The sequence below is a fragment of the Orycteropus afer genome, unplaced genomic scaffold, assembly GCF_000298275.1.
Source record: "Orycteropus afer afer isolate SDZICR_OR568_19922 unplaced genomic scaffold, OryAfe1.0 scaffold00217, whole genome shotgun sequence".
NCBI lineage: Eukaryota > Metazoa > Chordata > Mammalia > Tubulidentata > Orycteropodidae > Orycteropus > Orycteropus afer.
Genome location: NW_006921804.1, coordinates 1,319,645 through 1,390,669, shown reverse-complemented (window position 1 = coordinate 1,390,669; position 71,025 = coordinate 1,319,645). Strand labels below are relative to the sequence as shown.

Below are 71,025 nucleotides of genomic sequence, written 5' to 3'. Positions count from 1 at the left end.
CGACGGCAAAACAACAACAACAACAACATAGTGAACACTTATACATCCACTGGAGGAGCTCTGGTGGTGCAGTGATTAAAGCAGTTGGATGCTGACTAAAAGGTCGGTGGTATACTCCAAAGGAGAAAGGTGAGGCAGTCTGCTTTGGTAAAAAGTTTACAGCCTTGGAAACAGAATGGAGAAAGTTCTACTCTGTCTTACAGGGGGATGAGTCGGAATTCACTCGATGGCAGTGGGTTTGGTTTTGGTTATAACTCCACCATTTAATCTCATAACTAGAACATTACCGATAGTACCCACCTATGTGTTTATCCTCTTCCACAAACTCTCTCCAAAGTTAACTACAAGGAATTTTGTGTTTCATTCCATTGCTCTTTAAAAAAGTTTTATCATATATACCTAAACAATATATTATTTTTTGCTAGGCTTTGAATTTTATAAAAGTAGATTAAAATGTTTATTGTGTTCTAGTATTTCTACATACATAGTTTATGTACCGTCACACACACTCCCTCACTCATTCACTGCTGTTGAGTCGGATCCAACTCATAGTGACCCCTCCTTGGGTTTCTGAGGCAGTATCACTACGGAAGTAGATTGCCCAACCTTCCTTCTGAGGAGGGGCTCGTGGATTTGAACTGGCGGCCTTCTGGTTAGCAGTCAAATGCCTTAGGCACTGCGCCACCAGATCTCCCTTATGTGCTGCAGGAATTCCATACATACAATAGAACTAAAAAGGGGCAAAGTTATGATAACTTCTTAGCCACAGCCAGCCACCCTGAGGAAGCAAGTAGTTGGTCTTGTGGGCTCAGGATCATGGTTGCAGGAGACATCAAGCCCAATTAGCATAACATACTACACAAAAACATTGTTCAACATCCTACTTTGGTGAGTAGCGACTAGGGTCTTAAAAGCTTGCAAGTGGCCATCTAGATACAACAATGGGTCTCTCCTCATCCAGAGCAAAAAAGAATGAAGAAAACCAAAGACACATGGAAACAACTAGTCCAAGAGACTAGTAGACCATGTGATTCTCAGCCTATATGACCATGAGACCAGAAGAACACAACGGTACCTTGGCTATCACTGTCAACCACTTGGAGGGGGACTGGTGCAGGAGATCCTGAACAGTGTGGGAGAATAATGTGGAATAAAACTCAAAATCATAAAAAACAAAACAAAACAGCCTTACTGGTCTGATAGAGTCTGGTGAGATCCCTGAGACTATGGCCCCTGGTTACCCTTCAGTTCTGGCACTGAACTCATTCCTGGGGCTTCCAGCCAAACAACAGGCAGGCATATGGGGTGAACATTTACATCAGGTAGATACACTTATTGGAGTGATCAATTGTGGGAGAACAGAAGGGCAGTGTTTATACAGGGAGACAGCTCAGGGCCAGGAGTGCATGGGAGGGAAGGACATAGGAAAGAAGTAACTACAGGGAGGAAGTGGGAGGAGAGCTGTTACATTGTGGGGAATTGCAGTCAATATCTTGAAACAAAATATGTGTAACTGCTGTATGGAAAATGAATTTGCTCTGTAAAATTTCACCCAAATCAGAATAAAAATTAAAAAAAAAAAAAAAGCTTGCAAGTACCCATGTAGATACAACAATGGGTCTCTCCTCATCCAGAGCAAAGAAGAATGAAGAAAACCAAAGACACATGGAAACAAGTAGTCCAAGGGACTAGCCTATATGACCATGAGACCAGAAGAACTAGATGATGCCCAGCTACCATTACCAACCACTCGGAAAGGGATCAGTGCGAGGAGACCCTGGATAGAGTGGGAGAACAATGTGGAACAAAACTCAAAATCATAAAAAAAAAAAGACCACATTTACTGATCTGATAGACACTGGTATGACACCCCACTGGCATCCCCCAAGACTATAGCCCCCAGTTACCTTTCAGGTCTGGAACTGAACTCACTCCTACGGTCAAATAATAGACAGGAGACAGGCATATAAGGAGGGTGAACATTTATACTAGGTAGATCCACTTCTTAGAATGATCTAAGAATCATTCTTAGAATGATCTTCTTAGAATGATATAAGAATCATGGGAGAACAGAAGGGCAGTATTTGCACAGGGAGATAGCTCAGGGGCAGAAATGCATAGGAAAGAAGGACATAGGGAAGAGGTAACTACAGGGAGGAAGGGGGAAGAGAGCTGTTACATTGTGGGGAATTGCAGTTAATGTCATGAATCAAAATGTGTATGAACTCCTGTATGGAAAATTAATTTGCTCTGTAAACTTTCACCCAAATCACAATATTTTTTTTAAAAAAATGTTTATCATGTTCTGGGATTTATTTTTCATTCAACATTACTTTATGTACTTTCTATCCATCTTTCAAGCCTCAAGCAGCCTTCTTAGACCACAAGAACACAGTGATGTTTCTTGTTTCTGAATGCAACTAGTATTCATTTTCCATAATAGTAAAACCAAAAAAAAAAGCCAAACTCACTGCCATCGAGTTGATTCTGACTCATAGTGACCTCCACTGGGTTTCCGAGTCGGTAAATCTTTATGGAAGTGGATTGCCCCATTTTTTTTCCTCTGAGCAGCTGGAGGGTTTGAACTGCCAACCTTCTGGTTAGCAGTCAAATGCCTTAGGCACTGTACCACCAGAGCTCCTAGTGTCTTTAATACTGGACTGAAATTGTGCCGTCACTTTTTCTTTAAGTGTCATTACCTCAATGAGACATAAGCTCCTTGGAGCGCTCATGGAGGGAATTTATCAAGGAAGAAAGAGCACTGAACTGAGAATTGGGCGCTCTGGGCTCTACTCCCTATATCCTCGGACTCGTTCCTCCAATTCCCTGAGCCTCGGCTTTTTTACCTGACAACCTACCTGGAGGGGTTTTAGGGAGTAACTCGAGACAATGACAATAATGCGCTTCGTAAACTGCGAAGTGCAGTGCCCAAATTAACGTTACTTCGGCCAACAGCTCCCAGTGGGTACCTCGGCACAAAGATTCAGGCCAATGCCTCTCTGGTTGTGTCACTGTGAGGACAGGGATTGAGTTTCTTTCCTTTCTTCGGGATTTCTACCAGGCAGCGCCTGCTCCGGATCTACTATTGACCGAGGTTAGAAGTCTGGGAAAACTGCCAGGAGGAGAGAGGGCGCTGAAACCCTCTTAATTGTAACACCGAGTTAGAGGCGGTTAGGTTTACGCCTGCGCAGCTTTGCCTCAAAGCCAAAGTTGACTCTCTCAGCTGTTTTCATCCCCACATGGGGGCTAAATCTTTTGAATACGCATGCGTCTTGCCCAGGCGGCGGTTGGCTGATAACCCCCGTCACTGGAAAAGCCAATAACCACGGGGTTCACTTCTCGCCCAACGGTAGGGGGCGCTGGAAGTGGCTTTGGGTCTTTGTCCGCACCCGCGCCACCGTAGACTAACCGGTTGAGGAGAGTCCATCTCTGAAGCGAGTAGCGAGCTCAGAAATGTCAGTTGGCTCTGCTGTCATATCACCGCTTTATTTGCCGTATCGCAGCGGGGAGGCAAAGAGAAGAAGACCAGAGTAAAGGGCAGCGAGGTCAGCGCTGCCTGTGAACAGTGTCCGATGGTTAGCCGCCAGCGAGCATTTATTGAGCACTTACTTTGTGCTAGACACTGCCTTAGCGCTTTGGAAGAGTGGTCTCTGCCTTTATGGGAGCTTTCAGCCTGCCTACAGGGGAAGATTAAACAAATGACTTCATCGTCTTCCTTCTGTACCTTTGCCTTTGATGGAGATTTTCTCTCCTCCCCCATTGTTTCGGCCACCATAAACTGGGGCTTCTCTCCTGGGGGGAAGAAAGCGTTAGCAAAGCGCCCGAACCCTGAACTACTCTGACGTCCCCGCCTGGCTCTGTGGCAGGCAGGGCAGGAATTGGGCATCACCGCGCTGACGCGAGCCTCCTTCCTCCCAGATGAGGGCAGTGACTTGGGCGAGGGACAGGCGTCGCGGGAAGTGAGGGCGGAGCTTGGAGGTCCGTGATCTCTTTGTGGGCAGGGCCATTTCCCTTCCCCCTTGGGCCGGCGTCGCCCGTCACCAATTTTTATTGGGCACGTGGCTGCTGATGCGCAGTAAATAGGAGTGACTCTGGGCCGCCACGCTTTGAAGGCGGGGAAGCGCACTTTACGAGACCAAAAAAAAAAACTGCCCAAGCGAGGCCTTAGAGCTGTAAACACAGGGAAACAAATAAAAAGCCAAGTTGGGGGAGGAGGAGGAGAATGTAAATCAATCCAACTGGAAGCACTAAATCCTGAGCCCCAGGGCTGATGGCGGCGTCTGAACTAGACCTAAAAAAGGAACTACGCAAAGGGCTGTGGAGAGAACACCGCGGGCGGCCGGGTGTCTCAGCTCAGGAGCTTCTGCGAGCCACCTCTTTGGGCCCCAGTCTTACCAACTGTTAAATCAGGCAGGGGACTAGACGTGCCATTTGACAGGACAGTGACACAGAATAGTTAAGACTGCAAACAGAAACTAGAGGGCTGTATGGGCTCCAGTAGGCGCCTCTTTGGAGCCTGGGATGGGGTCGTTCTGTATCCTTTCCACATCCGCTGCTCTTGAAACAAGTTTCCACGATCACAAGGCTGGAAAAGTTATTCAGCCCATGGGACTGAGGAGTGAGTCAGAAGAACATGAGCTTCAGAGAACTGGCCTGGTCTTGGCTGGAACAATCAGATACCACCCTTTGCTTCCCGCAGCCAAAGAGCCACCCCTTTAGGTAGGAGCCCAGTGGATTCTAATTCTTTGGTGAAATTTGGTGTAATTATTTGCTGAGACCAGGGTATTGTGAGGCACACCTCTTCTCAGCCCCACCCTATCTGGCGCCACACCAGGAGCTGGTTCTGGAGCTGGAAACTACAGAAGCTGCAGAAAGTCACCACGCCCTTGAGTAAAAAAAAAAATCCCTCGTGTTTGTTCACTCCACAGTTTACAAAGTGCACTTTTGCAGGCATTATCTCATTTTAGGCTCTCTGAACATGTACTATGTGTCAGGCACTGAGCCAGACAACAATGGATGAAGCAGTAGTGCATTATTTAAAGGAGTTTTCAGTCCTGTAATAGAAACTAGAAACCAGTATCTACCTACATTTCTAGGTAGAATGAGATAATGTTATGAAGAAGAGGCAGATTCCTAAGGCATCTCCAATAGAGAAAGCTATATAGCAGGGCAGCAGGAAATTAGGAAAAGTTTTATTGAGGGAATATTTTGGAAGTGAAACCTTGACTGACAGAAGAGTTTCCAAGATAGAAATAGGGGCGTAGAGTTGTTTTTTGTCTTTAGCCCTGTTCTTCCCTAAGTGCTCCCCCAGCTAAGCTCATCTATTTTCATGTCTTTGATAACGAGCTGTGGTAAAAACAATGACTAAAGCTTACTGAGCACTTATTATGGGCCAGAAAACAGTTCTAAATGATTTATACTTATCATTTCTTTAATTCTCACAGCAGCCCATTTTACACATGAAGTGACTGAGGCATGGCGAGATCGAGGGACTCTCTGTGCTGTTGTGCCCCATATCTGCTCTCATCTCCAGTCCAGACCCTGTCCTGAGTCCCATCTTCATCCACTGAGCTGCCTACCAGATGGTTCCCCCAGATGTCATGTAAAGAAGTGTCATCTTCCCTAATCAAAAGCCAGTGATCTCTAGACTACACTGGGTGTCCCTATGAAGTCAGGCCTTTAGAACTATATTCCCCCCTGACCACCCTACCTACCTCACCCAACCTCTCCTCAGGGAGCAACCAATACATCCTTTCTATGATGCCTCAAAGAATGTACCAATGAGATTTCCCTTGTTCAGGGTTAATACAAAGCTTATAGAGTCAAACAAACATTTACTAAAATTAGATCACAGATAGGAAATACATCTCCGGTTTCTTTAACCTACACAACACCATCACCCTTATGTAGCATGGGGCCCTGTATAAAAGTCTCTCCTTGCCTGCCCCCTCCCTCCCTGGTCTCCATGGCCCTCGGATTTCTCATATCCTGAGGACAGCTTCCTTGGGAATTACTGACACCATGAAATGACTTCCCTCTTCCCTCTCCCTACCTACAAGGTGACCCCTAACCCTTGCTGGCCTGAACAAGATGACCATGTATCAATACTGCACAATGGTTTTCATGTATACCTTCAAATTACCCCCCCCCCAAAAAAGTCACTGCCGTCGAGTCGGATCCAACTCACATGACCCCTCCTTGGGTTTCCGAGGTGGTATCACTACAGAAGTAGATTGCCCAATCTTCCTTCTGAGAAGTAGCTGATGGGTTTGAACCGCCAGCTTCTGGTTAGCAGTCAAATGCCTTAGGCACTACACCACCAGACCTTCAACTTAGTATGTCTAAAATTAAACTCGTATCTTACCAACACCTGTCTGGAACACAGCACCACCATCCAATCAGTTTTATATAGTCTAAATACAAATTTGAAACAGTCCATGCAGAAATTTGGGAATCATTGACCCTCCTCTCTTTCCTTCCTCCTCCAAGCTCACCAGTCCTGTGAAACTACTCCTTAACTATTTACTAAATTCATCCTCTTTTCTCCATTCCTTCTTTGGCTTTAACCAAAACCAAACCAAACCAAACTCACTGCCATTGAGTCAGGCCCAACTCATAGCGACCTCTCCTTGGATTTCCGAGGCCACATCATTACAGAAGTAGATTGCCCAATCTTCCTTTCGAGGAGTGGCTGGTAGGTTTGAACTGCCAGTCTTCTGGTTAGCAGTCAAATGCTTTAGGCACTACACCACCAAGGGCATCCTGATTGGCCAGTAGGCTCTAATTCGCCATTCCTTCCAACAGGTTCTCAGCATTACTGTCAGAGGATACTTTTATTGTCAGGAGCTTTCTGAAATGCACATCTGACCAAATCCCTCCTCTACTTAAAATTTTTTGATGACCAAGTATCTTCAGAATAAAGTCCAAGTTACGGCAATTAAGACCCCTCACAATGAGGCCTCTGCTTAATTTTTCAGCTTTATATGCTCTTCCTTTGACCTGAGGGCATCATTCTTGTTCTGCATACCTTTCCACATGGCATTCCCTTTTCCTGCCACATTTTCCCACAGAACAACTAAACCAAAAAAAAAAAAAAAAAACAAAAAACCTCAACCCAAACTCACTGCCATCCAGTGGGTTCCAACTCATAGTGACTCCTCCTTGGGTTCCCAAGGCAGTATCTCTACGGAAGATGATGCAGTCTTCCTTCTGCAGAGTGGCTGGTGGGTTTGAACTGCCAGCCTTCTAGTTAGTGGTCAAATGCCTTAGGCACTGTGCCACAGAACTCCTACATGTCCTCAAAATCCATTCCAAACATCTCCTCTAAGAAGTCTCCTCTGATCTCCCTTAGTTTGAATTTGGGTGTAGCCCATCTCTGATCTCTTATATCCTTCTGTGACATTTAACACAAAGTGTTGACTCAAGTGTTAACTGTTGGTTCCCTGTCTCTTGTCCCCACTAGATTGTGAGTGAGTTCCCCAGAGACAGGAGCTGACTCATTCCTTTCTACATCCCCTGTGCCTAACACAGGGTTTCATATAGAGTAGGTGCTTAATAAATGTTTCCTGCACTTCAGACAGAAGGATGGTGTCTTGGTTCTCTAGTGCTGCTATAACAGAAGTACCACAAGGGGATGGCTTAACAAAAAGGAATCCATTTTCTTACAGTTCAGGAGGCCTAGACGTCCAAATTCAGAGTGCTGGCTCAAGGGGCTGGGTGAAGGCCCTTGACCTTAGGCTTCAGCTCTGCCTCTTGTTCCAGGCCCACTGGAGCTAGAGAGATCTTCTAACTCAGACAGCTGCTGGCCGCTGAAACTGAGGAACCAAAGGTCGGCAGGTAAAATGGCACAATTCCAAGACTGGTAGGCAACACGGCAGGCCACTGAGATGAAGACTCCAGCAGGATCTAGATGTGCCAAAAAACTAGAGACCTTCCTCAAAGCTTCTCCATATATCCCGGAAGCAGGCCACAACCCGAGGGCAACTACTTAGCTGCTTACATCAGCTCCCACCATGGAGGTGACTACAATCTCATTAACTACATCCACTACCAAGGCACTCAAAACCACAGCCCAGCCAAGTTGACACACAATCTTAATTACCACAGATAGCATGAGCAAAGATCTTTTCAAGGAATGGAGTGGGCTGCCTGATTGTCTACAATCCAAGAGATGCACAGGGGAGGGGCAGGGACCAAACCTGGGGAAAAGGGTTGGCTCTTTGAAGCCTTTGGGAGCCAGGCCAAGGAGGCCTGAATTTATATAGTGGGTAGTGGAGATGCTTGAGAGGGTTAGACTATGAGAACTGGGCCTAAGATTGGGGGTGGGGGAAGTTGCAGAAGGGGGAGGCTGGGATCAGGGAAAACAGGCAACTAAGTACAGTTGTTGAAAGAGAGGCTCAGGGTAATTGTGAGGCCACACAGCTGGTAAGTGGCAGAACTAGGGCTTGGACTAGTTAGTTCTAGACTAAGTTACTAAATCCAAAGATCTTGTACCATACCCCTTGTACCACAGGGGTATGCAGATGGGGTTTCAAGTATGAGATGGATAGTGCTTTATTCAGGATAGGATAGATTATATTGCAGACACAACCCCAACAGCTCTGGCTTAATATAACACATTATTTCCACTTTACACAAAATCCAGAAAGACACCACCTGAAGGCTACCTAGTGACCCAAAGTGCTTTGATTTTGTAGCACTTCATTTAAACATGTGCTCCCACAACTCCCCCAACAGAAAAAACATGCTTGGAGAACCATGTACCAGCTCTCAAGTGCTTCTTTTCAGAAGTAACACACATTACTTCCCATTACAGTCCACTGGCCCAAACTAGTCTAACAACTCCACTTGACCATATACGGGCTGGGAAATAGTCTTGTGTGTGTCCAGGAAGGGGAAGAAAGCAGGAAACATTTGTGAGCAATAGTAATGCCTACTCAAGACTCCGCAGTGAAGGAAGGGCAGGCTAGACAGTCTGAGGAATAGATAAGAGATGTACAAAGAAGAGAGGATTCGATCAGGACTTGGGTGTTGAGTTCAGGGTTGTTTCAGTCACCTGAGAGGGGTCCTCTCTTCCACAGGCATGGTGAGCCTGGATGTACACAGAACCAATGGGTTCTCATCTGTAGCAGTGCCTGAGGAAGCTTGGAAACTATAACAGAAGGAAAGACAGACCTCACTCAGGTGGCTATTGACAGGAGGCCTCCTTTCTTTGCCATGTGGGCCTCTCCATCGTGCTGCTTAAGTGTCCCATGACGTGGCATCTGGCTTCTCCCAGAGCAAATTAGAGAAGCAGAAGCCATGTCTTTCATGACTTAGCCTTGGAAGTCATATACCATTGCTTCTACTGTATTTCGTTGGTCACACATACAAACCCTGATTCAATGTGGGAGGGGACTGGTCAGAACATGAATACCAGGCAGGAATAACTGTCAGCCAACTTGGAAGCTGCTACCACAGGCAGTGAGCAGGAGAGTCTCATTTGGAGGATGTCATCCTCTTAACCTTTTCCTGCACAGCTCGTCTTTCCTCTTTGCTCCAGCTGAGGGAGAACTGAGGCAAAGTCTGCATGACCCTGTGAGGAAGGAAGGGCTGGTACAGTTCTCTTCGTTTTGCAAAAGAGAAAATATAAGGCTCAAGGACATTTTGTGACCTGCCTGACTCCCATGTACCCTTGCAGCAGCCTGCATATGTAGCAATAAAAGCAAGAACCAGATGTTGATTTTAGGCATCTACAGGCCTGTCTCTGCCACTGTATGTAGGTGCTTTGCTCCATCTTTGACTGCAGCACCAACATGGGCCTGGCACAGAGGAGTGGCCAAGCCTGTGAACAGCAAGCCAAGTCTGGCAGGCCTCCCTCATGGCAGCTGCCCCTGCCTCATGGCACAGCTTTGCAGAGGTGTGGGGAGGCAGCAGTAAGAGCAGCCACCCTGCCGAAGGGCACCAGGTTATGCAGGGCCCTTTGGGATATGGGAGGAGGTCAGGAAGAGGCTCCCTGGCACAGTAAAAGCACTGCAAAAGGAAGAGGAAGGGCAAATTTCCTGCTGAAGTGAACTCCGTGGGGCCATGGAGGTGCACAATCCATTTGTGCCTAACACGGTGCCTGGCAAGTTTCTGCTGAATGAAGGTTTTCAGTAGTTGAAGATGCTCTACCATGCTACACCCCCATACCAAATAGCATCTCGTGCTGACGCTGACTTGACCTTCAGTGGTATTTCTGTTTTTCTTATGTCCCAAGATCCCTCCGGCAGCTTCTAACTGCACAACCCCTGCTCAATGCCAGGGCTACCACTGCTTCTGACAGATGTGCCAGTAAGAAATTCTCACCCTGGAGATGTGAACTTAGGAGAATCCCACCTCAGACCATGTGCCAGTGCCCTCTTCACTACAGCAGGCTAACCGCCTCTGTTCCTGCTGAAGTGGGGCTCTGATCTCATCCCCTGGCAGAGCCACACAAGCTTACCTCCCCCTGCTTCAGCCGACCGCACCAAAGAAACCAGAGCCCAAACCGAAGTATCAGAAACGTGTATTTTTTTTCTTTTTAATAGTAAACCTCTTTACAACAAATATAGTGAAAGAGTTTTCAAACAAAACTCATAAGAATCTCGAGGACTTTGTCTTTTCTTATTGTGTAGAATACTAAGAAAGCATCACCATACAGCACGAAAAGAAATATTGAAAACAAATCAACAGCCACACACTTGGACTCGCCCTGCCCCAGGACCCAGGAGGAGCCCCAGGAGTGTGGGTGATTGTCAGGTTTGGGAGTGGGCACCTTCATGGCCCATCCCTGTCCCTGCCCCTCCCTCCTTCCTTGCCCTTCCCTCCCCGCCCCTCCCTCCCTCCCTCTGGGACTTGAATGGGGAAGACTGAGAGAATCCAGATTCTCCATATAACATTCCAGCCCCCCCCATCCCCCATACAAATCCCATTCCTTCCACCAACTGCTTGGGGGGTGGGAAAAGGCGGCAGAGGGGAGAATGCGGAGTTCCCAGGCTCCATGATTTCTCCTCTCCATGAAAGCCTAAACTCACACCCCACCCCACCCCAGGGGATTCCAAAGAGTCAGTTAAAAATATATAGAGATATAGATATTTCTAGATACACTTTTACATCATTTCTGTCTCTCCAAACAAATAAATAATCAGCAAGAGAAGGTGCATTACTTCCTTCCTGTCCAAGGTGGGGAGGGTAGGGATGGGGGGGATCAGGGGTCAGTCTCGCTGCACTGAGTGCACTGTTGGGATCAGGGGAAATGGTGTGTCCCTTTGTGGAGGGGGGTCCTCTTGCCCACTGTCCCTGAATGCTGTGGGAAACTGGGGGTGGGGGGCATTGGATGACTCCAGTGATTACTTTGGCAAATGCCCAGTTCTTCAGAGGAGGGAGTGGGTGGAGGCAAATTTGGCTTGTGAGAGGAAGAAGAAATTAAGTCCCCACTTGAAGTCTGGGTTCCCAAGGACTCATTCATCTGGCTGGCCAGGAGCCCCTACCCCCAAGAGAAGCCTTGAGATACTGAATTGCAGAAATGTCACACATTCATTCACAAATCAGCCCCTGCCGCCCCCAGGGACAGAGAAGGACACGCACACATCCACACATGGTAATCAAAAGCCAGGTTTGCCATTACCAGGCAGAGGGCAAAACTGGTGAATATTGCACCATGAACTGCAGGGGCCCTTACCCCCACCTCGTGTTTAAAGGTGGCTAAGCTCAGGCCTAGAAAGCTGTGCTGACTGGTGGTAGGAACAGCCTGAGAAGGGAAGGCCAGTCATTCAATGTTTATTGAGCACGTATCACTCAATCATTCATTTACCCAGCCAGCATTTATTGAGTGCCTATTGTGCCAGGCACTGGGCAAGGCTCTGAGGATGCATACATGCACAAGACCACACCCTGGCTTCTTTCAAGGCCCCGATCAAATCTCATCAATTCTTGAAACTCCTCCAGAAACCTGCAGGAGATGAGGGAAGACTGGACATGCTGGGTGCCCAATCAGTGTGGGGATTAAGCTGCAAGTAAGGAAGGATCACTGCTTGCTGAAAGAAAAAGCTTCAGGGAGGAACTTCTGTGTCAAGTGTCAGAATACTTAAGAGTCTGGGTCATAGAGGTGGGCAAAGGCAGTTATTACCACACACAAAAAAAGCGGTCTTGTCAGGGGAGAGAGGGCACTCCAGGAAAGGGGACTGTGTGTAAAGGTGTGTGGGACTAAAAGTGAACAATTGTGAGTGAAGGCAAAGGTTCCCAAGGGAAGCCCTGGGAGAGGTAGGGTGAAGGTAGGAAGAAGCAGAAAGGGCCAACTACCAGATCCCCCCAACTGCAGCATTAACACATCTCAGTGGAGGGTGAGAACAGATAAAGGAGCAGGGGAAAAGGGAGTGGGGTTTAGGAAGGAGGATCACAGAATTGGAAGCCAGGGCTGTGTGGCTGGGAACAGCCACCTGTCCCTCTGTAAACATCCAGCACACACAGTCACATCCAGCACACAGTTACAGAGATGCTCTCAGGGCTCAAATCACATAGAAATTCACACATACCCAGACAGGCTCACACACACACAAAGGTACATTCATGCAGCCACATATACACACATAAATACAAAGGTACACTCGGGCACATAAATAGAAGATGTCTTCATGAACACACTCAGTTATCTGTGTGACCAAACACCCCTCTACTTCTGGGTCCTTCCCTGCATCAAGTGTCAGAATACTGCAAGCGGCTGGGTCATAGTGGTGGGCAAAGACAGTCATTTACCACAAAACCGGGCCTTGTCTAAGTCTACTCTCCAACCAAGATGAAACTCCAAGGGAGGGCTGCACCCCTTGGGCAGAGGAATGGGCTTGTGTGAAGGACTGGGACAGACCTCTGCCTGCCTGCCCATGTCACCTCAGCCCAGGTCCCTCAGAGCAGGAGTGGGTGGGTAGTGGTGGACAGGGGGCTGGGGACCTGCCCCCTCCAGTTCGATCTCTGATGCAGCCCAAGGTCTCGGGACCCCATGCTTTGGCTGCCCCTGGGTCCCATGACCACTGCCCCCACTGAAGAGGCAGAAGAGAGAGGCAGACTCAGGTTGGGGGGAGCAAGAACAACAGCAGAAGAATCTCGTCTGTACAGTACGGGCCGTTTGAGTCATTATTATTACAATATACTTTGACAAAAATAGAATCTCATTTCATATCAATACAACAACAACAACAAACAAAAAAAAAAAACACAGTTTCCTAGACTGTTACACCGCTAACGTTTTTTCCAAAGGTTGCTATTTACAATTACAGTAGCCAAGAAGGAAGGTGGGATGCGGCCTGGGGGTAGTGGGACAGGAGGTAGCGAGACAATGAGGGTGCCAAGAGCAGGGAGGTGGGGTCAGGAGTGGAGGAGCTGGGAGGAGGGGCTGGAAAGAGGGACCAAGGAGGCATCAGGGAGGCAGGCCTTCCACAGACCTCATCTGTCCCTCTACTCTGGCCCCCATAGACCATCCCAGTGTCCACTCCTCTGGGTATGTGTACGTGCAAGGAGTTCCCTTACTGACACCTGCCCCTGAATGAAAAAGTTATTGGGGTGCACCTGCCTCCCTTCTGCTCCTCAGGCCCCTAGGGAAGCCCAAGGCTGACTCTCACTGAGCCACCTCATTGGAGTTCCTCTCCCCACTTCTCCCTGCACATTGTGGCCAGCTTACAGGGCTGGTGGCAACTGAGGGACGGGGAGCTATTGCACTGTATATTTTAGAGGAAAGGCCAGGGAAGGGCAGGGGTCTGGTTCACCCTTTGCCCCAGCCCTACTGCCCCTCCTCAGCCCTCTCCTCATGGCTCTCTGTCTTTCTCTCCAAATGTGCTTCGAGAGGGGTCTCCACCCCCAGCCCCTCCCCCTAGCCTCTGATTCCCGGGCAGTCCTCTCAGCCAGTACCCACACACCTAGGGGGCACAGCTGACAGGAGAAATCAGTGGGTGTCCTGTGTGTGTGCAGGGGCACTTGGGGCATTCTGTGGCACGTGCTTGTGGCCACATGAACAGCCCAGAAGCAGAGCCTCTGATTTCAGAACCTCTGCTTACTTTCCCCCTGAAACACAAACCCACTCATCAAGTCAACTTTGGGGTTTCAGTCTATTGTATGTTTTTTTGTTGTTTGGTAGGTTTTTTTGGTTATTTCCCTCTATCTGGGGGATGGGGTGGGAGGGCTCTTCGTGCAGGGCTCAGCACCTGTCCTTTCCCAAGGCCTGTCGGGCTCCCCACCCCCTCCTGCAGCATATGTGAACAACGTGCAAAGTGTCCCCCCCTTCCCGCAAAAAAGAGACCCCCCCAGCCAGTGAAAATGGTGGGGGGTGTAAAAAGAGGGGATGGAAGCATCCCCCTCTCCAAAGCGAGAGTCCAAATTCAAAAAAAATATAATAATAATAATATAATAATAATAATAATTATACACAAATGTAACCGTCAACAGGACATGGAGCACAAGTAAGGAAGTGGGGTCGAGCGGGAAGAGCCCAGGACAGGGAGGGGTGGGCGGTGAGATTGTCAACTCTTCATCAGGGAGGCTGAGAGGAGGGGAGTGGGAATCGTCACTTTAATGTCTGTGAAGAGAGGAGATGGAGAAGGGGGTGAGAGAGGGTGGCCCAGGCTATGGGGTGTACACCCCCCACTCCCTTCTCCCCAGTAGGACCAGAACTCAGTAGCCAGGCCACCTCTGAAGGGAAACCACTGAGCACAAGGACTGATGTTGGAGATGGTGGTTAGGAGATTGGCTTTTATGGGGGAAAAGGGTACTGGTGCTGCCACAAAAGGGCTGGTAGAAGGGCTAGTTGGGCACAAGGCCTCTCAGGTAGGTGGTATGACAGGTTGGGACACGTGAGGTGGTCCCTGGGTGTAGCAGACACTGATAGACAGGAGGGGTGATGCTACAGTACCCAGGTATCGAGCCGCATCCTCTTCACAGCTGAGCCTTCAGCCTCAGGCTCTGGGGCTGGGCGCAGCAGGCCCAGTGTGGGCCCGAAGTCTCCCCGTCCGTCATCCCGGTCCCCTGTCTCATAGGAGGCCCCAGCCGGGCTGCTGAGACCATCACCAGGCTCAGGGCGGGCGGCCGGGAACACAGCTGGAGGGGGCGGCGCAGGGCTGCGCTCACGACTTGGGGACACAGGTTCCGACTTGATGCTGATGTGTGGGTGGGTGGTGACTGTGAGGGCAGCACCCACATGGGGCAGTGGGCTGCCCGGGCTGGAGGTAGGCAATGGAGATGGAGATAGAAACAAGAATGGGTGAGGGACAGAAAACATGATAGGAGGTCACAGGACAAAGAGTGAAAGAGAGAAGACAGACAGATGTGGGAGGACAGGGTGTAGGAGGAAGGAAGAGAGAGAAACAAATGAAGACAGAGAGACCAGAAGAGAAAGGTCAGTGAAGGGAAGAGAAGGAGAATACATAAGATTAGTTTTCTGTCTATCCCACCTCTGTCGTCTTTTGCAGTCCAGGGTCACCCTACCCCCACCCTGGGGTTAGCTGGGGGAAGGGAATCAGGATGGGTCTCCTAGGCCTATACAGGTGACCACGGGCTGCCTCACAGGATGTCCACTGGTGACAGACATCCTTGCAGGGAACCCAGCTCTCAGGAGGACCCTTCTTCTCCCACCTGCTCCTCAACTCTCCCTCCCCAAACATGCATGCACATGGAAAACCTCCCTAAAACTCACATTAGGTTGCTGAGAGACACAGGGACCAGGTGAGGTTGTTGCTGAGGTGGCTGTTGCGGCTGCTGAGGCTGCTGTGGCTGTGGCTGCTGTGATTGCGGCTGTTGCTGTGGAGGCTGTGGCTGTTGTGGCTGCTGGGGCTGTTGTGGCTGTTGCCAGGCAGTGACATTGCCTAGTGACAGCCCCCCAGGTGAACTGAAGGCTGGTAAGGAGGAGAGCTCTGCACTGGTCAACTGGTAATCTGCACGGGGAAATAAGGAAGGAGAAGCCTGGAGTGGGAGGGAGAGGACCTGAGGGGAGGGGAGTATTTAATGATGGACGTGAGTAATTAAATAAAACCCATCAAAAGTCAGTGAAGGTGGCACTCACAGTGAAAGAAATGAAGATCATAATAAGCATGAGTACTATTTTTTAACCATCAGATTGGCAAAAAGTAGAAAATATGATCAAACTCAGTGTGGGTGAGGGTGTAGCAAAGCAAGCACTCTCATCCCTGTAGGTGGGAGTTTACATTTTTTGAAAAGCAATTTTGCAATATCTATCAAAATATAACATGCATATATCCTCTGACCTAGCAGTTCTATCATTGGGAATTTATACAAAAGTCTCAAAAAACTAGAAAAAGATATATATACACACACACATACACACACATGGAAATTCACTTCAGCATTATTTGCAAAAAACAAACCAAACCATGAAACCAAAAACCAGAACACATTAGCATGTTCTTATCAATGGAGTCTTAATTAAATATATTATGGTATGGCCATCCATATAACAACATTAGCACTTGCTGATGTCAGATGGATCTTGGCTAAAAGCAGAGAAAACCAGAAAGATATTTATCTCTGCTTTATTGACTGTGTAAGGCATTTGACTGTGTGGATCATAACAAAGTATGGGTAACAGTGAGAAGAATGGGAATTCCAGAACACTTAATTGTGCTACATAGGCCAAGAGGCAGTCATTTGAACAGAACAAGGGGATACTGCATAGTTTAAAATAAGGAAAGGTATGCATCAGGGTTGTATATTTTCACCATACTTATTCATCTGTATGCTGAACAAATAATCCAAGAGGCTGGACTATAAGAAGAAGAATGCGGCATCAGGATTGGAGGAAGATTCATTAATAATCTGTGATATGCAGATGACAAAACCTTGCTTGCTGAAAGAGGACGTGAAGCATTTACTGGTGAAGATCAAAGACTACAGCCTCCAGTATGTATTATACCTCAACATAAAGAAAACGAAAATCCTCAAAACTGGACCAATAAGCAGCACCACAATAAATGGAGAAAATACTGAAGTTGTCAAGGATTTTATTCTACTTGGATCCACGAGCAATGCTCATGAAAGCAGGAGTCCAGAAATCTGCTGTAAAAGACTTATTTAAAGTGTTAAAAACCAAAGATGTCACTATGGGGACTAAGGTGCTCCTGACCCAAGACATGGTATTTTCAGTCGCCTCTTCATCTGCACATAAAAGCTGAACAATGAATAAAGAAGACTGGAGAAGAATTGATACATCTGAATTATAATGTTGGTGTTGCTTAGAAATGAGGATGGAGACTGTGTCATATGTAATTTGGAAATGTTGTCAGGAGGGGCCAGTCCCTGGAAAAGAACATCATGCTTGGTAAAGCAGAGGGTCAGCAAAAAGGACGACCCTCAACGAGATGGACTGACACAGTGGCTAGAACACTGAGCTGAAACATAGCAACAACTGTTAGGATGGCGCAGGACTCGCAGGGTCACCATGAGCTGGAGCCAACTTGATGGCATCTAACAGCAACATATGATAGCATACTATGTAGTGACAAAAGTGAACAAGGTATGTTCTTTTACACCTGCTACTCTGAAGAAATTTCCAGGATGACTACCAAAAGTAAATAGAAAAATGAGAGGCAGTCCATTTATATGGGGGAGAAAAAACAGTATAGACCCAGGAATGTTTGTGTAAGCAGAGAAAATACCGATGGAAGCTCACACAAGCTACTGATTTTTATCTTGGGGATACAGAACTAGGATCACAGTATATAACTTTTTTTTAAAACCATGTGCAGGTATCATTTTTATAATGATAATTAAAAACAAACAGGAAGAGAAAAACAAAAAGTTAATAGGAAAGATCTAATATGTCTAAGGAGCACTGGCTGCTCAGTGATTAAAGGCTTGGTTGCTAACCGAAAGGCTGACGGCTAGAACCCACCAGTGCTCTGCGGGAGAAAAGAGCTGGTGATCTGCTCCGGTAAAGATTACAGCCTAGAAAATCCAGTCCTACTTTGTCAGATGGGGTGGCTATGAGTTGAAATTAACTTGACAGCACCCAACAATAATAACAATGTATGTCTAACTGTTATCCCTTCAAACAAGTCTTCAAGTGCCTCTCTGAGGTAGAGAAGAGTCACAGTAAATGCTAGGTAAATCAGGACATCAGAAACCAATTATTTTAACTACTACTTCACCTTCTGCGAAGTCCCCAAGTCTCCCACAGATTTTTAATACATAAGTAAGCAGCACGGGTTTGCACTCCTGTGTCCACACACAAACACAACAAAGGACATGTATTTGCCCCACAGCTCCTGCCCTGGAAGAAGAAGTGCCTTCAAAAGCGGAGAAGCTGTAAGGCAAATACTCCTGGGGCACAACTGACCAAGATTCTGGCAGATTTCCCCATGAGAAGGCACTCGTTATTTTTAAAAATTTCTATCTTAATGAAGAAACTGTGATGTTTATACTGTTACAGAATAAACAGAACCATGAAATGTCTCACAATTTACACAGCACTATTATATATTCCAAAAGGTGCTCTGGTGGCGTAGTACCTAAGGCATTTGACTGCTAACCAGAAGCTGGTGGTTCAAACTCACCAGCCACTCCTCGGAAGGAAGGTTGGGCAATCTACTTCCATAGTGATATGCCCGGGAAACCCAAAGAGGGAGGGGGTCGCTATGAGTCAGGTCTGACTCGATGGCAGTGAGTTTAGTTTTGGGATTATATTTCAGAAGGAGCTCTGGTGGCACGGTGCCTAAGGCATTTGACGACTAACCAGAAGGTTGGCAGTTCAAACCCACCAGCCACTCTGTGGAAGGAAGACTGGGCGATCTACTTCCATATAAAGATTTAATGCCTCAGAAACCCAAAGGTGGTCACTATGAGTCGGAATCGACTTGATGGCAGTGAGTTTGGTTTTTTTTTTTTTTTTTTTTTAATTATATTTCAAAGGAGCCCTGGTGGTGTAGTGTTAAGGCATCTGGCTACTAACGAAAAGGTCTCTGGTTCAAACCCACCAGGAGCTTCGCAGAAAAAAGATGAGGCAATCTACTTCTGTAAAGATTTACAGCCTTGGCAATCCAAAGGGGGTCGCTATGAGTCAGAATTGACTCAATGGCAGTGAGTTTGCTTTTTGGTATGTTTCATGTTGCTTCCTATTTGGGACAGTTCAATTTTGTCCTTGAGGAACACAGGGAGATTGCATTGTGATGGTGGGAGGGCATGTGTGATGAGAGGAGCATACATCTCCCAACACTACACACCCATGTTACTACGCGGGGGTCATTTACTCTGGTCTTGTGTTTTTATACAGGGAAGGCAGTATTCTCTCTGCAATACAGCAATGAGTTAAAGGCATGAGCTATGAGGTCAAACTTCCTGGCTATCTCCACCTATAGGTCATGTGAACTTGGGCAAGTTGCTTATCCTTTGCCTATAAACTGAAAGCAATAATCCTACCTTTATCAATCAGCTGTTGTGAGGATCGAATGCGCTAACACACATAAAGCATGCAGAACAGAATCTGGCATACACTAACTATTCAAAAGATTAGCTTATTATTACCATTCTTTTACAAATGGGACAACTTGCCTTGGTCACAGACAAAGCCAGAAGCACAGCCAAGATGAGACTGTAGGTCTCCTTACCACCTTTAAATCTCACCTCAGAGATGGTCTATACTTGTCTCTGGTCTTGTAACATTAGCCAGGATTCTGATACACATATTTTTAAAAAGCAGACTAAGGACAGAAAGGTACACCTAGGATCAAATATTTCTAATTCTTACTTTACAAACAAGGACAGTGCAGTGCCTTGCCCAAGGCCCTTCAGGGAGTGAATGGTAGAGACACAACTCCCAGTTCCGTGCTGTTGCCACCACACTCCAGCCCTATCTATCAGTAGGCTTGGCTCCCCTAGGCCAGGAGGAATGTAGCCCAGAGGCCACCTGGCAACCTACTTGGTCTGTTCCCAGGTGACCACAGCCAGACCTCTCAGCCAGTGTCAACAAGAGGCCAGGTCCATTCCTTACCCAAGACATTACCATAAGCCAAATCACCCCTAGCTGGAACTTGAACTGGGGCCAAGGACTATAAACAGTGAACAACTGAACAGCAATGTGATCATTGGGGTATTGTTTATACACCTAGGGTCACCTGAAAACACCTGCTATTTAAATTGAGGTCTAAGTACTCTTGTGGCAAAAGGAACTGGAGCCCCTGGTTTCTAAGAGGATGTGAGAAATCCCACACACTTTCCAGCAGGGCACCAACGACAGGCCCAAGATCAAAACCTGCTTTCACATCAGACTGACAGGAGTCTAAAGTGTGGCTTTGCTGAGGGCCTGTTCTGGGCTTTCTGACACCAACCAATCTTTCTATGGCTTCAAAAAGACTGGCAATGGGACCCAAGAAGACAGTAGCTCAGACTTTGCAAAAAACCCACCACTGTGGGATTCCCAAATGATGACAGCTCCCAAAAGGTGATCTGTGCAGCCCTCCGCCACCACTCTCACCCCACCTATTTATTCTCAGGAAGCCAGCTGTTCTAGGCGGGCCACAGAATCCCAGATGGCAGGGCTGGAAGAGCTCAGAGCCCTCTTGTCCACCCACATCTTGCACAGATGAGGAGACAGTGTCCAGGGCACAGCCATCTGAAGCAGCTCTCTCAGAAACTGCCTGAGGATGTGGTAACCTGTTGAGTACACAAGTGGGTGCACATGCAAGGAACAAGGGACTTAAAGACACCTGAGGAAGAGGACCTGGACACAGACCCATATGCTAGAGTCAGGCCCCTTACCATGAGGCAGTTCCTCCAGTTCTCTTACCTGCCATGAGAGGTTTTCCTAAGCATGGGGCTGGGTCTGGCTTTACACACATAAGGAGGTGGGATTTTGTGGGCATTTGTATTAAGTGTCTGCAACCTAGCATGGTTCAACTCTGGGGTGATGACCTGGGGGGGAGTTTTGGGGCCTTTTGGTCCAGTCTGATCTCATCACAGGAATATCCCTAACCCAAAGCATTCATACGAAGGCAGAGGTCTCTTTGGCTGGAAACAGCCCAGGTTCACAGCCACATAAATGTTTTGGAACAAGGTGACAAGGCCTTTTCCATTGGGAAGTCCTTCCTCACATAGCAGCTTGAAGTGCAGGCAACGATGGCTGAGAATGTCACAGACTGTTCCTGGGCAGGTGTGAGTGGGTGACACAGACCAGGACAGCCCTGGGGGCCCATGATAGCCTGGGACTGGGTGTCCTGTCTGAATTCTACCCAGACTTTTCCTGTGTCCTCAACTAACTCTTCACCTTCAGATCCCCCTTCACCAGACTTCTTCCTTCCTTCTTCCTCATCATTCCACCACCACAGCATCATCAGGATGAGAGACACCCTTCCTCCTTCCCTACCTGGCCTTAGAGTCCCTGCAAGGCTATTCTAAGAATCTGGAAAAATCTACCCTAACTATGCTTCCTCCTCTGGCCTCCTCACCTTACCTGCCTCTTCTCTCCCTCATTCCTTCATTCTCCTCCAGAAAGCCTTGCTAAACTGATCATGTCCCCCTCCGCATTCCTTGATCCTAGAGTCTAGAGCTTAGTTTGCCTGAATCATCTGCTCAGCCCACCTCTGTCCTACTTCCTCCTCAGACTGGAGGCTCTCTGAGGACAGGGTCTGGGGCTCCCTCCTCCACTAGGTCCTATATTAGAAATAGAAAATGCCCAGTTTAGTTTGAATGTCAGATAAAACAACAAATAATTATTTAGTGTATGTGTGTTTGCCTTTGGGACATACTTTAGCATAAGAATATATTTGGGACATACTTATCCTAAGAAATTATTTTTTCACTTGAAATTCAAATTAATCAGGCACCTTATATTTTTATTTGTGAAGTCCAGCAACCCTAATTAGGTAGGAAATCACCAAAATTAATAGTCTTTACCAATCAGGGCTTCCCCCAGGGGCTATCTAATGTTCCTTCTCTGGTCCCTCCAATGCCCAAGCCCAAGTATACTCATACATCAGCCACATGAACACTCACCTGTGTTGTAGGCGGTGGGCATGGAAGAGAAGGGGAGGCCCTGGCTGAGTAAACTTGGTGTTGCCACGGAAACCACTGGGGTGGTGAGTGAGTGGGTAGACTGGGAGACCCCAAGGCGCTGGGCATTATTCTGCAGAAGAAGAGAAGTGTCTGTCAGGGGATGGCAGATGAGTGGGCTGCCTTATCCTGGCCCTCCATCCCAACATTGGGCTGGGGTCCTTGGATCCCAAGGCCAAGGTGGAGTCCCTTAACATGGAAGCCCCCAAAGATACACAAACACACACTGGTGCATTCACAGAGACACTGAAATCTATGGAGAGAAACATGCACATAGATTCATTCACTTCTACACCTATGGAAACTGGAAGACACGTATGCTGGCCCTGTGGCCCCAACACCAGGTCCAGTCTCCTCGGGCAGAGTGAGAGAAGAGATAGACACCACTCTTCTCCTGCCTAGTCCCTCTGGAGTCTACTCCTCATCCATCACACTGTAGCACACACCCTGGTAGAAACATGCTGGCATCTGTGAGGGGAATGTGGGGCCTGGCGTGACGTGTGCCTGCGTGTATGCATACACGTGTGTGGGGCTGTCAGCTCCATCTGCCGCTGAGTCACTTATTTATTCCAGCTCCACTCTGGGGCCGAAACTGCTGCCGTGTTGGCCGCCAAAGCCTGCCTGCCTTTTCCAGCCTCTCTGGCCTCCCATCAGGGAGTTGGGGAGAGAGAAGCCCCCCACCCCACTCCTGGCTGAGGGTATGTGAGAGGACAGTAAGCTTGTGAGACAGAAAAAAAGAACAGCCATGTGTGGCTCCAAGTGCCTGTGAGGTGGGCTGTGAACAGGAGACAGAGGGAGGGTAGGGAAGTTCCCCACTGAAAAGGGTGACTCTGGCCTTGGCTTGGCCTCAGCTCCCCCTGGAAAATCAATTTTGTTGTCCAGCTGGCATCCCTCCTAAGGAGGTCCCTGTTTTGGGTTCCAAGAAAATTCTAGGGGCTTCAGTGGTGTTAAGAGGGGAGATGAGATCCAGTCCCATGGTCCAAGGGCCTAAGCTAGGCATCCTGGGACAAATCAGGGTGGGACCTCTGAGGCCTGGGGCTGGCCCACTCTCCTTGTACATTCAACAAAGACACAGAGAAGGTGTTATCTGCATGAATGCAGCACCATACAAAGATACCATGTAAACACAGGTGCACATACATGCATGTCTAACCCCTGCATCTCCACCCTATTCACCTCTGTATCCCACCTGGCTACTAGGCACAGCTCCTGGTAAGTAACCAAATAAACAAACCCACACACTACACACACAGGAAAAAGGACAGGGGCACACACATATTCCATGCTAGGTGACTGCACAGCAATGGGTTGACCCAGAATTCAAAGCCACAGCAAACATCTCACAGACACTTACCAAATCTAAATGGTCCTCAGTCTGGGAGCAGAAATAAAACCAAGGGGATAGTTGAGTCTCTGGCCTCTCTCCCTGCCCCCACCCCTGCCCCTACAGCCATTCCATCCACCTCTTTGCAGAGGAACAGGATGGTTCTCCCCAGGAAAAGGCATAAGGAGACAGAGGGAAACTAAGGAAACAACCTGCCCCAAGAAGGACAGAGGTCTTCAGTCCTGGATGATTTCTAGAGGATGCTGTCTCCAACCTCCACCAGTAAGGAAATCTTCACAATCTCATTTCCAACCCTCCTGCAGTGATAGCAAAGCTCTCCCATCACCCTCCTCATCATAGAACCTTCTCTCCCACTTCCTGTTCCTTTTTACTGTCCTTGAGACTGGTACTTCTGTTTCCCAACCTCTTGTTAGGTCCCCTGGGAATAAGGTACTCATGAAAAGCCACACTTGGAAATCCTAACCATTGGTTAACCTTCACCTCTCCTGCTAGAGGTCTGTTCTTTCCTCTCTCTCCAGTCCTACATTCTTCAGCCCAGACATCTACTCACCAAGTGATGCATTAACCCCTTTCCTCCCTGGGAAGTGATGACCCGAAGGTCGGGCTTGCGGCTGGGGGCTCCAAGCTGGGTGCTGTGGGTAGGTGGGGGCGGAGACTTGGCAGGGATGACTTTGTTGAGGCTGTTGCCATTGGCCACAGGGAGGAGGCCGGGGGAAGCCCGTGCACTGACATAGCCATTCCCTGGAAAAGTGAAAAGATGAAGATAAAAGGAAAAGCACGGGCCTAGACCTCAGCCCTCAGCCCTGTTAATTGACCCCATGCCCTCACCCCTGCCATCCAGACCCTCTCAAAGAATGCTTAGGGTTTGACTGGGTGCTCAGCTATCTGACTGCCCCCTTGAATTATCCTGCTTTGGGAATAAGAGAAGAATACCCCTTACTCCTGAATCACTGAGTTCAGCTCCCTACCTCTATGCTATGTAAGATGGGGCTAGGTGGGGGCAATCATTACCTCCCGTCCCCCATAAAAGTCAAGAACTTCTGTGACTAGTCCTCTCCCTACTTTTTCTCTCCTTCGGTCTGCACGAGTAGTAAGGCCAGCACTTTCAGATCCCACAATATGCCCTCGACTGAGCCAACCCACAGATACCCAGGATGGAGAAGGGGTGGCAGCTTAGAATCTGGCTGGGACTCAGTGAGGCTCCTGGTCACCAGGACCAATCATCAACCACTTGGACCACTCCCTCCCCAAGAGCTGGGGAGGCTGTGATTTGGATCAGCACATGACAAGTGGTTCACAGCTCCAGGGTCACGAGCCATTCACTGGTGGTGGTAGTGTTACTGGCACTGGGGCACTGATAACACAGCCATAATTAGACTGGTAATAACAACCATAATAACTATCTTTTACATTTGTTTCACACTCCACAGTCTATAAAGGGCTTTCACACACACATTATCTCATTTAATCCTCACAATAACCTCACTAGCTGGACAATGCATGTATTATTAGCCTTGTTTACAGAGGAAACTTAAGGCCTGGTTGGCAGAAGTGTAGTGACTTGTCCAGGGTCACACAGCTGGCTAGAAGCCAAACCAGGGCTCTTACTCACATCCCACTTGCTGGGCTCAAGGTGGGCATTTCTCTGGCCCTCTCCTTGGACAGAGGGATACTCACCCATTTCCCTAGTTTTCTGACCCCAGTACACAATTACTGCCAGGGAGGTGCTATAAGGTACTTGAGGCTGAGCTGGGGGATTCTGAAGGCTAGACATATGGGGGTGACTGCAGTCAGAAATTCCACCTTGCCCTATCCCCTAAAAGTAAGCTGTGCCCTGAAGTGTGTGGCCACCTCCATCCCAATTCCGGGATCACTCTGGGAATGGCAGGAATGTCAGAGTGACGTCAATGGTGACATTCGAAGTCACAGTCACCCAGCTGGACAACGGCACAGGGCAGGAGGGGCTGTCAGCTGCTGGGGTGGGGGGAGCAGTGTCTCCTCTGTAGCTTATGGACATATGATCACAAATGCACAGGTAATGCCTGGATATTTCCATGACAGTGAGAACATACACATGCATGTATGTACAACATGTGTATTTCTGTCTGTCTGGGCCTACTGTCCATCTGGCCAAAACCAGACTTTCATCCTCTAGATCTCAACCAAATATTCCCCACTCAACTGGAAATAACCTGGATCTTGCCTTCCAGCTAGAAATGTTAGTCCATTCCTACAGTTTTTGCCCAGAATCCCCTGAGCCTACATCTTTTCTGATCATCCATACCAGTCACTGCTACCAGCTTGAAAATCCTGACACTCTATCTAACTTAAGCCCTGGGATTTCACTCTCCTCCTATCTAGGTCCATCAGGACTCTTGGACCCCAGGGGCCACTGAGCAGGCAGGCCCTACCCCATCGCCAGGTAGAAGAGCAGTAGTACTCACCAACAGGGCTGGGGCAGGCACCGTTAGCACTGCTGAGGTCTCCCCCCAGCATGGCCCCTGGAGATAAAACAGAACCATGATGAACTGACAGGATTCCCCGCTTCCAAACTGAAGACTCAACAGGGGGAAGGGACTCAAAAGGACTCTAGGAGAAGGAGTCATAGTCACATCCCTCCAGAGCCACACAAATGGGAGAATGCTATGGTGGGGAAAGGGAAATAGTAATTACTGAGAATAGAATCCCCAAGTCCCCATCTTGTCTCATCTCTACTTCACCTACTCATCTACCAGTCGACTCACCTGCACTGGCTGGCCGCTGGGGCAGGCCGGGAGACACACTGTTCCTCTGCAACGCTGGCTGCTGGGGGGACAGGAGCCGAGGATCCGTGAGGGATGACGTCACCAGGGAAGGGGTGACCAGGGAGCCACTGGGATTGCTGAACTGAAGTGAGCTCTGATTGGACACGGGCACCGTGACAGGCATGGCAAAGTTAGGGGCCGGGACAGCTGACTGGATAGAAAGATGGAGGGGCAGGGTCAGGCCAAGTCAGCTCCTCACCCTAGACCCACTTTGCCTGGGAGGGCAGGCAGAGGTTCCAGTTTCTGGGCTGTGCATCCTCAGGCCAACAGCTCAGTCTCTCTGCCCTGGGCCCTGTTAGAGTGCTGCCTGCCACTCCCAGCAAGGAAGAATGTTGGTGGAGATGCTCTGGGGACCCAGCTCTGGCCCAGAGAATGGGAACACAGCTCTGCTCACTGCAGACAGGACCAAGGATACCTGGAACCTCCAAGTGGAGGTGGGTTAGTCCTCAGCCAGGCAGGACACACAGGAACACGTTAGAGGCCCTGAGTACAGATCCAAACTCACACACACAGCAGTTAAAGGCCTGTGCCATGGATCAGGGACATCATTTTACCTGCAGTCTCTCATCTCTCCAGGCTGCTGCATAGGGAGTTCACCTCCACCTCACTGCTATCCCCATTAGCAGTCTTTGTTTTCCCTAAACAATACTACTGAATGTCCCAAGCTGGGGATATCAAAGCAAGCCCAAGGGGCCCTCTTGCCAGAAAAGATCTGGACAAAGAGCACTCTGTCTACTTTCCTGTCATCTAAGAATCTCACATCTACACACTGCTTGCTGGTGAGGGACACTCTCCAGGCCAGTCCTGGTTTATAATCCATCCAAGATGAATCCAGCAAGGGTCACAGGTTTATCATGACCAAGGTCAGAGATTCCTCAGTGGTCACCAATAGCCCCCAGCATGGCTCAGAGCGGGACATCCATCAGAGGCAGCTGAGAGGGCCGGGCCGCAAAGCCACACCATGCATCACAGGGAGGCTCTGCTCCATGCGACTACTCACGGCCAGTCTATAACTCTGCATCATTTTATCAAACTCCTCGTCTATCTTTTTATATTTCTCCTCCGTCTGGGGGGTCAGGGCAAACACCTCGTCCACCTCAGGGCTCTCACATTCCCTGTGCTTCTTGTGCAGCGCCTGGGGGGAGGGGCCGGAAGGGGGGGCCAACAGAGAGAGAGTGAGTGGGGCTCACCCCATAGCGCCGGAAGAGCCCGTCGAGCTCCTCGCTGGCGCGCCGATACTTGTCCTCCAGCAGGGGGCTCTGCTCCAGCGAGTCCTCCCCGTCGGGCTCCGGGCTGTCGCAGCCGTTGAAGCCCTTCTTCCTCAGGGTCTGTAACCGCACTGCTGTCAGTGGGGTGAGAGTCCCTCCCACACCGGCTTCCCGTGAGGTCCTTCTAATGCTTTCCTAAGACCCTCCCCCATACTCTCTTCCAACAACCTCCTTCCTCAGTGTGCCCAGCACCTCCCCAGCCCCCTTCCTCAGTGTTACCTTCCCATCCCCATTATCAAAGCCTCTTTGGGCAGTGTATGAAGATCTGGTTGGTGGAGGAGGCATCAACATGGCCAGGTCACCTGTGAGGTGAGCCTAACCCACTGGATGCAGTTGGCAGGGAGACAATGTGTCTCTAAGGTGTCAGGTGGGGAAGGGGCTCCATGGGGGAGAGGCTGAGGGGCTGACCACCCTTTGGTGAATGCTGGTCAGAAGGCACTTGAGGGCTCCCCAGGGGAAGGCAGTCAGGGCTGGCTCTACCCATCTCAATCCCCAATCTCAGCTTAGGAGAAGAGGGGTTGACCCTGGCAGCAAGGAGTCTCTGGGGACACACTGGTGGCAACAGGGAGAGAGAGAGATGGAGACAGAGGCAGAGAATAAGACGTAGAAAGGCAAGGAGGGAACAAGCATTAATACTGAGTTCCTGTGGGCTACCCCTGTACACTGCCCTTGCCCTCATGTTCAAGCATCTCACACACACCCACTGCAGTGATCGGAACAATGCAGAGGTATACTCAGTAAGTCTGGAGTAGACCCCAAGGCTGTCGCTACCCTCTCCTATACTCAAAATATCTACAGATCACATGCTTTGTTTTTAAAATAAATCTTTTATTCTAGTCTAGAGAAAATCCGTTTTCCCTGATTTCCTCTAAATCTTTGAGTTAAATTCTCACTCCAGGAAGATGGGCTAGTGGCTTCCTGGGAAGCCTCTTCATTGGCACAAAAGTGGCATATCTCAGTGTGAGAAGCAGAAACTGGGCTGCCTCATTCAATTCACATAAAACCTTTCAAAGAAGACATTGGCCCTATATGTGGAGGTGGACACCAAGACTCAAGAAGGCTAAACCACTTGCCCACAGCCAGTAAAGACCAGAGCTAGATTCCAAAGCCTGTGTCCTTCAACAGCTCACAATGTCAGCCCTCTTTCAAACAAAAAATAGAGCCACAAGGACCCACAGAGAGTAGGAGATGGAAACAAAGAAGGAGAGAAAGAAAGGGAGTCAGAGCAAACCAAAAAATGGAGAAGGGACAAAGAGACAAAGACAGAAATAAAACATGAGAGAAGACAGAGCAGAGAGATGTTATGTCATGCCTGATGGACACAGAGACTTGCAGAGACAGCTAGGGGTAGTGACGACCTGGTGTGGTCACCCCACATGACCGCCAGGAGGCCCTGGCACTGGCCTGTTCACTTATGCTGCCTCTCCTTTCTCCTCGGGCCCTGCGTTTATATAAGAGGATGCGGGTTTGTGTGTATGTGCATTCAGGTAAAGGGTTCGGAGGAGCAGGTATGTACATATGCATGCACAGGCAGTCTCGGTGTACATGTCATGTGGGCCTTGTATGTATGGTTGCAGCAGGAGGGTAGAGCATGTGTGTGGAGGCCCACCTCAATGATGTCGGCATTGGTGCGGCTCTCGTGAGGTTCATTGTACTCCGTGTACTTGAGCAGCACCTTGTCCATGTCAGTGCTGGCATACTGGAACAGCTTGTTGGAGTGGTTGAAGATGATAAGTGCAATCTCGCAGTCGCACAGCACGCTCAGCTCGTATGCCTTCTTCATCAACCCAAACTTCCGCTTGGTGAATGTCACCTGCAGGCGGGCAGGTGGGCGGCCAGGTCTGGCTCAGTCAAGGCCTGCCCAGGAGTCCCAGCCTACAGGCAACAGAATATAGCCCCTGCCCTCAGGAGCCCCCACTCTCAGGGTGACACAGCCCCTGCCCTCAGGAGCCTCTGGTCTGGGGAGAGAATGGGCCAGCACCCCTCTATTAACACATGGCCAAGACATAGCTCAGAGTCAACTCACTGAAGGGAGGGGATTTAGATGAAAAGAAATCCACACTTCTGTGCTGGGAGCTGGGCAGAGGTCATGGGAGGAGCCCAGGAAGGTATCCTTTGGGGAGAAGAGGGGAAGGATTCATCTTGGAAAAGGGGGAGGTGCCCAGGTACGGCCTAAGACTCACACATGGCTCCCAGGTGGGTCCAAAGGACCATCTAGGAGTCCTGGGACACAGGGTTCCAAGAGCTGCAAAAATGTAAGGGGTCCTCTTTTCCCCTATCAGCCCCTCCCCTTCCATAATAGCTTCTAGCGCCCCCTTCTTCCAGGAAGCCCTCTTGGGGTGCCTAAAAAGAACGAAGGCAGAAACCAGCTCCCTGCCCTCACCCACTCTGTGTGACCCCATAACCCCCTCACCTGTCGGTTCCGCTCATCAGTGATTCGTTGGATCTGAATCTTTTTCCTCCCCATCTTCTCCAAGGATCTTCAGTGCTAGGGAGGGGAGGGGCTCGCTGGGTGATGGGTCTTGGCACACCTTACACTGTGTTCATGAACGGTCTGGGACCAGTGCTCAGTTCATGGTCTATAGGACACCTTCTGTACAGCCTCCTAGGAAGGGAGGGTCACAAGAGGTCTGTCAGCCCATGCAACCCCCAGCCCTGCTGCTCCCAGTGCACATTAGCCAGCCTCGCAGCATCCATGTGAGGGGCTGGCAGCATTTGAAACCCATTCTCCAAATGAGGAAATGGCAGCTATCTGAGATGACGGCCTGCCACAGCCAGGCACAGGCTAATGCTTGCACTCTGGGCTCAGGAGTCTGGTCCAGGCTCTTTCCATACTACTGCTTCTCAAGTTCTAGGCCAGAGTGCATAGAGCTCTCTAAGGGTCTGGGTCTTACAGACCTACCCTCCATCTTCTCCCCAGACCCAGACTGGTATGGAGACACCTGGACTCACCAGCTGACCCTCTGGCCTAGAATGGTGTTCCCCATTCTGGAGCCTGGTGCAGAGAATGTGTTGAGTGAACACCTGCCAAATTAGTAACCCCAAGTCTAGACTCCAAGCCCAGCCTAAGAGTAGTGCTTCCCAACCTTATTCATTTTGAAGTACACAATGCATAGGGCTGACAGACACACACTGAGGAGGATGCTGGCAGCCAGGGAGACACAGGCACCAAGAGGAGGGACCCCATCTTAGCATACCTATAGCCACTGGGTGAACAGCTATAATTCCAGAGTCAAGATGGGAAAAAGAGCCCCTGCACACACAACTCCAGGAGGTACCACTGGAAGAGAAGGGGCATGGTGATGGCAGCTCAGCCTGAGCCAGAAAAGGCTGCATGATCCCAAGCACAGGCAGTGCCCACACAGGCTAGGTGAACACTCCTCTGGGGTTGGAGAGATCCAGGGTGGGATGGAGGCACCAGAGAAACCCTCAGGGCTCCTCTAGTCCTGAGATTTCAGGAGTCCTTGCACCAGATGGAGCTTTCTGGGAGATGCTAGAGGTGGGCAGCGAGCATGGGGCCCATGACTTCTGAAGCCATTCTGGTTGGGTACCCCTCCACAGAGACCCTGCCCAGAAATCCTGCTGCAGAATCCAAGAAGTAGGCTCTAACCTCTGTCTGATCTTCCCAATACCACCAACAACATGGACAGAGGTGTCACTGGAATGTTTGATGACAGACAAGGGAAACACCCCCCCCCCATTCCTAACGGCTGCTGCTGAGTTTCCCCGGAGCCTTTCCAGCTTCAATCAACGTGGCCACCAAGGTACCACAGCAGATGCAAAGGTCTGACCTTGGCCTCTTGGCCATGGAAGGGAAGGGAAAGACAGGGAATCTGTGGACTTGGAAGAGCCAGAAATACTTCCTAAACACACACACTTTCCTTTTGCCAGGACCATCCCTTAGGCTTTCCCCAGCCCAGCTGGAAAGAGAGCTTTTGCTCTATGTAGATGTCCACAAAAAACACGGCAGCTCACTCCTTCCTAGAAGGGGTTTTTCTTCCACATTCGAATCTTCATCCCTCTCACTTTTCTCCCCAGAGAGGCACCCCAGCACCTTCTTCCTCTTTTCCTTGTTCCCAAGGTACTCCACGGGCCCCTAACCATCTGCCCTCACACACACCCTGGGACAGCACCAACACAAGTCCAGCCAGTCCTAGCTGTCCACCAGACACCTGGGCCCAGACAAGCTCCAGCCACATTGTTTCTTGCCTGTGAATCCAATCTCTGGCAAACCCCACTACAAAGGCTCCCTCTGAGGATTTCTGCTGTCTTGCTTCCAGTGCAATCCAAATGCTGTATTTTCTACAGCTACAGTGTTATGGGCCTGGTAGTAAAAGAGGGAGCACACAGGGGGCAAGGGAGGTGACTAAGTTGGCTTTTTAAACAAGATTCTCTGGCCTGGCCTTGTAAACCCCAATCTAGAGTGGTAAATGCAGTAACTACTACACTCTCTGGCTTATAGCACCTACCTTCCCTCCCTCTTACTGTCTCTCTCAGTCCTTAGTTCAAAAGCAAATTCTTGCTAAGATCTAACCTCTATCAAGCTTATGGTCAATAATGTCTCTTCCTCCAAATATGGGGAAAGTCCTCTCTTTGCTCTCATGACCCTCAGGGAAGTCACTCCTGCAGTCTAACCTCATGTCTTTGGTTCTCCCAATTATTTGCTCTTTTCTTTCTAGCATTTATCACAACTATAAATAATTACAATTCTGTGCTTCTGTTTAATGCCTGGCTCCCCTAGGAGAATGAAGTTTCATGAGGGCAGGAACATAGGTGACTTTTTCACTACTCTTATCTCCCATAAAGAAGAGCTCAGGAAACAGTTTTATTGTTGTGATCCTATGGAAAGTTCTGTTAGTCTAACCTCCATCAATCTTGCTGCAGTATCAGCTCCCTCTCACTCTAGCTCCTGTGGAGATAGAACTCTTCCTCTCCTAGATGCCCCTGAAGTTAGTTTGTTTAGATACCATCCACCCTCCAACCACCTCTGCCAACCCAGTCCTCAACCCTCCTCCCTCTTGGGCTGGCTGGTGCAGAAGGTGAGGCTCTAAAGTCTTCTAAGGAGCAGCCCTGAGCACATGGAGATGGAGAGGATGGGGTTGCTCAGGCAACTGTCTCCTGGCAACCAGCTCCCTGGCTGATCTCCTACACCGCCCCCCCACACCCCCGCCTCATGCTGGGGGAGCTGGGATGCAAAAGGGATCAGGGCTGAGAAGGCAGGGATGCCACAGAGACCCACTGAGCATCCTGTGCAAGAGGAAAGTCAGGGTTAAAGAGACCAGGCTCCATCTATCTTCACTCCCTGTCAAGGCAGCCCAAAGCACTTTTCATAATCTCATGCTTCCCCAGAACCCCTTCCCCACTGCTGTTCCCACTTCAGTGCCAAGACTGCCAGAGGAGACGCCCCTGCCTTGAGCAGTCCTTCTTCCTATTAACCAAGAGCTCTCCTGCAAAGCAGGCTCATCTGTTAAAATAACACCTTTTCCCTTCTGCTATCCATTTCACATTGTTGCAAGGTCTGGGGCAGGAACATGAACTCAACCTTGTCTGTGAAAGAAAGGGTGGCTGGAAGTTGAGTTGGCACAAAGGACCCCAAACTGACCCCTTCCAAGGTATAGAGGCCTGTCCTGTCCAAGCTTCCCTCCTACCCAATTAAAGAGACTTTAATGAACACCTGGACCTCCTTAATTAGCCCTTTCCCTAATTACCTAACCAAATGCCAGGAACCAGAGGCCTGGGCATCTGTTCTCCAGATGTGAGACTCCCTTTTCCTCCTCAGCCTGGCCTGGTCCCATTCCTCTTTTCCTTCACAGACTGCTCCTCCTCTAGGAAGCCTTCCCAGATAACCTGGTCCTTGGGTGCTTCTCTTCTAACCCTCTTTCCTTCACTATGTCTAGTATCTGGAACCAGGGGTTGGGAGGACTTCGGGCTGCCATGGAAACAGGGGGTTGGGCAAGGTAGCCTTCCTTCTTGTTGCCCCAGGATCCACCCAATCTTGACCTCAGGCCACAGTTGTGACTCCCTGGGCTGGCAGCACCTGTGTCACCAAAAGCTCCCCTTCAAAGGCTATAGCAGATTGTGATTCACCCACTCACTCCTAGCCAAGGCTGGCAGGGCAGGGTTGGGCAGGGTGGACGTCCTGGGGGCTGTAAGGAGGCAGGCAGAAGTAAGGCCTTCCCTGATGGAGAAAGGAGTAAAGAGGGAAGGAGGGGAGCTGGGCTAGGCCCAGGGAGGCAGGCATAGACTCATCTCTGTTGGAGATGGGTGGCTGCAGAGAAACCTCCAAAAATGGAGAACAGGGAGGATGTAGGGCAGGAGGCTCATGCAGGCCAAGGAGGAGGGGCTGAGGGGACCAGAGACTGGGAGATTCAGAAGGACCCTAAACCAATAAAAAAAACAGTTGCTGTCAAGTCAACTCCAAATCATGATGACCCCATGGGAGTCAAGTAGAACTCTGCTCTATAGATCATCAGGCCTTTCTTCCAAGGTACCTCTGAACCTCCAACCTTTTTGGTCAGCAGCTAAATGGTCTAGCCACTTGTACCACCCAGGGACTCCAGAAGGAAGCAAAGACAGCTATTTTTTCAAGCTCACCTACTAACCCAATGGGAATCTTTTAGTTGTATTTATATGTAAATTAGATACAGACAATAAGCACATGTGCACTAAAAAGGGTCTTGGTTTGGAGGGGGTATGGGGGAAACCGGTCCTGGCCTCCCCCCAGTGTAACACCTCTTGGTACCTGAGCAATATTCAAACCATTCTTGGGTTTCAGAATGATGCTATCTCAGTTCCTGTGTGAGGGTGGCCTAGGGCCAGCTGGGGGAGGTGAGGTGGGGGATCGGCCAGGGCAGCCTCCCTGGAGCTGCAGTTGCAGCAGGGCTGAGCATGTCTGCCCTTCCTGGGGAGCTGCAGAAGTCCTTTCTGATGGGTAACTTACATTCCTTCTCTCCTGCTACTGTCAGGGGAGTGTCCACCTCTCCTTCTCCCACATACCTTTCCACCCACATATGCCCTCTATCCCAGTGGCCCAGAGACTCAGAGGAGCAAGAAGGCACCTATTTCCAAAGCTCCCACATCAGTGCAGGTCAAAATGGAGCAGAAGCCCAGAGAGGCTCAGTGTACAGCCTCCTGTCACAGAGCAATGGGCTTCCATCCTGCTCTTCCACATAGTTAAGAGAGGGTGCTCTCGTTAAGCAGGCCCTTCATCTCTCCCTCCCAGGCTGCTCAGGGCTGGAGGCTGTGGACTGGAGGGGAAGGCAGGAGGCGCTGGAGACAGCTGTCATCCCTCCTTCCGCCCCTTCCCTGTGGCTGGGCTGCAGGGCATGAAATAAGCAGCAGGAGCTGGGGGAGGGGGTGACAATCCAATCCACCTGTCACCCCCACAGTCAGGCGGCCTCAAGCAGCCTGCTCACTAACGAGTGAGGAGGCGTGGGTGAGGCAGACACACAGAGGGGGATGGCAGAGGGGGACAGACATACAGACACAGGAAAGGAGATAGAGAAGAGGTGTAGAGCCCAAGAGGAAGGCAGTGTGGAACAGAAGAAGACACAGACCAGGAGAGGGCCAGAGAAAGAAGGCAGAGGACCAGACAAAGACTCAGAGAAGCAGGGAGAGAACAAGCAGCAGATCCAACAACTGCTTCCAGGACTCTGACTGGAGGGCCAGGCACAGGGGCATAATTTGAAAGGACACCATCCTGCCCTCTCAGAACTTGCAGTGCAGCCAAGTGACAGACAAGGGAGGGGCAGGTCCCACCCAGGGCAGGGAGCGTCATAGGGGCTCTCTGGGACCTGGATCAGGGCCAGCCTGGGCCCAGGAAGGAGCATCTTGGCTCTTGAGGCTTTGGGCTCTGTTGACAGTCAGCAGAGATGAGGACCTTGGACCAGGACTCCCCAAATCTTCTGAGCCAAGGGTTCTCTCAATCCCCTGGCCAGTGCCTCCCTTCCCAGCCCAGCACCGGCTTTCCTAGTCATTCTCTCTCTGAACCTTAGCCCAGGGATTTCTTTCCTCTATGCAGAGAGACACATGTAGAGGAGCTCTGGAGGACAGAGTAGGAAAGTGAACCCAGTGACTGTCCATAAACACAGAGATGTAGCCTTGGCAAGAGGGTCTGGGGGCATTTTTCAATGGTTCATAGCCCCTGGAGTATGCATAGGAAGCCTTTCCTTCCCAAACACTGCACTAACCCCAAAGTAGGGGTATTACTCCATGTCTAACAAGAGAGGGCAGTGCCTGGGGTCTCACATTGTCCCTGTCCCCCACCCCCCTTGCCACTGTCCCTTGGCCACTCTCTGGCCTCCCTTTACTGTCCAATCCCTCAGCTCCTCCCCTCCTCCCCTAACATGGCAGCCTTTCTCCTTTTACCACAGGGTTCCTCTAGGGTCTCCAGCCCCAAGCTTCTCTTTAAGGTTCTGTCTAGCAGGCTCACTACTCAAACTCCTGGTTCCCATCATCTTCCCCCTTCCTCAGGGACTCCCCTCCCCCAACCCCAGCAGCCTCAGGGCTGGGCAGGGGCTATTTTTAGCCTGGGCACTGAGCTAATTTTAACTCACCGACAGGGGACCTGGGGGCGGGCTGGCGGCCTGGGGCTGGGGGGAAGAGGGCCAGTTCAGGAAGGCTGGGCCTGGGGCGGGGATGGTCTCAGGTCCCAGGCATCCTAGGAACACAAGTGGGGAGTGGGCGCAGCAGCCTCAGCAGCTTCAGCTTAAAGGACAGGAACCAACTTGCCAAGGGGAGCACCCGGTATGGGAGGCAGGGCTCAGAGCCCTTCCCACCGCTTCCGCTGGACAACTCTCCAGAGCTCCACCCTAGGCTTCCCGCCCTCCCCTCCCTGGCAAACCTCCTGGGATGGGGTCATCCTGTTCCCTACCCAGGAGATGCCTTGAGGGTGGGGGGCTGTCTCCTGAGTCTCCTATACTGCTTCCCCACCCCAGCTTGTCCTTCCTGTAGTCTAGCTCTCATCCTTCCTGTGGCAGCTATGGGCTACACAGCTCCCTATGGAGACAGCAGGCTGCCCCTGCTGCTGCCCATGCCCTGGGGCTCCAGTACCTCCCACCCAGGCTCTGGCCTTCCCCTGGAGGCCTGTGGGCTGGCTCTGAGGCACTCCCCTTGTGTTCCTAGAGCCATCCAGCCTGTTCTTAGGAAGGATCTGGGGACAATGAGACTGAATCCTAGCAAGAAAAGGGTGGGTGAGGTAGGGCAATGATTAGCCCAGGGAAATATGGGGGCTGTGGGCTAAGATTCTAGCTGTCTGGGTTCTAGTCCCTGTTGCGGCTCTAATTTGCTGTGTGAGTGACCTTGAACAAGTCACTGCCTCCTCCAGGCTTCATTCCACTAGCCAGTAAAATGGGGGGTTAGGGGGGTGGGGTAGGGGGGCGGTGGACTAGGTACCCAAGTACCCTTCCAGCCCAGACATTCTGTCCCTGTGCTCTCTGGAGAGGTCCACAATTCCATGGAGAAGTTATAGATGAGATAGCCTCATTATGTCCATCTTCCTCCAGCTGGTGGAAAGGGGCAATGTGGAGGCAAGGAGAGAGCAGAGATGGGGAGAGGGAGGTGCTTTCACAGACGGCCAGGGCAGGCCAGGTGACTACAGCACACACATGGATTTCTCAGGGCAAGGGTTCAGCCATCCCAATCCCCTTACATACTTGAAATGCCCATCAGAGCCAGGGCTTGGGGCCTCTTACTCCTGGTTACCAGGCAGTGACTGGCCCAAGGTCACTGTCATGGTCCTTGGCAGGGTCAGTTCTGGAACCCAAGCCTGAGCCTGGCTTCACACCACACCCTAATAGGTAGAGCAGCAATGACTCACTGTCACTTATTTGCATAGGAATTTGCATAATCTCTCTGACCTTATTCCTTCAGGCTCAACTTCCCATTCCAGGACTATATCTCCCCAACCCAATAACCCTGGGTACTTAGGGATCCCAAGTGAAGTTCTTAGCACCCAGTCCTACCCTTCTCTTTCAGAAAGCATTCCTGAATTAATAAACACCCCCAGAGGTACTCTCTAGAGCTCCCAATCCAACTGAGTCTTTTACTCTCATACAAGACCCCAAGAGGCAGGGATGTTGGGGGGTGGGGTAGGTAATTATGGCCACCCTACTGTCTGGGGGCTCCCCAGAAGAAGAATCTCATTCCCCTCCTGAGTGCCAATACTGGAGCAGCAGCAGGATAACGGAATGGGCTTTTACTTCTGCTTCTATTCCCACTTCTAAAATCTACCCCTGAGAGTGCAGAATGCAGGACAACGGCTTAGTATAGAAAACAAGATAGATGCAAAACTACAGACAGGACTTCTCAGGGCTGAAGCCCTGGACTCCAAGACTCTGGGGCTCAAACTTGCTCTGTCAGAAGGCATCTAACCAAGCATGGGCAGCTGGTGACATTTTGGGGGGGAGGCACGGTGCTGGCACCGCACACCAACCAAAGGCAGCTGGCAGATAACCAGTCCCCTGCCTCCCTTGAAGTCTGACCTCCATTTGTCCAGTTCTAGTATTTACACTTCCAGACATACCCTCTGAAACAATGAAGCTCAGTAGTGGTCTCCTATCTCAGGAAGTCCTTCCTGCTATCTAACAGCCATCCCTCCTTCTGTAGCCCACCCTTCTACTGCAACCTAACTCCCATTTTAGTCATCTAGATGAGAGTGGTGGACAGGGTCCCCTGGCCATCAGAAGCCTCCTAGGCTGAGGAGAGTTGGGGGCGGTTGGGACGGTTGGGACTTGTCACCTTCCACCTCCCCACCCAACTTCCCTCTGGGGTCTCAAGAGACAGAAGTGAAAGTGACAGCTGGGGCCTTGGAGGCGGGTCAGCTAAGAGCCGTTGGGGTGAGTATAATGCCACAGTGCTGGGTCTGGGCTGCCTGCCACTGCAGCAGGTAGACTGATGGTTAGACCAAGGGAGGGATTTCCCATGGAAATGAGGGTATGGGGTAATGATGGGGTGTGGGCCCCAGGCCAAAGGAAGCATAGCTTGAAAAGAATAGAGAGACAGGCAATGGACAGTCCCAGAAGGGCACTCTCTTTTAGGGTAGTGGTTTGTTCCCTTATTTTAAGCAATAAGAGCCTTTCTTCTCTTCCAAAGAACAACAGCAGAGCAGCTCTGGTTGAAAGATAATGAAACATGAGGGCAAGGTGAGAGGAGAGGGGGCCTGAGGCCCAGGCCCTCAGAGTGGACAGCACCAACTCTAAGCAAAGGGGAGGTAGAGTTAAGCATCCATCTAAATTATGGCAGGGGGCCGAAGGAGGCCAATCCAATCAGGGAAAGCAAATCCTCCTAGAGATATCACGACCTCAGGAAGCCACCAAGGATTTAAAGGGGCCGCTCAGGGTAGTGTCTGGGTCTCCTTCTGACTCAAAAGGACAGTCCTCTAAGCCCCTGGCAAGGGAGGGCAGGCGGCGTGGCCATGAGGGCCTGCTGAGGCAGCCAGCCAGGCAGCTCTTACAGGATTAGCTTGCTGCTTTCAGGATAGGTGCCAGGTGAGGCTAAGATGCCCAGCCAGATGGAGGGGGGGCCCTAGCAGATGGGGGGCAGTATCTGAACATGACTGTGTAAATATATGCCCCCAGATTCATGTGCCTCATCAATACTCAGTTTCTCACCCTTTCATCAGGACACTCTTTGAGTCCCCTCTGATTTCTGCCAGCTAGGACCTCTGCCTACCAAGCTCTCCTTACTATTCCCGTGATCTGGGGCTATACTTCCTCTGTGTTGGAAGTCCTGCCTGTTGTCTACTCTTAATCCTTCTGCTACACTTTACAACCAGGGCCTCATTCTTGGGAGCAGGTGACAGGGCTGAGGGGTTCCTCCTTCTCCCCTCCCCCTCTGCTCCCTACCCCCTGGGTTGACAGGTGGGGGAGACAAGGGAGAGCAGCTGGGCCAGGACACCTGTCCCCAACCAGCCAGCCTGGGCCCCACAGGCCTGCCTAGGGGTGTGGGGGGAAGTATGCATAGAGATAGGCAGTTATGGGGGCTGAGGAAAGGGGCTTAGAGGACAAGGAGAGAGGTGTATGGGAAGACCCATACCCCCTTCCAGACCAGCCTTTCCTCACGGTACACCTCCAATGTCATCACTCACTGAACACATATCACACACATGCTCTGAAAGCAAAACAGAGTCTGGGTCATCTGTGCCATCCCCTCACCTCAGTGTTACTTGATCCAGCCAGAGTGGGAAGACCCTGCTAAAAGAAGAGATCAACTAACTCCCTTCCCTCCTTTCCTAGTGCCATTTCCCTTGAGGTTTGGGGATGGGCTCTCTCTTATTCCTTAGTCCACAGACCTGATGGAGAAGAAGTTCTTAAAACCCCAGGTATTCGCTGGTAGAGGCAGGGGCAAGAGAAATCATGATGAATAAGTAAGTGCTGCAGCCAGAGGGGGATTTGGTAAGACTCATTGGGCAAAGTACAGGAGGGGGCAGGTTCTGAGACAAGGAGACAGATGGTCAGGGAGGGCAGGGCAGGGCTCAGCTTCCCAAGCCCATCCCACAGTCAGACTGAGCCCTAGGTATGGAGGGTAGGCCCCACAGAGCTTCCTCAGTCTTTCCTATCTCCCAAGGTCCTTACCCTAGACACCAGAGGCACTGTCTACCCCCATACCAGCTTCCTGGGCCAGGCTGGAGCCACAGGTCTGGAAGAAGGACAAAACCACTTTCTAAGCATCCACTCTGTGTTGAGTACCATAGACTTTCCCACTGAACCCCATTCTATTCCCATGTGAGGCAGGTGGTATCATCTTCCTTTCAAGATATGGAAATCAATTCAGAGATGGGCAGGGACTTGCCCAAGGTCACTAGCAGTAAGTAGAAGAGTTGGGCTGCTACTGAGTGCAGCACTTCATTGAACAACTAATCTCTCTCTGCCGAGGACTTATAGTACATTCCTTCCAGGGCAGAGTCCCCAACTTCCAGGCCTGGGAGACTCTCACCAGCCATGCCTCTACCTTCAGACAACTCCAGGCCTCTCATGGCTCAAGCCTTCCTACTCCAGTCTCTCTCCTCATCTATCCCACGTGTCACCTCAAGGGGGTACAGATTGGTATGGGGGGGGGGCTATCTGAGAGTCATCTGTTCCTGACCTCATACTCTTACGTTGTGGGCTTTCTCCCATGGCAGGAGATACTATCTTCTCAGGGAATCAAAGCAACATCTCCCTTCAACTTGCCATCAAACCCTAATCCTCTGTCCTTCTGCTGAGGAATCCCACGAGGTTAGTGCTTCCCTTCAATGTATCATCCTTCTCTCAGGTTTCCCTGGGCCTTAACCTCAGACAAAAACACCTCCTAACTGGGAAAGCTGGGGCAAGTCATGTACTCTGAGACTCAGTTTTCCCCACTAAAAACACAGTTGTAGAGAAAAATAACTGAGTCTTCCTATGTTACCATGATCAGCACAGAGCTTGGCACACAGGTAAACAACAAATGGAAGGCTTTTTAAGACATCCTCCTATCTTTGCCCCCCACCTCTCCTTCCACTCCAGGATCTCAAAAAGTTTTAGGTTTGGTTCTCTAAAATATATTAGAAAATTGTACGTACTGGTGGTGGTGGTGGTGCTGTGGGTGGCTACTGCCTGTGGGTAAAACTCCCCCTTGACCAGAGTGCAAAAAAAAAGCTCCTTCTCTATATGCTTTCCTGGTCTGCCCAACTCCTAAGGGAGTGGCCAGAGCACCCAGCCAGAGGCACCACGCCAAGGTCAGTGACCAGGCTCAGAGCTGAGAGCCTCCCGGGAGGGTGAGTTTAAATGAGTAAATATGGTCCCCACCTGGGTGTGGCCTGTGACAGGCCAGAGCTGGGGACAAGTCCTTCCTCTTGCCTGTAAGAGACTCCACTCCCACCTTATAGCAAATAGGAGAGAGATGAGACAGCAGGCACTTATCCTCTACTCCCAACCCAGGCTATTAGGATCCTGTGAAGAGTCATTAAACATACTCTCCAATACCCACACTGGCCAGGACTGGCCAGAAGCATAGGCTGTAGCCTCAGCCTAAGGAAAGAAAAAACTCAGATGTAGGGCTTTGGGGGTCATCTATAGCAGGGATCAGCCCCAAATGCCTGAGGGCTCAGATGCAGCCTTGATACCTCAGAGTGGCTATGCTCATCAGGGTGAGTGACTGGGGAGGACAACAGAGACCAGCAACAAACCACCAAAAAACACCCAGGCATTCAGATCACTTAGAGGCTAAGCAAAACTCCTGTATATCTGGAAAGCTGAGGTCCTAGGCAAACAGATTTACTCAAGGACACATGGTCCATATGAGGGGCACAGGCAGGCTGGCCAAGCCACAGAGAGAGATAGATGGAAGAGGGAGAGTGCAAAGGGCAGAGATGGAAACCAGCGAGGGTACCTTTCTCATAAGTCATATTCTCTACCTCACGGACAAAGCTCCATCTGTTCATCTGTGGTCTAACCTCAATCCCTCCTGCTGTAGTCAACTCCTCTTCTCTTCAGAGTTCTTGCTATGCCCTTCGCCTTCTTGCCTCCAGTCCCCCCACCCCATCCTCACTCCAATCCTTTAATCATCTTTGCCATTTGCTACTCCCACCCCCGCAGGGCGGCAGCTGCTCTGTGGGTGTCTACACACCCTAGTGTATGCGCTGCACACCTTCATGCATGTGTGCCACTAAACGCTACAGATCTGCCAGGCTCATCCGGGCATGCCAATCTGGATAAGACCCTTGCTAGAGGAAAAAGGGCCCAAAGGCTCACCCTAGCACAGCTCTAGGACAAACCCTCCCCAGAATACCTTCAGTTGCAGGCAAGGGGAGAGAAGAGAAAATAAATATTCCAGGAGCCAAACAGGACTATCTCCACTAGGCCAAAGGTCAAGGCCTTTCAGCAGAGCCACCAAAAGCCACTGGAAAAAAAAGGGCTTTGAGATCTCCCTCTATTCCAAGTCAAGCTAGACTCATTCTCTTCGCCACACTCAGCCTCACTGGGAAGTTCTTTCTGAAGTCTAAGCTCCATCCTGCCTGCTGCAATCATGGACAAAGTGACATCAACCACAACACAAACCAGGGACCCAGCTTCCAGAACAGAGCTCCTAGCACCTAACATCTCCCCCTCCACACGTGACTAAGTCACCAAACTGCGACAGATGAACAGACAGCTGACCATACTCCGACCCTAGGACCGGCTCATAAAAGCCACCAGCAATTACAGTGATGCTGAGGCTGTACTGGCCCCACCACCATCCCCTCCTTCCCTTGTAAAAGGGGGATAATTGCCTCAAACCAGTTGGCCTAAGAGAGCCTGAAGAGTCCCAACCATGGTGCCAGGAGGCTGGGGAGGATCTACCACAAGAGTGCCCAGGGTGCCAGGCTAAGGCCAGACCCAGAATCTGACCCTCAGTGACTGGTTCTAGGCCCACACTTGATCCTCATATCCAGTCAGATCCTGGGTGAACACCAACTATGACTTGTGCCAAAAAGATCTAGGCCTATATTACCCACTCACTTTTCTAAAGGCTCCTACCTACCTACCTACCTACCTCTTCTTATCTAGTAAGGCTACAAGCCCCTGAACTGGAAATTCAGAAAAGCAGGATGTCTGGCTCCAAATACAACCAGGGAAATGCTAAACCCACCGATATGTCCCTGGACTCCTCTAACCTCCATGGAGGTACAGAAGTGAGTGGCAAAGCACCTAACACAAGACCCAACTAGGCCAGGATAACCACTGAGAATCTACAGCCAATGCAGTGCCAATCAGGAAGGACAGGGGCCCCAGCAAGCCAGGAGGAAGATGGTAAAAGGAGGGCCAGAGGGCCAGGTCTCTCTGTGGCACTAGGACCAGGGTCCCACCCGCCTCCTCCCACCACACACATATACACAGGTGGACCTTCCCAGGGGAGGGTCAGAGGATGAGGGTGGGAAGGGCAGGGCCACAATCAATGAGAGTCTAACCCCAAGGCCTTCTGCCCCTAGTACTTCTCAGGGACCAGGGGGCTTCTCCTACCCTCTTTCCTACTGTTTTTCCAGCTCTCAACCTGGGGAATCTCCCCTCCACCTTCTCCTCCCTCTCCCTCTCACACCTCCCAGGAAAGACCCAGGAAAGATTTAAAAAAAAAAAAACCCTGCTGGAGAGATTATATAACAGCAGTCAGAAAGACTATCATATCTCCAGGCCTATGAGAAGAGCCAGGAGCCAAGAGGAGCAAAGCTGGGAAGCTCAAGCCCTCTCCACCCCAGTAACATCAGACACACAGTGGGGCAGCCAATGAGCAGCACCTGCCACTCCTCCAAATTCTCCATCATTCTGTTCCAGGCAGAGGGGTACTGAAGACAGCAGCTTAGCCCAACCCCCCCCCATGCCCATCCCCCTACATAAGGGTTATGATGCTCTCTGAATGGATCCTTCTTCTCCCCTCAGATCAGGACCTCCAAGAGCACAGTTACATGTCTTTCTCCCTGAGGTCTCTCCCATATGAAGCTGTGCAAATGGAGTAAAGCTCTGACATAGATTTGCTGTGTGCTATCAGGTAAAAAAGTTCAATCTTTCTGGGTCTCTAAAGGAGTATGAGTGACAGCTCCTCACTTCCTCAGAGTAACCAGAGAGCAATCCCTTTACAAATGCACATACACACACATACAGCATGTGTTGGAGAGGAAAAGAGTTATAACAAAGAGACTATGACCACCCAGTCCCTGAGAGCCCAAAGGGCAGTGCTGGGGCAAGGGAAGAAGAGCTACACATATGTTCCAGTGTCCCCCAATCACCCCACATAAACAGGTCCTCAGCCACCCCCAACACTAATCCCACCCCATCCCCCATCTCCTACCCAATACACTGGGAAACCACAGGAAGGAAATTCATTCCCAGGGAGGCCGTGGGAGCTGGGACAGTCAGGCTATAGTCCTGGGGCGTGTATGACCCACTGGCCACAGGGGGATGGACATCTGTGAACAATGTCATGGGTCTTTTCAGTCCTCTCTTTGGCTACTGAGACCTCCCTGTTGGGAGTTTGGAGGGGAGTGAAAGGTGGACAGCTCCCTAACTACAAAACACCCAATCTCTTGCTGGCCTGGGCTCCCCTCCTATCTTGAGGCCAGAGCAGCCCAAGGTCACCGCCCCAGATGGCAAACTTCCCATAGTACTGGCCAGCCCCTGAACTGCTGGCCCCTAAACTGCTGAGACCCACTGAAGGGGTAAGCAGGGAGGAGTAAGTTAGGGTCACCTCCTCAAATCAAAGACTCTAGGCCTCCCAAAAGATTTCAAATAGGAAGGAGGTTCTGGAAAGGGGGGGGGGACACAGGATCCACCCACTGTACCCTCCCCCAACCCATCAACAATGCAGCATGAGAGGAAGCAGAGGCCCCCATTCAAAAAGACAAACCTATGATGACCCAGTCAGTTCCTCTAGGTGTGACCACATTCAGGAGCCCCTCTCATGGGGACAGACCTCAAGAGGTCAGCCTTAATCACTGGGGGAGGGAGCCCCTTTTCCTCCATCCCCATAAGACCCAAACTTGATTTAGAAAAAGGGAGCTGACACTGGGTTGGGAGACTAAATGAACCTTAGTCTTCCTGGCTCTCCCTCCCAAAAACCCCCAAACTTTCCCTAGACCCCCATTCCCAGACCAGTTCTGCCTGACATTGGAGAAAAGAACCAGAGAACTCTCGCCCAGATGTTGAACAGCTGCAAACTTCTGGTCGGGGGTTCTCCAGCTGGGGCTGCTGACAACCAGATCAGGAGTGTCAGGAAGCAGGGCTAGGAGGTCCCAAGGAAGGGTCCCTGCGTGCTCACCTCCGTGGCGACTCCGCGTCCCAACTCCACAGGCACCGGGCAAACAAGAGCCCCGGACACACACACACTCACACACCCCAACCCACCACCTCGGTGTCATCTGAACAACATCCCCCTTCCCTCCCCCGCTTCCCAAACAGCTGCGGCTCCCCCCCGCCCCCACCCTCCCGCCGCCCTCCCAGGCCCCCTTCTGCACCATTTCGGGCCAAGGAGGAGGGAACAGGCGGTGCGAGGAGTGAGAGGGAGGGAGGGCCGGCTGTTAAAATGTCAGTCGCTCCCGGCTGTCACCAGAGACCCCCTGTGAAGATGGTGCCCCTTCCCAGACCACTCAGAGACCGTTGTAACCCCTGGCCACCAACAAATCGGCGCGCCCCCAAGCCGCTTGTCTCCACCCTGTACCTTCAGCACCCAAGGGAATTACAGCCCACTCCACTTGTCCCCCACAACCGACTCCCCAACACAAACAGTCCCCCTTGTAATCCCCCACGAATACAACACGCGAACAGCCCGCTCCGTGAGTTCCTTCCAGACCAGGGGGCCACCCCATCCCACCCCACTGGGGGACGGTCTAGACCACCCTCCACCCTAACCCCAGGACGGGGTGGGGGAGGGGGCGCCTTAAAGTGGCAGGCACATTATTTATCTTTACTCACCCGCCCTCTTGGGTGAAAAAGGGTGTCTCGGTGGGAACGGGGCAGCCCTCGCCCCTGGTCCCGGGGATCTTCAACGCCGAGAAGCCGAAGCTCCAGGCAGAGGGAATAACAAATGAGGCTGGCGTCCGCGCGGGCCCTGGGCGGCGCCGGGGGGCCTGGGCCCCCGTTGTTGGCGCGGGGGCGGGCAGGCGGGCGGCGGGCAGGCGGGGGACTAGGGCCAAGCGCCCGAGCCACCTCGGCTGTTGTTGATATTTTGCTTCCTTCCTCCTTTCGGGCTCCAAAGGTAACTCCTCCAGCCCCCGGGAGTCGAAGCCGACGTAGGCACAGCACAGCCTAGCTTGAGGGGAGGGGGGAGCAAGGGTGATGGACAGGCGGGGGGGGCCAATGGGAGGAACCCGTGGGGGATTGGGCGTGGCCGGAGCAGGGGCGGTCCCGAGGACGCGGCCCCGCCCCTCGTTCCCTAGGGCCGGCCGGGCCTGGCCGGGCCGGGCCGGGCCGGGTCGGGGCCCTTCCCCCCGCCACCGCCGCCCCCCCACCTCCCCAATCAGGCTGCAGCTCCGGGAGCGGCAGATCCCTCCGCCAGCCCGGCTAGAGGGAGGAAGGAACCAAGTGAGGCAAAGTGGGGAGGCGAGACCCAGAGGCCTTTAAAGGGATCGGCCCGTGCCCGTGGTCCCCTCTGAGCAAGCCGGGACGGCTGCCTAGCGCTGCTGCCACCATGCGTTTAAGGAGGTCCTTTCTGGGGCGGCTCCGCAAGCAGCTTGCGCGCGCGCGCGCACACACACACACACACACACACACACTCCTCTTCAAAGCCGGAGAGTTGGGAGGTAGGGGTCTAAGTAGATAAATGAAAGGTACACTGTGGTGAAAAGATTCCATTTCCTTCACGTGTGACGAAGCCCCACTTAAAGGGCCACATTCTTTTCTTAGGGGGTTACCTGGAGAGCTCAGTTGCTCCCTCTACCTGTGACTGGCCCCTTCCCTCCCCAGGGCCGGGCTTAGCAGACGCCCAACAATTTAAAGGGACAACTCATAGTTCTTGGGTGACCTAATCCCCAGAGGGAGGGCCACAGTGCACTTACTGCCGAGGGGGCAATTTGAAGGGGCGGGACTCTAATTTTCCCTAGCACAGGAAACACCGAAGAAGCATCTTATTAAAGAACCAGTAGTACCTCTTAAAAGAAATAAAAATTTTAAACTCTTAGTTGCCCCAGGGCGTGGTGAATCTTTATGTGGCCTAAACAGAAGTGAGGGTGCCATTCGCATTTGGACACGGACAGACTTCCTCTCCAGCATCCCTGTTATCTCTTAAGTACTGCGATTTCTACCTGGAGCTTGGGGAAATGGTCAAATCTGTGTCAGATGTCAAAGAATCTTGCAGGACAGAAGGGTACTCAGTTCTCCACACACCCTGATTTCTATCTAGCTAGGTCTCATTTACCCGACAAAGACTCAATTCTGGGTTAATTGCTGGGAAGACCAACATGTACAGAGAGAGGCAGCATGCTTCTAACCACCATCAACTTTGGAATTCAAATGCTTAATCCACCATTTATTAACTGAGTATACAGGTACATTATTTAACTTCCCTATTCCTGGTAATCCTTATGGGTAAAATGGAGATGGTGACAATAGTACCTAACTCACAGATTTAGTGTGAAGATTAAATTCGTCCATGCAAGGAGATTGCTTAGAACAATGCCTCATACTGGCTGCATTATAACTCAGATCATTAGTTCCAGGGCTAGACTGCAAGATCCCTTGAGGGCCCTGGTAGTCCATGAAAGCCTCAAAGGAGGCAAATTAAGCCGACTTTTATGTTTTAGAACAAGAAATCAGCAGGTTCCTGTTTCCTTGGCCTCAGTTTCCAACCTGCACATCTGATTCTTTCTTCAGGAAACCTGATTTAAATAGTGTCACACGTTGTCCCCAAATGTAACTTCTCAGTTTCCCATTGAAACTAGGAGATAGGGTCCTCAGCACCAGAAGATGTTAGCCCTCCCTGCCAAGCAGGGCTTGTTTGCCCAGAGGATTTCGGGGTACGCAGGGGGAGCCCACCTGCCCAATGACTTCCAGAACAGAGCCTTATGCCAGGCCTGATGCTACAGCAATAGCAGGATGGGAAAGTGCCCCCCCCCAAAGTGGGGAACCTCCCCTCACTTATGGCCTCTATTTTTAGTGCTTCCCCAGGCTCTAGCTGGAGAAACCGTTTAGTCATCAGGGTGTTTATTTTCCGGCTGTTTCCGACGTCGGGAAAGCAGAATGTTGAGACTGGAGAGATCCAGTGCTGCTGGAAAAGACTTCTTAGGAACAGGCCTGGGAACTCAGCCTACAGGCCACTCTGGTCCCAGAACATATTAAAAAAAAAAAAAAAAAATCAAAGTGGGCAGGGGGCAGTTAGACCCCTAGGAGATCTAAAGAGCTGAGTTCTCTGTCTGACCCAGTTTTGAGGCTCACCAAGCTAGGGACCCCTCTGGCCCCAGCTCTACTTCAAGGATTTTCTCCATAAGCAGCCCCAGAAAAAATTCTTTCCCAGGGCTAAGATCCAAAATCCCCCTCCCCACCTCCTATAGATCAGTGTGGTTTGCCTCCCGCCAACCACAGCTCCAGCCAATCTCAAGCCCAAGACCATCTTGCCTGGGCTGTGATTGGCTGGCTGGTCCTCCCTGCCTTGGAATGTTGAGTCCTTAACAAAGGAATGAGGAAGGAAGGTGAGTCACCTGGGGAGGGTGTTAAAGGGCCAGGAGTTAGAGAGAAGAGGGAGGGAAAAGGAGTTCAGTGGGGGAGATAAGAGTGTCCTGGACTCAGAGAAGCTGAAATGGGAACTCACTAGAGAACTGAGTGGAAGAGGCCATGGATAATTGGAATAGAAGTTAGAATATAGAGAGAACATAGAAGAGAAAAAGCAACAAGCATGAGGTTTTGATTTCGACGAAGGACTAAGAAAGGGTCTAGGGAGTGATGTTGCTGAAAATGACTCACTAATCTTTTTCTTCTAGCCTCTGGTCTACCCATCCCAGAATTTTCTGGATGAAAAATACCTGAACAAGATCAGACACATGGGTCTTATTTCTCTGCCTCTGGCTATCCATCTATCTTTCCTAGAGAAAAGTCACCTAGCAATTCAAAGCTGTTAGGAAAGCCTCTAAGAGTCAGGCATTTGGATGCCCACCAAAGTCCAAAGCAGAGTGTATAAACTCCTCTCTGTGGTATCATCTTCATAATGATATGCCAAAGGGACACTTAGGGATTGAATTGTGTCCCCAAAAAATTTGTCGTCGATCTTAACCTCTATGTCTGTGGTTATGATCCCATTTGGGAATGAGTTGTCTTTGTTATGTTAATGAGATAATATTAGTATAAAGTGTGTTTTGAGTCGATCTCTTTTTGAGGCGAAGAGAGATGGCAAGCCACATGAAGATTGCTCAGGAGCAAAAGCTCTGAAGAGGCAAGGACAGAGCCAACAAAGAGAGAAATCCTTCCCCCAGAGCCAGCACCCTGAAGTTGGACTTCCAGCCTCCTAAACAGTGAGAAACAAGAAGGCTGACGGTTCAAACCCACCAGCCACTCTACAGAAGGAAGATGGGGCAATCTACTTCCGTAGTGATACTGCCTCGGAAACCCAAGGGGAGGGGTCACTATGAGTCGGGTCCGACTCGATGGCACATAACAACAACAACAACAACAAAACAGTGAGAAAATAAAATTTTGTTTGTGAAAGCTGTCCACTTGAGGTATTTCTGTCATAGCAGAACTAAATAACTAAGACTTTGGTACCAGAAGATTAGGGTGCTGCTCTAACAAATACTTAAAATGTGGAAGCTGTTTAGAATTGGGTAATGGGTGGAAGCTAGAAGAATTTTAAGGCTTCTAATAGTAAAAGCCTAGATTGCCTTGAAGAGATTGTTGGTAGAATTATGGACATCAAAGGCAATTCTGGTGAGGGCTCAGAAGAAAGTGAAAAGAGCAATAGAGAAAATCTCTATTGTCTTAGTGAATCATATGGCACCAGCAACAGAATGTTGCTAGAAATGTGGATATTAAATGTGCTTCTGGTGAGGCTTTAAAATGAAATGATGAGCATGTGATTGGACAATGAAAAAAAAAAAAAGGCAATGCTTTTTATGTAGTGGCAAAGAACTTGTGTGAATTACTTTCAAATATTTGGTGGAAGGTAGAATTTGCAAATGAAGACTTGGATATCTAACTGAGGAGATTTTTAAGCAAGATCTTAAAGGGGCCATGTGATTTCTCCTTGTTGCTTATAGTAAAATGTGAGAGGATAGAGATGGACTTAAAAATGAACTGTGCAAAATGAAAACAAAACTTAAAGATTTGGAAAATTCTGTTGCACAAACTAAGGACCCATGGCCTAGAGTGTTCGCCAATGAGGTGGCTACCCAATCTTTTGTTAAAGATTTTAAACCTGTGGCTAATGGATCTAACCAACTACCACAGCAGAAAACCCATCACCTCACACTGAAGGAGACAGAGAAAGAAGGAAAGGAAAGAACACTGTCTCTTACAATTCTTCAGGCAGGAAACAAGCCATAAGAGCTACTACATCTGTTGTTCCCCAAGAAAAGAAAAGGACCATCCCTGGAGCAACTCAAAGATCAGAAAAACTGTTGGAAGAAGCACAGGAAGCAGTTCCTTCTTGGTTTCAAAGGGTAAGGTCACAGCTTCCAAGGTTACAAAGAGTCAGATCTTTGCCAACTCAGTTCCAGAGTGTGGGGCTGCCATTAAGGGATGGTGGAGTGATGGGGCCACCACCCAAAGCTGAGGAGGTGGGGCTGCCATGCCCAAGGAGCAGAAGAATGGGGCCTGTTGGGGCCAAAGAGGTGACCACTCAGATGGACTAGAGAATGGGTGCCCAAAGCCCAGGGAGCAAGAGTTGCCATTTTGGGGCCTTAAAGGTAGAACTAAAGCCTGGGGCCAAGAGGCTTCCACCCAGAATCCAGAGGATGTGGCCAACACCCAGAGTCTGGATGGTAGTGCCATTGCCCAAATGGTCTCAGAGAAGAGAGGATTATTTTCAAGCCATGAGAGCTAATGTAAATTGTTCTGCTCTGCTAGGCTTTAGACTTGTTTGCTGCCCATTATCCCTTCTTTTCTTCCAATTTCTCCCATTTGTAATGGAAATATCTACCTTATGCTTGTTCTACCATTGTACTTCGGAAGCAGATAAATTGTAACCCAGACTTCACAGATTTTGGAATTTTGCCCCAAAATGGAATATGACTGTCTCACCATGTCTGATTTAGCTGCTTTAGAAGATAAGCATTTAGACTAGGAGTTGATTTAAGACTTTTAGGATCATATGATGGGGTGATGTGTTTTGCATGTGGCTAGGAGCTCTGGTAGCATAGTGGCTAAAGCACTTGACTGCTAACCAGAAGGCTGGCGATTCAAACCCACCAGCCACTCCTCGGAAGGAAGGTTGGGCAATCCTACTTCCGTAGTGATACTGCCTCGGAAACCCAAGGAGGGGTCACTATGAGTCGGGGCCGACTCGACGGCACACAACAACAACAACAGGACATGAATTTTAGGGGCCAAAGGGTGGAATACTATGGATTGAATTATGTTCCCCAAATATGTGTGTTGTAAATCCTAACTTCTATGCTTGTGATTAGAATCCCATTTGCAAACAGGTTGCCTTTATCATATTAATGAAGCAGGATTAGAGTAGGGTGTATCTTGAGTCAATCTCTTTTGATATAAAAGAGATTAAATAAGCAAGTAAGCTAGCAGAGATGGAGAGAGATGCCTGACCACATGTAGATTGCTCAGGAACACAAGCTCCAAAGAGGCAAGGACCTTCTTCAAGAGCCCACAGAGAGAAAAAGTCTTCCCCTAGAGCCAGCAACCTGAATTAGGACTTCTAGCCACCAAAGCTGGGAGAAAATTTGTTAAAGCCACCCACTTGCAGTATTTTTATTATAGCAGTACTAGATAACTAAGACGGACACCTACAATTTTTATTCACCACCACCCCCAGGCAGCCCCAATCGAACTTAATTTGAAAAGGTCTTCCTGATCCTCATCCTCCAAGGGCTGCTCCCCTTCCTATTTGTTCCACAGCTCTGCAAAAACATTGCTGCTGGTCCAGCCTCTGTGTGTCTGACTGCTTGACTGACTTCTCTCACCTTCCTCACAGACAATCTCCAGCCCCCCACCTCTATCCACCCCATCCTCTCTATCTGGGCTGGTCATTCTTCCTCCAATTTCTATGTAATCATAAAAGGTCCTCACATCTGCCACCTTGCTTGTGAGGGGTGGGGCGGGGCTATCAACAGGTGTATTAGTGGCTGCTGTATACAGTGGCTATGTGGGCTCATTCATCACCTTGTGCCTATTTGTATGGTGCTTTCTACTCTGTGAACTCATCACATTGCCCTGACATTTTTGGTTTCTAATTGTGCTCTTCACCAGATTCTAAGCTTCTTTAGGGTAGCAATCTAGCTCAATTTTGGGTCTTTAGGGCCTGGCATGGAATGCACTCAGCAAACGTTTTATATGAATCTGTGTTTGTGTGTGTACAGCTGTGTATCTGATTTAAGGTTATCAAAACTTCATTGAACATCTCTATTAACAACTGTGCTAGCCTATGGATGGAGCTAGGGTCTGGGGCCCAGAAGGGTCAGGTCCCCACTCTGGAACAGAGTAAGGGGGTGGAGTCAAGCAGAAGGCACTCCAAGGCTGAGCTGGCAGAGCTGTGCCACAAACTGTCAGTCAGGGAGCCTGGGGCCAGGCCTGGGGCAAAGAGCAGAGGCCCCACCCTGGAACTGAAGGGGGCAGGGAAGGGATGCCAAGGTCGGGCCCTGGGTCAGTGCATATACCCCCGCACGAGCTCCCTGCCCCCCGGCCTGGGCAGGATGTGGTGGCAGCTGCAGGAGGGTGGGCAGGATGTGGAGGTGGGGGCAGCTGAAATGCAGCCTGACAGTCGTCTCCCCAGCTCCTCCTTCCCTGCCCCCCCATGCCCGCCCCCTCCTGGTCACGTGCTCCAAAACCCGGCACCGACGGACTATTTCCCCCTGTCCGCGGAAGAACATAATTGACATAGCAAACCAAGTCACTACGAACTTCAGCTGTACCACGCCTTTTTCTCGCCCCACTGGCCAGGAGGAAAAGTTTACCTACTACATATTTGTTTAAACCTTTGATCACTAATCCGAGACTGGTCCCTTTAAATGCAAATAACCCGCCTTCAAACTCGCCCCCCCCACCCCCACTCCAACTTCTCTCCTCGTGCCCAGACTCCGCCAGCTGCCATTGACGTCACGCGTGCGTCAGCGTCACCAGCCCAACCAGACGGCACGTGGGGGGAAGAAGGTGGTCTTAAAGGGCCAGACTCTCATGGCCTGGTGGGCTACTGCTTTGAGATTTTCCTTGGAAAAGAAGAATGAAGTGGGAGGTGGGGAAAGCTCCTGGAGCAGGAAGAAATGCAGATTAGACGTTAGGAAGAACTCAGAGTAGGAAGGTGTATTCTGAGTTAGGCCTTCCCCAGAAGTTTGATAATTTGCATCTTGGAGAAAACTCCAGGAAGAGCCGAACAACTCAAATGGGAAAGAAGGCTTGGCATTTATACCAAAAGCCAAAACCAAAACCCATTGCTATCGAGTGATTCTGACTTATAGCGACCCTATGGGACAGAGTAGAACTGCACCATAAGGTTTCCAAGGCTGTAATCTTTGGAAGCAGATTGCCACAGCTTTCTTCTGAGCAGTGGCTAGTGGGTGGGTTCGAACCAACCTTTTGGTTAGCAGCTAAGTGCTTAATCACAGTGCCAGTAGGGCTCCATTTGGCATTCAAGACCCACCCAATTATAATTTAAGCTTTCCCCCCATCCCTGCCCAGCATATCTACTAGGGCAGAGACTTTTTTTTTGTTTCTGTATCCCCAGCACCTATACCTAGAACCGTGCTTGCCTAGCACTCACAGTGGATGCTTAGTTTAAGTATTTATATATGTGTATATATAAGCGCTGGTGGCATAGTGCCTAAGGCATTTGACTGCTAAGCAAAAGGCTGGCAGTTCAAGCCCACCAGCCACTCCTCTGAAGGCAGATGGGGCAATGTGCTTCCGTAGTGATACTGCCTCAGAAACCCAAGAAGGGGTTGCTATGAATCAGATCCAACTTGATGGCAGTGAGTTTGGTATATATATGCCATCTAGTCGGTTCTGATTCATAGTGACCCCTACTTAGATTTCTGAGGCAGTATCACTGAAGAAGTAGATTGCCCCATCTTCCTTCCAAGGAGTGGCTGATGGGTTTGAACTGCCAGCCTTCTGGTTATCAGTCAAATGCCTTTGGCACTATGCCACCAGAGCTCCATGCATTGGAGACCACAGGGTGGTGGTTAAAAACACAGAACTTAGAGTCATGTAAACCTGGGTCCCTGTTCCATTTGTGTACTGTTTATTAGTTTAGTGACCTTGGGCAAGTCTCTTCATCTTAGTTTTAATGTCTATCAAATGAGGCTAATGCCGCTTAGACCATAGGCTTGTTGTGAGGATTAAATGTGAAAATTTTGTGAAGCACTTGAATGGTTGCCTGTTATATAGAGAGCACTCAATGATGATGGGGAGTAGGTTTGAAGATGGCCATCTCCTTTACTTAACATGAGGTCCTTAAGAGCATGTACCTTGCCACACTAACTTACTCCCAGCACCAAGCATACTCCAAGGTGCTTAAAAAAATGTTTGTTGAATGAATGATTGAACGATTTCAGTATTTGCTGAAATGTGACCTTCAACCCCAGCCCCTGAAGCTGTTACCCAAAGGGAGAAAACAACAAATGCCCACCCTATCCTCTCTCATGCCCCCTCCATACTCCAAGCTTTAAAGCTCTGTGGTGGAGCCTAAAGGTAAAGCTGGGGAAAGAACCTAATCTCTGCAGTTGACCCAAAAGTATTATACAAACAAGCCACAAATAACTGGTCTGCCACAGGGACCTGAAGGAGGCCTCCCCAGTTCTCCACAGCCCCAGCTCAGATGCTGAAATCCTGTCCCAGAAAGCTCTGCTGAGCTTCTACCAGGAACCAAAAAACAAACCTACTGTCATCAAGTTGGTTCCGACTCATGGTGACCCCCAGTGGGTTTCCAAGGTTGTAAATCTTTACAGAATAGATTTCCCCATCTTCCTTCCAAGGAGTGACTGGTGGGTTTGAACTTCTAACCTTCTGGTTAGTAGTCAAATGCCTTAGGCACTGTGCCACCAGAGCTGCTTTCTGCCAGGAACAGAAGACACCAAAAAGAGAGTGTGAAGAGGGTGCTGCTTCTTGCCTCTTCAGTTTCTCAGCCCAGAGGCTAATCCATTTTCGGCCTTCTCTTCTGAAGCCTAGTCTACACCCCCCTTGCCCCTCATCAATTCTTCCCCTCTCTCTAGCTCTGCCTTCCACCCTCCAACCTTCACTCTCCCCAAAGCCTCCCAAGGGTTACAGTGGGGGGACCACACGACCTCCTATCACCTGATTCCAGCTCCTTGGCCAGAGGAGCAGTAGCCACTTTGTCCTGGTTCAGCTTGTCTTGCAGCTGCTTATCGATCTGATTTTCAATTTCTGTCACCATTTCTGAAGTAGAAAGGCTGACACCTAGACAACAGAAAGGACTTCCTGCCAGGGATGCAGCTATGAACATAAAGCAGTGAGAACCCCCTCCTTCCTTGAAGACCAGAAAGAAATGGTGAGACCCTCCTCTAGCTGAAGGCAACCCTATCAACCCAAGCAACCCTGGGGAGTGAGAGTGGATTGCCCCACAAGAATCTCCCATCAGCCTTGTTGCTGGCTCCGCCCCCTGAAGGGGTGGGGTAAGCTAGAGAGCACTCTCTGTTCCAGAAAACCCCAAAATAACCTAGCCTCTCTGTCCAGCTGCTATTTCTGTCCATCTTGTTTAATTATTCAAACCCAAGTTGGGGTGTCAACTATAAAAAGCTCTCCTACTTGGGGTCCCAGGAGAGCCAGGAGACTGGCCAGGTTGCAATAGCAGCAGACCACAGGGTTTGGGTGAGATCACTTGGTTCAGCCTCCTGTCTGAAAGTCCTTTTTACTATCTGCCTGCTTCCTGTGCTAGAAGGCAGAATCCAGGTCTCCCTTCTGAAATCTCCATCATGCCCTCATTTCAGCATCCCTCCAACCCCTGCCTTGCATGGGAGCTGGCCTCCACCCCACCCCCCTTTACTCTGAAAAGATTTCCTCTCAGCTGCCTCTGTGCTCACCTGCTCCCTAGTCCTAGATTTTTATCCCCAGATGATACTATTCTTCATGTAAGGAAGGTATAGGCATTAGACCACTAAAAAGTCAGACTCAAACATCAGGTACTGAGGGAGGTGGGGGTGGCTGGGAGCTTAGGTAAAGAGAACAAGGCAGGGTGGACTCAGAGATGGGGAGGTGGACCCACACCTTGAAGGGGACTCACTCCCAGGAGGCACAGTTCTGGGTGGGGCAGGGTCCTGACCATCCCAGGTGCTGAACCTCCTCTGAGGCCTCTCATTGGGGAGCTCTGACATCATAGCAGAGGGGATGGAGATAAGACAGCAGGAAGAACTTTCCTTCTCTTCTGGACCTGGTCTTCTTGTTCTCCAGAAGTCCAACGTCAGTATCCACTAATGCCCAGGGCAGGCTGAAGAGGGAAAGCAAGACCCTCCTGGGGACCTCTTCTGTGACCCTTCTACCACAGACCTTTCTGGGAAAGGAAAGAACAAGGGTGTGTGGTCATAGTTACTGTGGCAACATGGGGTTGTCATGAATGACCAGTAATTGGAGGTAGGGAGTGAGAGGATTCATGTTAGTGAAGGGGAGAATGGCAGTTACACAGTCTAATCAGGAGGGGGTGCAAGAGAAGCTGGGGCAGCCACAGATACCCCAGAGACAGACACACATGGATGTGGAATTACAGGATGGACAAAAGGACAAGGAGCAGCAATAGTGACACTTGAGCCCCAAGAGAGGGAGAGACCACAAGAGCAGAGGCAGAGACCCAAGGCAGAGAGAGGGGCAGGCATGTGAGAACACAGGAGAGGAGGGGCCAGAGGCCCAGTGTAGGAGAGGGACCAGCAGCTGGCAGAAGCTGATGATAGGGTGGCAGGACTTTCCAAGAGTCAGTGTAGAACCTGAAGGTTAAAAAGGAGGCTTGGGTTTCACACTCAGGCCTATTTTGGGGCTTGTTCCCACACATTCCCTGTCAGCAAGCAGCAGCTCCTGTAAGGTCCAGCCTGGCTCTCCCTGCTGTGGCTGCTACTAGAGCTCCAAGGAGAGGTTGCTGAGGTATGGGATGGAGGTGCACTGTTGCTAAGCAACAAGAGGCTGTATACCTAGAAGGCATAGGAGGGGGCCCTGGCACATTTGTCCCAGGGGGAGTAGGGAGACAGCGGAAAGAGGCAGGGTGGGCAGAGCTCAAGGCCCCCTTCTCGCCTCTTCTTCCTCCCTCCAGAAGTGTGTTAATGAGTATGTAAGTGTGTGAGCCTTCTCCAGGATGCTGTGATTGTGGATGCGTGCTGTGTGACACTCGTCAGACTATTTGTGAGAGCTGGCAGTGGTGGGGGAGGGGGCCGGGGATGAAAACAAGGTTAGGCATCTTTTGCAGGACAGCTGTGGTAGGAGGTGTCAAGGACTTGCCCTGTCTGCTGAAAGGTTGGAACCTCTGTGGAAATGCAAAGTCCTGAAGGGGGAACCTTGGTGAAGAGGCTGAGTGGAAAGAGAAGCTGAGTGGAACATGTACTGGCCTCCCAATTAGACAGAGGGTCTACAGGGAGATCAAGTTCCTCACCCACTCAGCCACCTGCAGGAAGTCTGTGCTCCCAAACCTGAAGTGAACAACTGTTTTATTATTTGATCATCTTATTTTGATTTTTTATTTTATTTTATTTTTAATTGACAAGAAGTCCTGGTGGCAACCAAACAAAAGACAGGCATATGAGTTGAACATGTAGCTGAGGTAGATACACTCCTTGGAGAGAACAATCATGGGAGAAAGAAGGGCTGCTTATGCACAGGGAGACAGCTCAGGGAGCAGGAGAGTATGGAGGAATGGACACAGGGAAGAGGTAACTATAGGGAGGATGTGGGAGGGGAGCTGTTGCATTGTGGTAAATTGTGGTCAATGTCATGAGACAAAGTGTATGTGAACTGCTGTGTGGAAAGTGAATTTGCTCTGTAAATTTTCACCCACATCCCAATAAAACAACAAAAAAAAAGAAGTCCTGGTGGTGCAGTGGTTAAAGGACTTGACTGTGCTCTGAAAGGTCAGCAGTTCGAACCCACCAGCTACTCCACAAGAGAACGATGGAGCAGTTTGCTTCTGTGAAGATTGCAGCCTTGGAAATCTTATATAGTGCAGTTCTACTCTGTCCTACAGGGTCACTATGAGTCTGAGTTGCCTTGACATCACTGGGTTTGGTTTGGATTTCTGGTGGGAGTTTGATAGAGGTAACCACCATAACTCATAGCGACCCCTCCTTGGGTTTCCGAGACGGTATCACTACGGAAGTAGATCGCCGGTTTGCCCAATCTTCCTTCTGAGAAGTGGCTGGACTTGACATGAGAGAGCAGCCCAGGCCTTCCCTCATTGTTGACACAGGGCTATCACCACTCTTCTTCTGTGGCTTCGTTCACTGGCTCAACCTCTTCCAGACAGAGTGTGGAAAGTGGTGAGCGCTAAGTATCTTGGTGGTCGACACCAGCCCCTCTTCTGTGGTGTCAGTCTGCTCGCTGGTGACTCAGCAGGCTCCGGTTCTCCCGACAGACAGACACCGCACTGTCACATGTTGCAGACACTGGTTAATAGCTTCTTGCTGTCCGTCCTGCATGGTCTCCAAATACCACAGGGAACGGGGTGTGCTTCAACCCCCTCTTTCTTTCAGGAAAGGCTGGGAAGTTACCAGTCCTCCATTTTATGCACTCCACACTTGCTGCCGAGGGGTGTATTGCTGAGAAGAATCAGGGGGCAATGAGAGGTCATCTTATTCCTGACCCCTGAGAAGAATTAAAAGTTGGGGATAAAAAAGGGCGTGAACCTGTTTTGTTTTTGTTCCTGTTGTATGCCAGGCACTCTGAAAGGCAATGTGTGCACTATTTTAATCATCATACAATGGCTCATTTGACATAGTTACCGTCCTCACTTTACTAATGATGGGACCGAAGCTTAAGGAGCGTGTTCATGTTTATACAGCAAGAGGTGGCTGTGAGATTCCAACTAAGACATGTCTGACTGAGCCCTGTCAAGGGTCAAGGGAAAAAAAGGTTTCAGTTCACCATTGCTGAGGTGACTACATGGTCACAAGGGCACTGGAGGAGTCCAGGACTCCATACTGAGGGGGGACTCCAGAATGTAGTTAGTTAGCATGATGACTCCATGAATTTGATGTTACAAGAGCTGATGAGGAAGAAAAGGGCACTCAAAGTTGCAGTCTGGTCACACAGAGGCCTCTGAATTGCTCACATTCAGAAAAGGCCAGAAGAGAAAGTTGGGTCAGGCAGACCTGAGATCCAAAGTCATTTCTAGCTCTGTGGCCTTGGATGAGTCACTGACCCTCTCTGAACCTCAGTTTTCTCAGTGATAATATGAGGGTAGTATTCATAAAATGCCGCAAAAATTACAATAGATGAGCAAACAATGCACATATGGTGTTTTGTACTTAATTGCATTTAGGTGGTAGGTAACAAAGCCTCTCTCCTTCCATCCCTTATAGAAGTGGAAGAACTTCATGTAACTGAAGACCAATTTAACAGGCAAACCTGTAGGTATGGTACCAGGAAGCCCAAAGCCTAGCAGAGATTTGTGGAATGTGCAAAACACAGAAAGAAAAAAAAAAAAAAAAAAAAAGCACTCCCTCTCTCTCTCCCTCCACCCCTGCCAGAAGGAGGAGGAGGAGGAGGAGGAGGAGGGGTAATGCATGAAGCAAGACTATCACAAAAGGGCCAGTCCTCCGCTGGGGCAGGTGGAGTAATGGTGACAGATGACAGAAGAGAAGAAACACAACTCCCAGTGTCTTTTTTCTCCCTTTCTCCCCCAAAACAGATATTAATGTGGAAACAAGAGAGTCTCTGGGTAGTGCAAAAGGTTAACAGACTCAGCTGCTAACAAAAAGGACCCAGAGGGACCTCCAAAGGCCTGATGATCTACTCCTGAAAAATCAGCCCCTGAAAGCCTCATGGAGCATAGTTCTGCTCTGACACATGTGGAGAAACCATGAGTCAGGGATCAACCCTATGGCAACTGGTACTGGTACTAAGAGAACTGAAGTTCTGGAAAGATGAAGAGCACAGTTAAATGACTTCCTGTCTCCACTCTGTGAACTTCACAGAGGCACTGAAGGAACTTACACAGATGGTCAGGGTGGCATTGCCCTCATCTGTGCGGAATTTTTGAAGAATAGAAGAGGTGCCAAAAGACTGGAGATGGAAATAGGAGGTTCCAAGGTGTTTGACTGCTAACCAGAAGGCTGGTGGTTCAAACCTCAGAAGGAAGATTTGGTGATCTACTTGGAAACCCAAGGAGGGGTCACTATGAGTCGGGTCCGACTCCATGGTAGTGGATTTTTTTTTAAACCTTTAAGAGAGGGGAAAACAAGATTTCTCGAAACTCCAGGCTTTAACTCTTAACAATTTTAGAAGATTAGAGAAGAAAGCAGGGATAATCAGAAGCTGGTTGGGGTCCACTCTGGTATCACTGGGGAGGTGTGGGGGGTGCAGACAACACGGTCAGGGGATGACACCAAAATGACACCACAATGTGCATAAAATTTTTGTACAGTGTTTCAGAAGATATTAATTATTTTTATAAATTATTTTTATAAAAACCAAACCAAGAAACCAAACTCACTACCATCAAGTCGGATCTGACTCATAGCGACCCCTCCTTGAGTTTCTAAGGCAGTATCACTGTAGAAGTAGATTGCCCAATCTTCCTTCCAAGGAGTGGCTGGTGAGTTTGAGCCGCCAGCCTTCTGGTTAGCAGTCAAATGCCTCTAGGCACTACGACAGCAGAGCTCCCATTTTTATAACAATAACCCTATAAAGTTAGTTATAACAGCAAAAACATTTTTAGTGAGCTTACACATATCAATATACCTACGAGGCTAAAACTCTATGTTAATTCACTTTTTGAACCTTCTAAAGGACTGTCATTATTACCTAATTATAGTGATGATTCAAATCATGTGGTTTTGTCTGTACACGTTTTCTTTGTTGCCAGTGTTTTTATAGTGGCTGATTTTGTCAAATTTTCTGTGTTTTATCTACAATATTGTGGTAGTATTTGTGAACCTATAGCAATAACTCTTTTGGGAATTAAGTAGTAATTAAAAGAAAAGGAGAAAAATTAAAAAAAAAAAAAGGCTTCTACTCAGTTACTGGGAGCTCTAGTGGCATAGTGCCTAAGGCATTTGACTGCTAACCAGAAGGCTGGTGGTTCGAACCCACCAGCCACTCCTCAGAAGGAAGGTTGGGCAATCTACTTCCGTAGTGATACTGCCTCAGAAACCCAAGGAGGGGTCACTATGAGTCAGATCCGATTCGATGGCAGTGAGTTTGGTTTGGTACTCAGTTACTAATAATGTTGTAACTAATGATGTTGTAACTCAATGTAGAAAGATTTTACAAAATAATTTTGTTGTTAGTATTCATCTAATCTATGAAATAATACATTTAAGCAATTTACAACTATATCACATATTTTTTCTATGGTTAATAATAAACATTACTAAGGATTCTGTGGGAGCTCTGGTAGCATAGTACCTAAGGCATTTGACTTCTAACCAGAAGGCTGGTGGTTCAAATTCACCAGCTACTCCTCGGAAGGAAGATGGGGCAATCTACTTCCGTAGTGATACTGCTTCGGAAACCCAAGGAGGGGTCACTATGAGTCGGGTCTGACTCAACGGCACATAACAACAATAACAAGGATTCTGTATGGTATGGTGCAGGAAGGAGGAAGGGGTGACATCAATGCCAATGACAGCACTAGCACTGATCCTTTAGTACCTGACTACTCAAGTGAGTTTGGGTATCACTTGAGGGATTGTCAGAAATGTAGACAATCTCAAACCTACTAACCAAAAACCAAATTCACTGCTGTCAAGTCGGATCCGACTCATAGCGACCCCTTCTCTGGGTTTCCAAGGAGGTATCACGACGGAAATAGATTGCCCAACCTTCCTTCTGAGGAGTGGCTGGTGGGTTTGAACCACCAGCTTTCTGGTTAGCAGTCAAATGCCTTAGACACTATGCCACCAGAGCTCCTCTCAACCTTACTACAGACTTATTATTGTTAGGTACCATTGAGTCGATCTTGACTCATAGGACCCCATGTGACATAGTAGAACTGCTCCATAGCATTTCTAGACTGTGATCTATACAGAGGAAGATTGCCAGGTCTTCTATCAGAGTTGCTGGTGGGTTGTAATTGCTGACCTTTCAATTAGCAGCTGAATACTCAACCATTATGCCACAGGGCTCCTTATATTCATAGAATGGAATAATATTCAGCAATAAAAAGGAACAAACCACCGATACATGCAACATGATTGACTCTCAAAAACATTAAGCTGAGTGTGACACAACCCTTACATAAAAGAGCACATCTTGTATCATTCCATTTATTTGAAACTCTAAAATAGGCAGTATTAATCTATGGTGGAAAAAACTAAAAGCATATCAGATATGTAATTTAAAAGTGTTTTCTCCCATTCCATAGGTTGTCTTTTCATTCTCTTGATGGCATCCTTTGACGTACAAGTTTTTAATTTTAATGAAGTCCCATTTACCTATTTTTTTCTTCTTTTGTTGTTTGTGCTTTGGGTATGTCATCTAAGAAATCATTGCCTAATTTAGGTCATGAAGACTTACATGTTTTAAGTTTATAGCTTTAGCTCTTATGTTTAGGTCTATGATTCAATTTTTGTACATGGTGTGAGGTAGCGATCCATCTTCAAGCTTTTGTACATGGATATCCAGCGTCCCAGCACAATTTGTTGAAGACTATTTTTTTTTCTCCATTGAATTGTCATGGCATCCTGAACTTACATTTTTAATTTTGCCAAATTGTCCTCAAAAGAGGTTGCACTGGTATACTCCCAACCATAGAAGGTGAGTGCCTGTATCTCAGATTGGGTGTCCATTAGGAAGGACACTGATAAACTGAAGCCCATTAGGGACTATGACCAGTGTGGAGTGGGTTTGAAAGAGCATGATATGAGAGAAAAATAAAGGAAAACATGAAAATTCTGAGTGAGTGAGATTGCCCTGCGTTTGAAGCCTTATTCTGCCCCTCACTGGCTGTGTAGACTTGGGCAGTTATCTGAACCTTCCAAATGAATCTGTTTTATACATTTACCTTTTTAATACATTTATCTTTGTAGGATTGTTGTGAGGAGTAAATGTATGTAAATGTCCCAGCCCATGACAGACCCTCAATAAATAGTAGCTATTGTGACATTCCTGTATGTGCTATATGTAGCTTAGACTACATGATTGTGAGTGAGCATCACAGTAGGATCATGTTGGAGCCATTTGGTGTGAGATTTTTAATGACTAATCATGTGTAGAAACTTGGATCCACTGGTATGTGTCACTGTCACCCAGAGCAAGGTGGTACTTGAAGTCTTTGCTGTGACATGTTAAGGGAGAGAGAGGCTGTGACTGAGATTGAGTGTGACAGCAAGACAGTACCTGAGTGACAGAATGGAACAAAGTGCAGGGAGCCAGGCTGCTCTGGCAAGCATGTGGGTCCCCAATAAGGGCTGCTTAGGAGTTCAGAAGTCAGGCAGGTGTCTCTCTATACTACCCCCTTCTTTAGATTCCCTTCCCTACTTCCTAAAAAAGCAGGTAAGGAAGAATTTAACATATGGAAAGGGGATTTTTTTTTTTCCTTTATATTTTGAGAATATACATAGCAAAACATACACTAACCCAATAGTTCCTATATTCTTGGAAGCTCTGCAACCACCCTTTTTCGAGTTGTTCCCATTAACATAAACTCACTGCCCTCTAACATTCCTATCTAATCTTTAGAGTTGCTGTTGTCAATTTGATCCCATATTGACATTTCTTAAAAGAGTATAATGGTTAATTAAGGCAGACTTTTTTTTTTTCCCCCCACTAGTTAAGCTGAACTATTCAGTTTTAAGATGACTTCAGGATATTTTTGGTCTAAGGTTTAAAGATTATCCAGGGCAAGAGATCCAGGGGTTTATTCACCCCTCATGGCTCCAGAAATTCTAGAGCCCATAAAAATTTGAAATTCTGTTCTGCATTTCCCCCTTTTGAACAGAATTCTTCTATGGAATCTTTGATCAAAATGTTCAGTATTGGTAGCCGGGTACCATCTAGTTCTTCTGGTCTCATGGCAAAGGAAGTAGTGTTAATGGAAGCAATTAGCCACACATTCCATATCCTCCTCCTAGTTCTGATTCTCCTTCTTCCTCTGTTGTTCCAGGTGAATAGAGATCAATTGTTGTGCCTTGGATGGCAGCTTGCAAGCTTTTAAGACCTCAGACACTACACAATGAACTAGGAGGTAGAAATGAAGTACTAAACACGTTATTAAGCCAATTGAAACCATGACCCTAAACCTCTAAACCAAGAAATCAAATCTCATGAGGAGTTTGGTTGTATATAAGCAGTGTCTGGAAAGGGGATTTTAATCTGAGTGCAGAACCCACAATACCTAAGCAGCTGTGTCTCAAGCACTTTTGGTGCTGTCACCCATGGCTCAGAAAAAGAACCTGATGGAAAGGTGTGCAAAATAACTAAGGGAGGACTCGACTGGTCTCTCCTCCTCTCAGCTTTAGTCTTCAGAGTGGCCGATAAAAACAGAATTGAAACCTAAGCATTCTTTCCTCCTCTCTGTCCCCTGGGGGAGGGAAGAGAGGAATAAACGCCACATCTCATTAAGCTTTTACGAGCTCAGGCAGGCAGAGTGGGCCCACACCGGAAGCTGGTGGAGAGGGTGGGAGCGGGCTGTAGGAGGACTCCCTAGCTCTCAGGAAAGAGCTGTTCTAGACCTTGAAGGCCTGCTCTGCAGGAAATGAAATAAGGGGTTAACAACAGATACGGGGGTAACAGCTGCTTTTATTAAAAATGAAATCCAAAGGGCAACTGGGATAGGAGGTTGGGTAGATGTGAGGACAACAGAGAAGCAATGGCTGAGATAGGACTGTAGACCTATTGAAATTGCCTGGAAGTCAGCTCTGAGGCATGAGAGTCCTGAGGTGACACAGAAAAGGGAAAGCTTTTTGTACCATATGAGGCTGAAATAATGAGGTCTTAAACACAACCAGGAACACTATTGCCCCGGATCCAAAGTGACTTAATACAAGGTGTGAAAGATTGGCATGAGTATTATTAATTTGAATAGGGGAAATGAGAATTTTCTCTGAACTCAAAAAGATGAAAGAATTAAAACCATGATTAAGGCTGTACAGTGATCTGGAGTGTAGGGGTGGGAGAGAGAATAAATACCCTAGTGACCCACATATAAAACAGACCACAAACAGGGGAATGGGACTTGAGGTTAATGGAGGGCCATGTTGCCTATGCTGCCATGGAAGATAACAGTGCCACAATACTACAAGGACATCAGGAAGCACTGCCACCCACTCCCTCACCAGGAAGTGGTGAGGGCAAGGGGCTAGAGGGTATGAGGTGCCAACAGTGAAGCAGCCTGGGCTTCAGCAGGGCAAGAGTACCCACTAATGTACTGAGACATAGGGATGGGGAGCCTGGCCCTGGCTTCGGGGGTCTGTGAAGAGAAGGCAGGCAGAGGGGGAATCAGCCACCAAGGCAATGCTTGTAACATTGCCTGACCACAAAAGGGTAGCAGCAGACCCAGAGCAACAGTCTTCCCAGGCCAAGGGGCGGGCCCTAGGTCATTCTTCACCATCTGGCTGGAAAAGTGTGGTGTTCTGGGATTTAAAAGCCACACAGCCAGACTCCAGGGTAAGGTCCACTTTAGCCAGTTAAAGAGACTGTCTGCCTGCCTCCCAGCTGGGGAAGGTGGCGAATCCTTGAGGCTTGCTCGGTCCTGAGCTCTGGGTATCTTCATGGAAGCAGAGTAGTAAGTTAGTGTTAAGAAAAGCATCCAGCAAGGTAAGAGGGGCTTGGGTAGCACCCATGGCTTCTGTCACTTTAAGAATTTCTTGTTGAGAAGGAAGATGAGAAGGTTGACATTGACCTTGGCCTTGTTGAAGAGTTTCATGACAGCTACACCCTCATACTGGAGCTGCAGGAGGTCCTAGGAAGGAGAAAAGGGACAGGGAAGGAAATTTAAGGGCTCCTTTTTGTGGCCCAGCCACAGTCTACAAAACACTAATATTTTGGAGCATTATACAGTCACCCAGTGACATCAGCAGGGGAGACATTGAAACCCTACTTCACAGATGAGGACACTGAGGCCAAAAGAGTGCAGTACAGTGTCCTGACCAAGTGTCAACTCAAGCAGAGCCAGGACTTGAAATCGGTCTCTTACTCAAAAGGCAAAATAGCAGAACAAAAGGAATTGGATTTAAAATCGCTTCCCTAAACACTGGCCTATGATTTAGGCCTGCTTAACATTTTAGCCCCAGAGCATATAAAATAGGGATAATACTTCAGAGCTGTGGAGAGGATTAAAGTAGGTAACACGTAAAGCCCCTGACATATGAGAGGGCTTCAAATATTGATCCTGCTTCTGACACCACGAGCCAATTCCACTTGCCCTGATGCTTGCAGTGGGGTCTGTGTCAGGGTATGGGGGGAGAGGGCTCAGGCTGAACAAAACCACCATGCTTCCCTTCAGGAACAGACAATGCTGATTAGGCAGGGAACAGAGCTGCTATCGTCCTAAGGCCAAGGGAAGTGACAAGGCCTATAGTCTCCTGGCACAGACCTCTAGTCATCTTGAGGGTTCATGGAGTGCTCCCTTACCTGGTAGTGAAGCTGAAATCGCTCCATGTCCACGCCCAGGAACTTGGCATTTACTTCGAACTTTCCCACCTCATCCCCACGGGTGATGTCAAAGATCACATTTCTGAAGCTATCAGGAACAAGATTCAAAGTGGGGATCCAATGTTTCTTTGGCCACACCCCACTCACTGCTCCTCATCCCAGGCAGTAGTGTGTGTCATGCAGAGTCTAGCCTTCCTTTCCATGCTCCCAGCCAGGCATGGCTATCTGACTTCTCCCAGTTCTCCTGTTGCCTGCCACATTATGGTTCTTTTATTTGCCTGCCCCCCCACCCCACTGTTCTGGCCTCTAGGAAACCTTTGCAGTGTCCTCTGCCATGGAGCATCTAGAACTGTGCTGGCCATGCCCACTACCCTCAACTTACTGTTGGGATGCTCTGTCTGCCTCATTATTCTAGTAGCTACTTCAACGCAGGGGCCATGCTTCCCCCCAAAACCCAGTGCCCAGCCCAGAGCTCCACCCCCAGGTTAGGCGACAGGAAGGCTCTGACATCCTGCCTTCTGAAGACACATACTGAGAGGAGGGAAGATCTTCAATTTCCACCAAGACTCCCTTCTCCAGGAGCTGGGCAGCAGTGTAATGAAGAGATGGTTGTTTCTTCCCCTTCCCAGCACTCCTGATTAAAAAAAAGGCCCCAGAGAATTCATCCAACTCTCTTCAGCACCAAAGGACACTAGTTCTTTACAGCTGGTAGGAAGGAAATTAGTCTCTGAGGAAGACTTCCCACTAGGGAAAGAAAGGAGGGGAAGCTGCATTCGAGCCCACGATGTCAGAAGTAAGACTCAAGACTAGAGTCAGGGAAGGAACATGACGTGCTGGGGTGAGATTGCCCTTCCAGAGCTGGCAGAGAGTAAAGCAAAGGCTGGCATGGATCAGGTTAGAGGTCACAGGTAACTTTCAGGGTGTGGGAAGATGGCACGTACTTTGGGTTGGGGGCCAGGTGGTCCAGGCAGGCCCGGATGTACTGGCTGTAGTAGTCACCCTGTTCCTCATAGAAAGTGGTCTTGGTGCTCAGGCCCTGGAATGTGGCCTGAAGCTTCACCAGCTCTGCCTTCCGCCTCTGCCGGTGGCGGCGCTGGTTGCGGATGTCCTGGGGTTGGGCGGAATGAGGGAGGGGGTGGGCGGAATGAGGGAGGGGGGGGGTTGGCCCTTCTGGATAGAAGGGCCTGGGGGCCTGACTCAAGCCCAAGAACAACTCCTTGTGAGAATCTTCAGGAAAAGCAGGAAGGGGAAGATCTCAAGGAAGTTTTTCCGAGGAGGAAAGTTTCAAGAATCTCATCCCCAAACCTTCAAAGGATATCTTGGGGCCTCCCACCATGAAAAGTAACTGGTTTCAAAGCTCCTTGATTTTTAGTAAAAGAGAGTTACAAGAATAATGCCCCTTTTCTAGCTAATTGTGGTAGTTTGGTTTGTGTGTCAACTTGGCTGGGCCTGGTTCAGTGGCTGGGCAGCTGGTGGTAGTTATTCCCCATGATGAGACTGGCAATCAACTCCATGGTGGGATCTACCACAAGCAGCTGAGTAGCTGCCTTTGGGTATGTGGTTTGCTTCCTGTATATAAGGAGAAGCCTTTGGGAATGGTCTCTAGCCTATGGCACTCTTGGACCCTACATGTAGCCGTGTCGTTGCTCAGCAGCCTGCTATGCTCTGCTGACCTTGGGACTTACAATGGACTTAAGTTAATGGCCTGCCATGTGGTTTGGTAACATCGGGACTGTGCCTTTTTGACTTGTCAACCTTGGGGCTTCTCAGCTTCAGCAGCTGTCTGAATGAAGAAATGCCTCTAGGGCCAGTGGGCCAGGAGCAGGAGGCAAAGCTGGACCCCAAGGTTGAGGGGCTTCACCCAGCCCCTAGAGCCTGGCACTTTGAACTTGGACTTAAAGCTTCCTAATTGTGAGAGAATAAACTCCTGTTTGTTAAGGCCATCCCATTTGTGGTATATTCTTGTCAGAGTGGCACTAGGTAACCAGAACACTAATTTTAAGATTTTCCTTTCAAAGTCTTAAGATAGAGGTCTCCCTTCTTCTAAAAAACCCACTGCCATCAAATCATTTCCCTTCTGGCTGGTAACAATTGTGGGTGGGCACCAGGAAGAAGCTTTTCCCCAGGGTATCAATATTACACGTGTGTGCACACACACACACACACACACACAGAGATTCTAGGCCTAGGTTGTTACCTTGGCCAGCTCATCCACCAGCCCCTGGTAGTCGCTGGCTTCACTGACCAATCCCAGGACCTCAAGCCGGCGCAGGTTCCGCAGGACACGCCTTTGCTTCTCTGCCAGTGGTAGGAGGGAGTGAGCTGTCAGTGAGCGGTGTCGCCACAGCGGTTCAGGGGTCTGGGCCTCACAGGCCTGGCGCCGGCCCATCAGCCGCTCATGAGCCACTTCCTGCCGGGGAGGGGGTGGTGTGTTGCAGAGAGACCGGAGGGGTCTGCCATGGCCTACCATCTTGCCCCCAAGCTAGGCCAGATCCCCAGGGATACTAGCAACAAGGAAATCTTCTAGCAACAAGTACCCTTCAAAAAGGGTACTTCTCTGTCATCAGGAAGTACCCCCGGAAGGTCAGCATCTGGGGAAAGGGATGTGGGATGGCAACACCATAAACATGGAAGGCATTATGGATCTTCATTGGGCAGGGAGTGGTCTGAGGGGGCCCATACAGAAGCTATAGGATAAAGGACTAGTGCCTAAGGCATTTGACTGCTAACTAGAAGGCTGGCAATTCAAATCCACCAGCCACTCCTCGGAAGGAAGGTTGGACAATCTATTTCCGTAGTGATACTGCCTTGGAAACCCAAGGTTGCTATGAGTTGGATCTGACTCGATGGCAGTGAGTTTTTTTTTTTTTTTTTTGGACAGACACTGGCTGGGATTTCCAAACAACAAAGCTTTGTGATGGCACAAGGTTTTTTGGGGGCATTTTCCCTCCATCTGTCCTGTGTTTTGGGACATGCCTCTACTAGCTGTTACCACCTTTTCTCCGGGAAGCCCCTGGCTTAGTCTTCTCTCCAGCTGGCCCAATTTGCCCTCGGTCCTCCACCCACTTACTTACCACCTTCTCCTACCTCTAGGCCTTCAAGCAGACTCCTCTCTGCTGAGCGCCAGCCCTTCTATGCTCGATAGGCTTCCCAGACTGCCTCTTGGCACTCCCCTCACAGCCCCTAGCACTGACATAAGGGCCAGGTGTCCTCCAGAACTTACTCTTGTTTCAATGTGTAGGGAGTTGGGAAGGAGGTAGAGGCTAAAGCTGTTCTCAGCCTGTAGGGTAGGTCCCTGGGGGCAGAGGCCATGGCTAGGTAGAGCTCCCATTACTGGTAAGCACAGGTATCAACTTGTGACAGACTGTGGGAGAGGTTCAGGGGAAGGAATCAGCAGTGCTGGTGGGGTGAGGTGGGGCAACGAATGAGACAGTACCCGTCGGCTAGCCCAGCTGCACTCACCTGCTCTCTGGAAGCCGAGACGGACAATATCTCCTTGAGGGAATCCCCAGAGTGGAACTGTATGATGTCAGCCAACATCTGCTTGGTGCTACAGGAGGAGGGGAGTGATGGGAGCTGGCTGAGGCAGGAAGGGAAGGGTCTGGACATGGGGCTGGCCAGGCAGCAGAAAGCAAGTGGACCTTGGCTTGCATATAGCTGCCAAGGATGTTTGGAAGGTCAAGAAAGCGAGTGAGGAGAGGAATGGCCAGGAAGTGTTGTGAGGAGAACGCAGCCTAGGAGGGAGACCTGGAAGGTGGTTGGTTGATGGGTCTAATACAGAACTCCTCATAGTTCTGAACACACTGTGTCCTCTTATACTTCTGTGCCCTCTGCCTAACTCTTCCCTCCCCCCATATTGTCTTCATTTGAATCCTTCAGCTGAAGCACTCATTTCTTCCTCTGTGAGTCCTTTTTCAACCAAGATGTCCTTTCTCCTGAGCTCTTAAAGCACCTGATAACCACTTCTCTATTGGTGGCTCTCTGACTGTGTCTTCATCTCTATCCCTACTGGGCTATAAGCCCTTTGATGGTAGGACAAAGGAGCACACCTAGCTCACTTGTTTACCGAGTGAGTGAATGAATTAATGAATGAATTGAGGGGCGTGCTTTGTTGACAGGGAGTTTGAGCTGGGAATTTTAAAAGGCTCCTCTTCTGTCTAGACGGCCAGCCCAGCCCTGCTGAGGGCCCTGCCTCATCTTTGCAGAACTGAAGAAGAAAACCTCCATGCCCATCTCCCCACCAG

At 49.5% G+C, this 71,025-nt stretch overlaps 2 protein-coding genes across 2 annotated transcripts in view; both read right to left on the bottom strand.

The window, feature by feature from the left end:
- Positions 1-14,887: 14,887 nt before the first annotated feature.
- On the bottom strand, positions 14,888-29,922 carry MEF2D (myocyte enhancer factor 2D). The gene is made up of 10 exons (XM_007948434.2): positions 29,869-29,922; positions 29,065-29,268; positions 27,378-27,515; positions 26,128-26,338; positions 25,828-25,884; positions 23,934-24,124; positions 23,393-23,413; positions 21,982-22,111; positions 15,677-15,914; positions 14,888-15,203 (listed from the first exon to the last, which is right to left on the bottom strand). The coding sequence occupies exons 1-10, from the start codon at positions 29,920-29,922 to the stop codon at positions 14,888-14,890; spliced, it is 1,560 nt and encodes a 519-aa protein (XP_007946625.2).
- Positions 29,923-65,978: 36,056 nt separating this feature from the next.
- IQGAP3 (IQ motif containing GTPase activating protein 3) overlaps positions 65,979-71,025 on the bottom strand; it is a 57,338-nt gene continuing 52,291 nt past the window's right edge. The window contains exons 33-38 of the mRNA XM_042782014.1: positions 70,244-70,331; positions 68,979-69,191; positions 67,723-67,889; positions 67,314-67,415; positions 66,761-66,869; positions 65,979-66,089 (exon numbers count right to left, since the gene is read on the bottom strand). Coding sequence (XP_042637948.1) covers positions 65,979-66,089; positions 66,761-66,869; positions 67,314-67,415; positions 67,723-67,889; positions 68,979-69,191; positions 70,244-70,331 — 790 coding nt within the window. The remainder of the gene's footprint in view (positions 66,090-66,760; positions 66,870-67,313; positions 67,416-67,722; positions 67,890-68,978; positions 69,192-70,243; positions 70,332-71,025) is intronic.

Coding starts and splice junctions, on each gene's coding strand:
- MEF2D (XM_007948434.2), bottom strand. CDS start 29,922: ATGGGGAGGAAAAAGATTCAGATCCAACGAATCACTGATGAGCGGAAC. Junction 29,269..29,868: donor CTGATGAGCGGAACCGACAG/GTGAGGGGGTTA, acceptor GCCCGCCTGCAG/GTGACATTCACCAAGCGGAA. Junction 22,112..23,392: donor CTGAGGACCATTTAGATTTG/GTAAGTGTCTGT, acceptor CTTCTTCTGCAG/AATAATGCCCAGCGCCTTGG.